Source organism: Dermacentor silvarum, chromosome 6 (genome assembly GCF_013339745.2).
Source record: "Dermacentor silvarum isolate Dsil-2018 chromosome 6, BIME_Dsil_1.4, whole genome shotgun sequence".
Taxonomy (NCBI): domain Eukaryota; kingdom Metazoa; phylum Arthropoda; class Arachnida; order Ixodida; family Ixodidae; genus Dermacentor; species Dermacentor silvarum.
In genome coordinates this window covers 103,401,283-103,473,371 of record NC_051159.1, presented here as the reverse complement: position 1 = coordinate 103,473,371, position 72,089 = coordinate 103,401,283, and positions in this window count along the sequence as shown.

Here is a 72,089-nt window from a genome sequence, read left to right as displayed (position 1 = left end):
GGGTGGGGTACATCGCGTGAAGGAACGTGAGGTGAGGATAGGTGTTGGTCTGGAGTTGCCTCCAGGTCGTGGCTTCAGCTCTAGTGAGGGATGGGTGCGGTGGTAGCATCGTTTTTCTCGGAAGGCGGTAGTGCTGCAGTATATCGTACTACGTGTGTAGTGTTTCTGGGCTTGGGTCTTCTGGCGTCTCTTGCAGTGCCCGGTTGCAGTGACCTCGGGCTATCATGTATGCACGATGGTTTCCGCTGACGCCTTCGTGTCCCGGTGTCCAAATTATCGCGGTGCGGGTATTTCATCGAGGCGATTAAGAATATCTCATGCTATTTTATGTAGATGGCCGTTCGCATAGGCTCGACATGCTGACGGACAGTCTGTAAGAATATATAGTTCATTTTGTCTCGATGCCGAGATGGCGAGGGCACTGGCGGCCTCTTCTACTGCGGCGACGTTCTGCGTACGAACGGAGGCGGATACCAGTTCCTGCTGTCTGTGTCCAGCCACGCTGATTACCATGCCCTCTCCATTTGGGTACATGGCCGCATCTGTACAGCGAGCAGTGGAGAGAGTGGCGTATCTCCTTTCTATTGTTATCGCTCGTGCTTTTCTCCTGCTCAAGTGATATTCCAGGTGCATGTTACGCGGAACAGGGACCACCATTATTTGCTCGTGTAGGGACTTGAGGAGTACTTGTTGATTGTTGGTTGGCGTCACGGGGTATTGCAACCTTCGAAAAGTTGCTCTGCCTGTTCTAGTGAGGTTGAGGCGTGTGATTTGCCAATGTCGGTGTGCTTCAATTAGTTCTTCTATGGTGCTGTGGATGCCCAGGGATATAAGTTTCGTTGCTCCGGTGCCTGGAGGAAGGCCGAGGGCTTGTTTGTACGCTTTCCTAAGTAACACATTTATTTGGGCTTTTTCTGTTGATGTTAGGTTCAGATAAGGTGTCGCGTACGTGACTCTACTGACGATAAGGACCTGAGTCAACCGTAGTAGGTCTTCTTCCTTCATGCCATGTCTGCGACTGTCAACTCTATTGATCATGCGACCTACGCTGTAGGCAGTTTGTTTTACTGCGTTTACAGTGTGGTTATTGCGACCACTATTTTGAATGTAGACACCTAATATGTGGAGTGTTTGGACTCTGGGTATAGGTTTTTGATTTAGGTGTATTTCTATGGCCTCTCTCTCTGTGCCTTTTCTTCTGGATTTCTTTTTAAGAACGAGGAGCTCGGTTTTTTCTGGGGAGCATTCCAGGTTGCACTCTTTGGCGTATTTGGTGACAGCGTCTGCCGCCGCTTGCAGGGCGTCCTGCTGTTCTCCATCCGAGCCTCGAGTTGTCCAAATGGTAATGCCATCCGCATATATTCCGTGACGAAGGTGCGGAATCTTCTCTAGATGCTCTGGGAGGTATTTCATGGTGACGTTGAGAAGAAAAGGCGATAAGACTGATCCCTGAGGAGTGCCTCTATTTGGAACCTCTTTCTCTTTTTTTCTGAGGATATCCACGCCTACCATTACCGTGCGGTCCGTTAAGAATGCTCGAATGTAGTTGTAGATTCGTTCGCCGCAATTTATTTGCGATAAGTTTTTTAGGCTGGCCTCATGAGCTAAGTTATCAAATGCGCCTTTAAAGTCCAGTATGAGTATGCATTTTGCATGTGTGGTGACATGGTCCAGTACTTCTTCCTTCAATTGCAGTAGTACGTCTTGAGTCGATAAATGCGGCCTGAAGCCTTACATCGTGTCAGGAAAGAAACCCGTGTCATCCACGTGAGACTTCAGCCGATTGAGCACCACGTTTTCGAAAAGTTTCCCCAGGCACGACGCCAGGGATATGGGTCGCATGTTGGTGAGACCTGGAGGCTTGCCCTGTTTTGGTATGAGTACTATGTGCGCGTGCTTCCATTAATTTGGTAGTGTTCCCGCTTCCCAGTGGCTATTAAAGAAAGTCGTTAGGGCTTCTATTTAGTTGTCGTCCGGGTTTCTCAGGATTTTGTTTGTGAGCCCATCTTGTCCGGGTGTTGTGTTTCGAGTTAGGGAGTGAAGCGCTGTCCAGATTTCCGTGATTTCAAATGGGCGATCTAGGTCTCCATTTTGGCTTCCCTCTATAGTTTGGTATAGATGGTCGTTTCCGTGTGTGATCGCCGATGTATTTTGCCTCTAGCTCCAGCAGAATCTCTTCATCCGACCCCGGTTGCTTGCGAAGTATGCGTCTGATTGTGTGCGAGGTTTTTTGCTTGCTTCTTGTTGGGTCCAGTAGGTGTTTTAGGATTGCACACGTTTTCGACGAGCTGAGCCTTCCGCTCAGGCTGGCGCACATTTGTTGCCAGTTTTGGCGCATCAAGACAGTAGCGTATTCTTCCGCCTGTTATGTAAAAGCCGCTATGCGCAATTTTAGTTTTCCATTATGTTTTTGTTTGCGCTATCTTTTCAAAAGGCCTCTACAAGCGTCCCACATATGCACGAGATGTGGGTCTACTACCGGATTTTCTGTGGTGAGTTGCATCTGCTTCGAGTGTTGCCTGACTCCTTGAGCTCACTCGTCCATTGTTGCAGCGATGTGATATCCTCCATTTCTTTAGTTTGTTGAACTCTCGCTTTACGAAATGCCGTCCAATCCGTCAATAAGATCTGACTCATGCGTTCGCGTGTATGCTTGAGCGAAATGGTAACCTCCAGGATGTGGTGGTCACTACCCAGCGTTTCTTCCACATTTCTTCATGTGGCCTTTTCGTGGTTCTTGATCATGGTAAGGTCCGGACACGTGTCCCTTGATACACTATTCCCCACTCTAGTTGGAAAGTCTGGGTCTGTTAAGAGTGTGAGTGCGTGTTTTTGAATGAGCGAGTGGATGCTGTTTCCTTTCTTTGAAGTGAAGTTGTAACACGAAGTCGAATGCATCGCGTTGAAGTCGCCTAGCACAAGTCGCGTGTTGTTTTTGGCCTCCTTGAGTGCCGATATGATGAGGTAATCAAAATTTTCACCACACTTTTTTTGTTGGCTATATATGTTTAGGAAGAAGACGCTGCGTGCCTTCCTATCTGCCGGCAGTATTTCTATAAATACGTGGTCAATCTCACTACCATCCAGTGTGCGGTCTATTGCCGCCAGACTGCGGGAGACAAGCACTGTTACCCCTGTATCTGTCTTCGCCATGTACGTTTCATATCCTGACATGGTGGGCCTCGTACCTGTTTCCTGTAATGCGATAACCTGCGATGGGGTTGTTGCGGTTTTTATGTATTGCTGTAGTGTAGCTTTCTTTCTTGAGAAGTTTCTGCAATTCCACTGCCATCCATGGAGTTCTTGTGGGTGATTACTGCGCTTACTCGCCATCGTGGGGTAATGGTGCGATCTCCATGGACCTATCCAGATCCTCGACGCTTGAGTTCGCTTTCGGCTTCTTTCTTTTCTGTCCTTTAACAGGAAGATTACCCGCTAGCTGCTCGCGGAACGCGAGAAGCTGTTCCTGAAGTTTTTCGTGGAGGAAAAGTTGAAGCTGCTGCATCTGACGCTGTTCCTCCAGCTGCACCTGTTGTTGTAGCTTTTGCGACAGGGAAGTTTCCATCTGGTGAAACATTTCAACGCACGATGGAGTGACATTGGGGAGGGAGTTTGATTGAGATGACAGTTTGACAGAGATGACAGAGTCAGGCGGTAGCGACCACGATGGTGGTCGCTACCGCCTCACTTTCTGCTAGCGAAGCTTTTAGTTTGGCTATTTCTTATTTGGCGGCTTTTATCTCATCTTCGGCCTCTTTCATTTCTTTGGTGTGCCTTTCTTTGATTTTTTCTATTTCTATAATGTGAATTTCCCTAGTCTCTTTTAACTCCCTTGCGTGTGTCTCTCTGTCCTCTTTGATTTGTTTACGGAGTTCGTCTATGAAAGTGGGGATTGTTACGTTTTTGTCTCCGGAGGTAGGATCACGAGCATTGAGAGACGGAAAACAATGTTGTGACCACCTCACCTGCGAGTTTGTCGAAAACTGTGTGTTTGTATCAAAGGGAGGTCAATATTTTCGAATATACATACTGCAAGGGCCATACCGGAGTGTTGTGACGAAAAGGAGGGCCGAGTCGCCATGATACAAACTGATCTTGAAAAGGCTTTTGATAGAGTCGTCCATGATGTCATCTTCATGCTTTTAGAACATGTTAACGCTGGTTCAGGGATAACAGATGGAGTGAGAATGGTGTACTAAAATTGCACTGCAAAATTAATGTTTAATAAACAAGCGCAAGTATAAAAGTGGAGTCATCAGTAAAACAAGGATCAGCTTGTCGCCTCTTCTGTTTGCCATGTATGTATAGAGCCGTTTTGTTTGAAAATAATTACGAGCCAATCTATTCGTTGGTTTATCTATCAGGAATTGAGACTAGAGGTCTGGCTGATGCAGATGACGTGGAAATTTTTTGCAGAGATACAGAGAGTGTGGATAAAACTATGAAAGGTTGTTTCTTTTTGCGCCGCGACTGGAAGTGCTGTCAGCTGGACGAAGTGCCTAGGCTTATGGCACGGCAGCTAGCCACAGACACCCGGCTATTTTTCTAACATAAACTGGAGCGTTATCCCTGGAAAATACTCTGGGATGCCATTGCAACATTATCATGATAGTGCAGAGCATTGCATCGAAGAAATAAGGAGTTAAAGACAAGAGAGAAAAATGGGGTGGGCATAATTTTTTGACGTTTTTTAGAGCTAGTGTGTGCAATTTGTTTTTAGTTGCAAAAGTCTATTATGTACTACTAGTGTTATCCATGGCAAGAGTTTCGGTGCAAAAATTTGAGAGAGTGTTTGAAGTATATATATATATATATATATATATATATATATATATATATATATAGGGATCCACTTGGGAAACAACTAGCCGGTATAACTTGTTTCATTCGTTAAAGAATGGGTTACTAGGGCTAACACACTTGTTTTTGAAACAGATCATGAGTACGTTCTTTTTCTTTCTTTGATATCAAAGTGATATATTTCTGTGTACTGTTATTCAAGTGAGATTAAGTTCTTCTTTGCCTGAGTGGGTTGTCTCATCAAGAAATCAACGAACGCCAACACCTATTGGTTTTCTGAAGGAAGTTATGTCCTTTTCATTACTGAAAGCACATTTTTCGAATGAATTTTTGTCTTTGACACAAAAGAAACTCTATCGGGAGCTTGATGTTTTCTTATCGCTTCCTGTATATCGCACGATGTATAACTTAGGACCTGTATGCAATGTGTTCAAACAAGTGAAAAAATGCCGGTTGGACCTTCAGCGAAAACGTTCTTTTTCAGTTGCATTCTGGCACTCTCCCTGTGAAGCCATGGCTACAAAATAAAGGCTTCTTTGTTCCGTGGTCTGTTAACTGCATCATATGTAACAAATGAGAAAGTATCCAGCACATCTTCTTGAATTGCCATGACTCCGTTTTCTTGTGGGACGTTGTCAAACGAACTCTGAAAAAAGGACTGCCGATAAGCCCTTTCGGTATTGGTTTCTTGCCAAGGTCAGACGCAGGGGGAGTGCCGGCTGACATGATAATGCTTTTGTGTATGAACAGCGTATGGAAAACGCGCATGGATCGTAGGAATGCCCGCGTAGATGCAAGGTCGGCAAGGCAACACTAAATTGAAAGGCTAACGTACATGCGTGATGCCCTAAAGCACATGAATACACCGCCAGAGTGGTTTCAGCAGCTTGACGCTTTGGTGTCTCTGCTGGCCTCTTTGAAGGTCCTTTAAATCAGTACAGTCTATCCAAATGATGTAATAATATTGTGTAGCACCAAGTGACCTGTTTTGTATTAGTACGTGTGTAGGTATTGTTGCGAAGAAGGTAATAAAGATAAAAAGATCGTGCGTGGCATAATGGTTTAAACATCGGGCTTCTCTGCTGGAGTTCCTGTGTTCGAATCCTAAAATCGGACAATTTTAATAATGTTTGAAAATATTGTATGAATATTTATTTTACAATTATTGTGTGAAACTCTATGAACGAGGCTACGCTTCGTTATTTATTCTATGGCTACAGCGCGTTGAAGCCTCGGCTGCGCTGTGACTACCGAAGCGCTCCCTGTCGGCGCTCATTACTGTCACAATGCAGTGCTTCACTTCACCGCTCCTACATGGCGGCGCCGAAGCCGATCACATCCGTTAGATCCGTTGCCGGAATTCAGTCGTCAAACCCGGCAAAAAACACTTTCGTGTTATAAGAGGAAGAGGGTGGAAGGGGGAGTGAGAGAGACAAACTAGGGATCTGATTTAATGTACCGATACGTGAAGCATCGCAACACGAACGAACCATTGTAACGAGCGTTCATGAGCCCAGATCCTGAAGTCAGGTTGGTTATGTTGTGTTAGTAGCGAGTGCCTTTCAGCACTCTCAGTAAGAACATGCACCTACATCTACGTATATTTAGAAGCATATATTTACTCTGCGTTAACAGACGGTAGTTTAGAAGACATGAAGGAATGAACTGAACTTCCTCACTATAGATTTACGCTATGGTTGCTCATAATGCTAGCCATATAGGCAGGCGAAAGCTGCAGACTAGTCAGAGCAAGCACGGAGGCCTTTGTGTACTGTGGTTCCGTTGATAGCAGGCGGATCGTGTCTTTATTGTTCTCTCTGACTACTTTCTTGTTAGCGCTTTCGCGTTAGGAGTGTCAAAGTGGGAAAAAATGTCATATATATTGCTGAAGCGGAACTGATATAAATGGTGTAGGTGGTAATGCAGTTCCACTCAACGTGAAAGCTGGGGAAGTGCGCATCAGTGATTCGCCGGTGTTTCCCTTGTGTTTTCCTTGCGTTTATCTTATTTTATCCTGTGTTTATCTTGTGTTTAGCAATTCATCATCTGTTTTGACACCTGTACTAAGGAACAACTGCTGCGAAGTCGCCACTCACATGGAGCCAAAGATTTCGTCATGATGGAAGCGACTTTTAACGAATTTCTCTTACTTAATGCCCTAATGCTTTATTATCCCTGTCTTTTAAATTATTCTGAATCATGGTAATTTATTTAGAGACGGTTTTGATCAATTGTGCACTTGTTTTGACCAATTTTTGAGCGCTTGGTTTTGAGCGTGATTACGCGGTAGACGCTGACACCGACAGCCCAAGCCCCTAAAGTGCTCCGCACTTAAAAAAACCGCGTACAGTGTAAAGCTGTAGGGGGGGGGGTGTTCTTAAAGTATATCGTGAAGGCCCGTAGACCTCAGGAAACTTAGTAACTTGAGTAAGGGCCGTCAGCGAGGATGTTCTTTCGGAGCACTGGCCTAAGGCTTTTAGTTCTGATAGTGGACGATTGTCCAATTGATCCAGCAACTCTGCACAGCAGTTGTCGCTCGGCACTATAGCGCGGGCAGACACAGATAATGTCTGCGAGCGTCTCATCACAGCTGCACATGTCGCACGTGGGGCTGTTGGCCATTCTAATTAAGAAGGAATATGAATTGGTAAATGCAGCGCCTAGCCAAAGATGGTACAGTATGGTCTGCTCACGTCGTGGTGCCCCAGACGGTAGATGCATCCGTATATCCGGAAACAACGAACGCAAACGACACATGGTGAAAGCGTTCGAGTCCCACAGGGGCAAAGTACAAGCTTGATCGAGATAATAAGCATGATCCTGCGGTGTTAAAGGAACCATAGTAACGCCACTAATGAATTCTGTGTAATATAGATTCACTATCGTTTTACTTCGTATTCCGAGGTCTCTGATAGCAGTTTTAAAAGACCACTCGAATCCAATCGAATGTGCCCTTAGTGTGTTCAGTGAAATTCAGCAGGATTTTAATCGTCATTGCACAATGGAAGCATCACTTGTAAAATTGAACCATTTAGGCCGCTACAGCTAGCGCAGTGAAAATCATCAGCAATTTTTTAGCTATATATGAAGTGCTTTATGAGCTCGCTCAGTGCATGTACTTTTGCAATACTCTTGTGATGAGCGCAGGGGCGCTTCCTTTCCGACTTCCGCCATTTGATCGCGGTGTCTGTCTAGAGGCAGTCTGCATCGACCGTGCGCTGCAATATAAGTTTTCGCTGCTATTACTTTTAGCGCTGAAATGGACTCTCAAGGAATCCTTCGATCAGTAGCATCGCAAGATGAGGTTTTTGGTAGTGATAGCCCCGAGAAACTGCGCGCCTAAAAGCAAGAATAGAAAAAGTCATGACGGCACACACAAATGTTCTGTGCGTTCAGCTGAGTCTTTTGTCAGCATTCTAGTGTGCGCTGTTGCTGATCGACATCTATTGGTGAGCAATTCTGCGCTGCGCCATGCGCTGTGCAGCAGCTGTTCAATCTGTAAAGGCATTACGTACCAAAGCTTGTTTTGAGCACGATCACTAGTTTGTACTATACTGCTGCTTCGTGTGCACAGATATCGCAAGGGCCAGTGATAAACTTCCCGCCATAAACCACTGGTTTAGAAACCAATCGGCTTGCCCGAGAAGTTTCCAGTAAAATGGAAGAACAGACTTTGCCTTGAATCATTTCTGCGATTCCTGCAGCCATACGCGCGCAGGTGGTGGTTTAGTTTTGTCTATTGCTCCTAATAAACTTCCGTTGTTAGACTGCGCGTTTCCCATCGTGCTGCCATCGTTTTCCGCGCTGAGTGAAAGCATGCATTCATTCTAACTAGCTTGAATTTCTTCCGTATTGCAGTATACAGAATTAGAATTCCATGAGCATGTATAGTTAATGGTATAGTCCTTGTTCCTTCATTCCACGCATGCACTGCAATACGCGCACGGCCGCTATGTGAACAGGCGTAATCAGTAATGCAAAAACACACCACTGTCATGGTCGTTTGGTTTTGGTGTCCAAGCCTTATTGGATTAGGCAAAAATCAAGGCTGCATTACAGCCCGGACATAAAGCTTTTATTCAGATAGCAATCATATCCACACTCCAGATGCACTTTTGCCGTCGCCGTCATCGTGAGGTTCTGTATGAAGTCCAAGGGCGATAAGATCGTCTCCGCGCGCTCTGTGATGTATATGCGAATGAAAGCGTGGGAGGGGGAGCGGGCCGTCGCGGCTCAATCTCGCCCGCGCGGAAGGGAGGAAAGCGGGGAGGAAGTACGCCGTTTTCCGTCTCGCGAGGGGCACCGGAGGAGAGGGAGGGAGGGGGCGGCTTTTATTGCGATAGCAATTATATGAACACTCCAACGCGGATTTCTGCCGTCGGCGTCGCCGTCGCCGTGAGGTTCCGCATGACGTCAACGGCGATGAAATCGTCGCCGTGCTCCGGACGCTGTATGTGCGAGTGAAAAGGCGCGAGGGACGCGCGCTTTCACGGGGAGCGAACGCACGTCGGAGAGCAAACGCGCGTTCTGCGCCGTGCTCCCTGAATGGCTGCAGAATTAAGCGTCTCTTTCCTCTACAATCACCATATATAGAGGGCAAACGCGACTTCTTCCGTCACGCGAAAGGCCGTGGGGGGACGGGAGGGAGGGAGGGGAGGCGACGTTTAGCTGCGGTACCAAATGTGTATTTATATAAAAATGTTGCGAGGCGAGAAGGTGGGTAAGATTTCCGACGCTGCTCAACGAGTCGCCAACCTTTCCCTTTCCCTCAAGAACCACTTATCATCATCATCATGCTCAACGAGTGTCCCATTCTGATCTCGTCGAAAACCTCCGAGCCGCCCCCAGACGCACCGGCAACAGTCACCAACGCCGCGCGCGTTCGGTACGAACGGGCGCGGCGTTGGTACTGTTGGAACGCGCGCGTAGATACGAGCTGTTGTTGTCGGCGTTCTGTTGGTACGAACTGTTGTCGACGGGGACGGTGTCGACAACAGTTCTGCGTGTTGTTGGTGCTGCTGCATGTCCAAGTTTATACAGCTGAGAAAACTACTATCTTTACTCTGTATAGCTCTCTACTAATTTGCTATCGCAATTGATGCTTCGCCTTTCGGGTGAAACTGCGACAAATGTTTACTCCGGCTGCAACTGCGTATGTGGCGGCTACGCGCGGTCGCGCGACCTTATCTTGAGAGCGATCTGCATTTCGGGCAGTCTTGTACGTCGGCGGCTCGTAGCTTTGTGCGTGCTATGTGTTCTCGGCGATCAGTTTAAGTTGAAGGGTTAAACCACACGAAGGCAGCGTTTCCTCACGCCCGCGCTTTAACTTCGAGTGTCCGCGGTCATTGAGTGTGGTATGTTCACGTTTGCTGTGCACGCTGACACCATACTTGCTAACCTAGTTAGAAAACGAACGTTTGCAAGTTGATACGGCCGATAAAATTACCATCCTTAATTCGTATGGCTCTCTGCGTGGCGCTCCTGCGCCGGGCGACAGAACTCCCTGGCGGCAGCTGCTTCGTTGACGCGGCCCAATATGGCAACAGCAAAAATTTCGCAGTAGCGTTCATCAACTACCGGGGTTCGACCGTTAACGCAGCTTCGGTACGAAGCACGTCGTCATGTGCGGCCGAGCAAGTGGCCATTGCCTTGGCCCTCCTGGACGAGAAACATGCCAACATCTTCAGCGACTCCAGGGCAGCCATCCGCGCCTTCAGCGTTGGTGCCGTGTGTAAAGAAGTTCGTCGCATCCTCGATGGTCAAAGCATCACCACCCACACTCTCACGTGGTTTCCCGCTCACGTGGGATACATCATGGGAGGCCCCACAAACCTCAACGAGCTGGCCCACTCCAAGGCACGAGGTCTCCCTTTCCGCGACCATGGAGAACTCCCGGCCGGCCAGGAATGGAGAACAGAGATCAACCGACAACATACAAGGAAATTACGCAGGACTTTTATCTCTGCAGGAGAGACTTTCCCCTTCGTCACAAGAAGTTAAATAGAGCGCAGGCATTGACCTTCAGATTATTGCAAACAGGCTCGTATCCCAGTCCATCTTTATTACACAAGCTTTATCCCGACACTTATGCCAGTAGTTCTTGCAGGCACTGCAATGACTTCGCTAGCTTAGACCATATGCTCTGGCGTTGCCCCTCGTTACGAGGCACGGAACAAATAAATGAGGACAAGTGGCTCTCCGCTATCAAGAGCCCCGATGCCGGGGCGCAACTATGGGTTGTCCAGAGGGCCCACGATGCGGCGGTCGGGCACGGCCTGACTGTTCCAACGTGGGAGCGGCCCGCTGCGCGCTGAGTCGCGTACCTCAGGACGTTCATTAAAGTTTTACATCCATCCATCTCTGCTAATTTGCTATCGCCATCGATGCTTCGACTTTCGGGCGAAACTATGACTTTACAGCGTAAGCTGTTATGGGCTCTTTCCCATAGCCGTTTCTAATCGCGATGATGCTGCCGCCGGCGTCCCTCGCGTTACCGCTATCGCCGGAAACGCGAAAAGTGTACCCGATTCCCGCCGGGATCAAACCCGCGCCCGCTGCGTGGGAGCCGGATACTCTATCACTGAGCCACGCAAGCGCTTGCTATCAGGTCGCGAAAAATACCCTATTTAAGGCAAACGTAGGGCAAGACTACTCGAGCCTCCACCAGTATGGTGGCGCCATTTAGGTAGGTTGCCTGCAAACGCAGCGTCCGCAGGCGCAGACGACCAACGTTACTAGACGACGATATGCGATTCAGACGAGGTGCGCAATCAACGCGCGCCCGAACTGCCGAGCCTCCGCCAGTATGGTGGCGCCACCTAGTTAAGGTACCTGCAAACGCGGCGCGCCCGACACGTAAGTTGTAGTTGGCTTGATCGGGCTCAGCAGACGCTGTGCAGAGAGCCGCAGCTCGCCGTCGACGCCGAGCGGAAAGTTCAGATCGTTCTCGTCAAAACAAGGCGAACTGACTGCCGCGAAGACCCTGTTGTGTGTGGTGCCCAAACTGCAGCTACTCTTGAGCCACTCCACCAGCTTACGCTGTGAATGTGCTGCGTGTGCCGCGCAGTCCTGTAACTTTTTTGATGCGGTAGCAATTACTGAATTGTAGAGCAACAGGAAAAACTCCCGATACAGCTTTTTGTTGCTCAATACGTGCTACATATAAGTGTTCTTCCGAGCGTGAAAGAAGCCCGCGAATACATGCAAAGTGCCCCGAGCGGCCAGTCGCGCGGCAATTTTGCGTAGAAAATTTTGGCAGAAAAAAATTGGAGCTTGGCAGGCCATGTAATGCGTTGTGTAGATAACCGATGGACTAGTAGAATTGCAGAATGGGCGCCAAGAGAAGGTAAACGCAGTAGAGGACAGCAGAAAACTAGGTTGGGTAATGAAATTAGGAAATATACAGGTAGAAATTGTAATCAGCTAGTCGAAGAAGGGGGGTAATTGGAGATCGCAGGCGAGGGCCCTTCGTCCTGCAGTTGACATAAACGCCGCTGCTGCTGCTGCTGCTGCTGCTGCTGCTGCTGCTGCTGCTGCTGCTGCTGCTGCTGCTGCTGCTGCTGCTGCTGATGCTGCTGCTGCTGCTGCTGCTGATGCTGCTGCTGCTGCTGCTGATGATGATGATGATGATGATGATGATTTGGCCCAAGGTAAATGAAACACCCTGCGTTAACATTGCTTTCGGGCGATTCAAATTAGCCTTGTCTGTAAGCACTGGAATAAATAAAATACGGTAAAATTCATCTCGCGATGATTTTCGATGGTAATGCAATTAGCTTTCAAACTATGTAGCGACACATCGTGTTTTTAAGTGACATTTATTTAACATTTGCAGTAGGTCATTCTGAGACTTATATTACTTCGGTTATATGCGACATACTCTGGCATCGCCCCACATTGCGATCGCACTCGCTTGCCAAGGTCGCTCATGAGCATGGCGGCGTGACGAGGACTGTATGACGCCGACAGCGTGACGACGTTTGAATGAGGAAGGAGAAATGACGTGATTGGAATGACAGAGGCGATAGATGACGACGGCGGAACGACAAAATTCACCGACGATTACGATACTCCCGATGCGAAATTTCAGCGCAGCTGTATACGTAGTTTCATTTCGCGATGTATTGGCTGTCGCCGACAATCTGTCTCGTGCGGCACGCTGCAAACGGAGCGAAGTGTGGCGCGACTGCCTCGCTAATCTGGAGATCGCGAGAGCCAGCGCGAGGGGTGACGCGTAGGTGCGATTCGCAGCAGCCGCTGCCGACAAATCTAATAAAGTACGACGCGCGCTACTCTGGTAGCCATCGTCGCCGCACCATCCTCTCCACTTGCCTTCTCGCGTCATTCATCGCCCGCTCCCATCGGCGTTCGCTTTGATCTTTCGCTGTGCTCGTTCGCTCGGTTACCAGGCCGACGCTTGCCGCCGGAATGGGCGCCCGAGAGCTGCGCTCTTAATATGAAATAATATGAGATTACGATTCATAATGATAGCAATGGTGTAACGCCAACAATGTGATCTCGACGACTTGAGGACAATTGGATGACAACGAGTGTGTGACGACAATGGTATGAGGACGACAGCATGACTACGGAGACATAATAACCACTGTCTGACAACAAAGTGGAGGCGACGAATGTATTTCGATGGCGCGGGAGAATCCCGATTGGATGACGACAGCGTGGTCACGATAGAACGGGAAAAAAAAGGAATGGCGATGATTGCATGACGACAATTATATGACCTTACTGAAGGGATGACGGTGGTAAAACGACAGGGTGACGATGACAATAAGACGACAATGGTATGACAGCAACTATGTGATGACGATGGCAACAATGACCGCGTTGATAACTTACCGGGCGGAACATCCACAACTTCACAGCGGATTATCTAAGAAGTTCGAGTAGAGGGCTCCAGAATAATTTTGACTACCTGTGTTTCTTTAATTTGTACCGAAGTCTATGTACACGAGTGTTTTCGTATTTCAGTCCCATGTAAATGCCGCCAGTGTGGCCGAACATTAAACCCGCGACGTCGGGCTCAGCAGAAAAATTCCGTAGGTACTGAACCGCCATGGCACGTAGAGCATGGTAATAAACGCTGTCTATAAACATAAACAATAACAACTGAGAAAAACCTAAGTAAGAAAGTTATAAAACGTGAGAATTCCGTGATATACGTCTCACTGAAGTGCGAAGTTTAATACAGACAGTGAAGAAGGATTTGGCCAAAACCTATTTCATTTCTAGTTTACGTCGATCGGCTTCTAGAGTAGCAGCGAGGACAAAGAATGTAACAGGACTACAAAGCAAAGAAAATTAAACTTTCAAAAAGAACAGAAAAAAAAAACACAGTAAAGAACGTGGTGATGTGCTGCAGAATCGGCGTCTGTGCCTCATACTTTCAGCAGCAGTGCTTCTTCATTGGGAGTATGCATCATCCGTATATAGCCTGGGTGTTTTCGAACTCCGGTGCATGGCCGATACATGTTTGCACACAGAAGCGCTAGCTCATTCTTGAAGTAAAAAAAAAAAACGCGAGAAGGAGAGAGAACTCAGGCCTTATCGAACGACGCAGGTGGCGCATTTTTTTTTGCTTTCATTCTTGTAAAAGTAAGTTTGCTTCCTAGGTTGTTCCATTTTCGGCATGCGTGACATCGAAATCGTTCGTCTATTTCGTCTACAACGAGGAAAAGGCATGTTGCTCGCTAAACTTTAGGAAGTATCGTCGTGAAGAGTGGACATTCATGCCTAGTTTTCACCTGCACACTGACGCGGCGATTTGAGTGGCGAATGGACTACGCCAGAACAGATGCTTTAGAAGCGCCCTTTCGTTTAACACACTTGTGGTCTTTCGCGTCATGTGTTTACATTGGTCGTATTATTATTGCGATAGCAATTATATGGACACTCAAAAGCAGATTTCTGCCGTCGGCGTCGCCGTCGCCGTCGCCGTCGCCGTCGCCGTCGCCGTGAGGTTCCGTATGACGTCAATGGAGATGAAATCGTGACCGCGCGCCGCCGAACGCTGTTTGTGCGAGTGAAAGGGCGCGAGGGACGCGCTCTTTCACGGGGAGTGAACGCACGGCGGAGAACAAACGCGCGTTCTCTGCCGTGCTCCCTTAAGGGCTGCAGAAGTAGGCGTCTCTTTCCTCCTTTACCATCACCATATATGTAGAGCAAACGCGCGTTCTTCTGATGCACAAAAGGCCGTGGGGGTGAGGGGAAGGGAAGGGAAGGGAGGCGGCGTTTAGCTGCGGCACCAAGTGCGTATTTATATCAGAGGCTCCGGCAACAGTCACCAACGCCGCACGCATTTTGAGCGAACGCGGGCAAAACGCCGACGGCGTCGACAACAGTTCTGCGCGTTGCCGGTGCTGCTGCATGTCCAAGTTTATACAGCTGATAAAGCTAACATCATTACTCTGTATAGCTCTCTACAAATTTGCTATCGCAATTGATGCTTCACCTTTCAGGTGAAACTGCGACAACTTTTTTTTGTGTAGCCAGCGTTGCCACCGCCATGCTGTATAGGGAGCCTACAAGCTGTAAAAGTACTGGCACCCATGGACGGCCCGTGCGTAGAGCGTTTGAAAATCTACAAGACGCACAGTGCGTTTGGCTGCAAAAACGACGAATCCAAGTGGACGCACCGTCACACTCCGCTCAATCAGCTCTGTCAGAGCCAGAGCAACTATACTCGCGGACAACTTTCTGTGGCAATGAAGGCAAAGCTACGGGCGCGTGGATGCTGCAAATGTGTTACCGCGCCGAGTAGTCGGGCAGCGTTTGACTGTGCTTTTGGTTGCTCGGAACGGACGCTGAATCGACGCAGCTTTCACGTGTGACTTTTTCGCGTTTACCCAGACGCGGAAGGGAGAAGCTGCAAAAGAAGTAAAGTTTTACGCTCAGTGGTGTGTTCTGTCTTATTTAACTGTTGCTAATAAGCTGTTTATGCTTTCTCTTGCCCAGCCTAAACCAACGTGGATTAAAACGCGGGACTCTTTTCAGAAGCGCTCTCGCTTGTGCGCGCTTTGCCTATGTAGCTTTCCCTTCATTGCCGCAGAAGTGTCCGCGAGTATAGCAGTGTGGTGTGCCCACTCCTTAGGGTTCCTGATGAGCAGCTGATACCACACCGTATATAGTGCATCGAGTGGTGTGAGCGGATTGGATACTAAATGTGAAGCTAACTCTGCCTAATCTTTTTTTTTTTTTGGGGGGGGGGGGGGTGGGGTTGACAAACGCCAACGGTCTTCCTTTGGTCTCACCTAGTGCATTATCGATATGTTACGCCCGCAACGTCAATGGCGGCTCTCAACTGAATTCTGGAGTTTTACGTGCCATAACCACGATTTCTTTATGAGGCACGTCGTACTGGGGCACTCTGGATTAGTTTAGACCACCAGGGGATATTTCACGTGCCCCAATGCATGGCACGCGGAATGATGGCTCTGCTTCACAAGGTCCAAATACGACTCATTTCCAGGTGTGCGGCGCCGTACCCACACTAGCCCACGTCTATACTGCCATTATTCCAAAGCCGACAAGCTGCAAGGTCACTCGCTTTCTCCTAGCATGCTTACATGGAAGGCCTGGGTTGCCGACTTGGTCAGAACGATCTCTTCGCGGACAACCCTTCTCTACCATATACCCACCAGCATGGGCGAAAACTCTCAACTCTCACTAGAGCGTTAACCTCGACGTAGGATTTGAAAATGGATGTTTTAAAAAGCGAAGCTTTTATTTGCGAACCACTTTGGGTTTTCTTGACCGTGGGTGCTCCGTGGCCGCTTTTTTTTTTGCCGAACATGCCAATCAATCACAGTGGAGGACGTGCGTGGCGTCACCGCCGCAGGGTTCCTTGCACCACCACCTTAATGGTGCTCGCCTCCGAGCATCCGCGAAGGTGATGCAAAGGCAAAGGTGCTACAAAGGCAAAGGTGATAAGGATAAGACGCGCTTGTACAGGCCATTTACAGTAACGCCGGTATTATATAGAATGGCAATGGAAGCCATAAAGTTAGAACTGTCGAAGTAGGCGGAGAAAAATGGCGTGTAGAGGAAACTACAGAATGGGTTCACGCCAGGCAGACGCTTAGAGGATAATATGTTTGTACTAGTGCATAGAGATTTCAGCAGCTCAGAATAGACCTTTATGGATAGCATTTCTAGATATTAAAAGAGCCTATGACAACGTAGACAGGGAATTGTTATTGGATATTCTTAAGTACGGAGGCATAGATGACGATTTCGTGGAGCTGCTGAGGGAGATATATAGAGAGAACCGAGTACAAGTTGTATGGGAAGGTCTAAAAGGTAATGAAGTGGTGGGAATTCACCAAGGATTGAAGCAAGGATGCCCTCTGTTACCATTGTTGTTCACGCTTTACGTTAAGGGAATAGAAAGGCAACTGGAAAACAGAAAATTAGGTTTTGATTTATCCTACATGCGTAATGGACAAATGGTGCAAAATAAGGTTCCTGGACTGATGTAGGCGGACGACAGAGTGCTGCTAGCGGAACATACAAGAGATTTACAGACACTTGCTAACATCTGTGGCAAGGCCGCGACATTACTAGGCCTTAGGTTTACCACAGAGAAATCGGGAATTATGATCTTTAAAGAAGAGACGAGTAATTACGTGGTGTCAATTCAACAACAAGTCCTACCCATAGTCAAGCAATTTAAGTACATCGGTGAATACATAAACGAAGCAAATATCTTACTCAAGCACCCACCAAGATAACCTGAAAATGGAGCGGAATGCACCAATCATGACATACGGAGCACTGGGGGGCCACAATAAGTATGAGATGGTGCTTAAATCTGGAAAGGAGTAATGGTGCAGCGCTAACGTTCGCAAATGCCATTCTAGGCTTAAAATCGGATATCTTGTCGGGATTGGAAGTTAACCAAAGATCGGTAGGCCGGTTGGCTTTTGGAGCCCCCGGTAAAACCACAAATGAGGTAGTGCAGTATTCCATGAGTTTGGCCTCTGTTGAAGTCAGAGAAGCAGAGAGAAACATTTGTTTTGAAGAAAGGCTCAGAAACATCCATGAAAATAAATGCGCGGCTAAAATGAACAAGTATCTGTACCTGAAAAGCGGGGACACAGACTCGAGGAAGAGGTCAAAAACGTTGGAAACCAAGAACAGGGTAATTGAAAGTGTAAATAGTCAACCAGGAGTCATCGGGAAGAAAGTGACTGAAACAGAGACAGGGAATTAGATGCAAAGAATGGAAACAAAAATGACCATGGAGATTTTCAAGAATGAGAAGAAAGAAATTGGAATGGAAAATCTGTAGGATAACACAAAATGGCCTTGCTATTTGAGGCTCGAGCCGGTTGCCTAAGGACCGAAACATACCCGAGCAAATAATCGGAATTAGATGAGGCGTGTTTATGCTGCAGTAAAGATCCGGAGACCACTCAACACATCCGAATCCAATGGGAAGGGATTCACCTAGTGAGAACAGTAATGTTGCGCCTCGGGGTTGAGTTTTGCATTCATCCCGCCGCTGCTGCCAGTTTGTTGAGACTCGGGTAGCGTTTAGGCCGGCGATCCTTCAGCCAGAGGGATTAGCACGTTCGGAAGTAAGAGCGAGAGAAAAAAGGGTTTATTTTACATATTTACAGTGGCTCCAAATATCCAAGCCCACTCCATGAGGGAGCACTTTGAAAGTCTCAGCTCACTACATGTCTGAGCATATATCGGAACCCGTCAGGACACACCGCTGCACGCAAGGTGTCTCCTTATAAAACATAGTTTAGGGAATCAGATGACCTTGATATCAGAGTTCGCTGATCTCCGCCTCTAAATATCCGGAAACAGGGGGTTGCACCACCTGTTTCTTGCCCTCCGACGGTCATCTTGTGCTCAGGAGAAGCACTAATTTAACGAAAGTCGCTCTAAGTGGTCTTCTCATGGCGTCACACTGTCGCCGTCTCTGGCAGGGGGGGAAGCATCCAAAGAATGGGCACTGCCGAGTCGGGGCGCTTGTTTGCCCGTCTCGTCGGTGTCTGGCACTGTCGCCGCCTGGGCGACGCTCATGAAAGGGCCTGCCTTGATGGGAAACAATCAAAGAATGCGCCCGGCCGATTCGGGACGCAACAGTAGGTAACGTACAGCGGTGAGCACTGTTAGGGTGAACACGCGAGCGCGTGGCCGACGGCACTGTGAGCGCCCCGTTACGGTCATCACTGGAAACATTGCGCATGCGCATCACGCCTTCCGCGAAATAATTGTTCCACCGCGCGCATGACGTCATGAATGCACTTGTTCGTCGTCTGCTAGCCGCATTTTTGTTTTCTAAGCCCATGCATCCTGCATTTTAAGATTTCTTTAAACATCTGTGCTTGAACAGAACAAGACAAAAAACTTGTATATCTATGGGGGCGTGTCTATTCGTTCCCTTCAAAGTTGTTGTGCATGCAACGCCGTATATAAAACAACCAAACATCTTTCGCAGCCGTTCATTCTGTCGCCAGATCGTATTATGGCTAGGGTTCCCGATGATGAACGGCGCTCAATTGTCGATCTTTCCCTGAAAGGTTATTCCCAGCGGTATATTGGCGCTTTAGTTAATAGGCCCCTGAAGACTGTGAACAGGATAATTCAAGCCTACAAGTATGAAGGTCGCATTCAGGATGCACCCCGCGCGCCCCGCCCTAAAGCTACCACAGACGATGAAGACGCCCTCATAGTTGCAGCTGCTGTTCGTAACCCTTTCTTGCCAGCCCCGGCAATACGCGAGGACTTGGATTTGGACGTTTCGGACACCACTGTTCGACGTCGCCTGCGTACTGCGGGCCTTCGCAGTCGCGTCGCAGCGCAGAAGCCACTACTAACGGCGGCAAACAAGGACGCACGACGGCAGTTCGCTGAGCTGCACGAAGCATGGACATCAGAAGAGTGGGGTCGCGTCATCGTTTCGGATGAGTCGACGTTTTCGACGCGACAAGACCAAAGATTGCGTGTTTGGAGACTACCAGGCACACGGTGAGGCAAACTTCCTGCTTTGAAAAGCAATTGTTTTAGTTAACGTCACAATGCCACGCAGGAACGACCCGGACAACGTGCAAGGTGTTTCTGCCAGTGGGAGATCGAGTGTGAACGTGTGGGGTGCTGTTTCAAGATATGGTTTAGGGCCCCTGCAACGTATACGTGGACACTTATCGTCGGAACAATACTGCAACATTTTGAACAATGTGCTGTTGCCATATGCGAGCAGTTTATTCCCAGACGGTGATTACCTGTTCCAACAGGACCGGTCACCGATACACACGGCGCGGGCTGTCAAGGAGTTCCAGGCGGAGCAGCACATGCAGCTACTGGAATGGCCTCCGAAAGGAGCGGACCTGAATGTGATAGAAAACGTGTGGGGCCGTCTGAAAGCTTCTTTGGCAAGGAAGCCCCTTTATTCCGCGACTTCGGACCAGTTGTGGGCGCAAGTCAGCAACGAGTGGGAAAGGCTGAAAGACGATCGGGAATATGTTCGATCACTTTACGACTCGTTACCGTCCAGAATAGCTGCAGTCGTTGCTGTAAGTGGTCACATGACTCGCTATTAGATTTGCTCATGTTCTTATATTTGTTCTCATGGTCTTGTTTAACTTGAATTGCAAAAGTGCAATTTTTGTCATGGCGTCAATGTCGCTGTCGCGCACTGTCGCCGTCTGAACGACGCTGATGAAAGGGCCTGCCTCGATGGGAAACAATCAAAGAATGCACCCGGCCGATTCGGGACGCAACAGTAGATAACGTACACCTTCCAGAAGCGCTTGGATTTAAAGTGGATGGAAGCATGAACTGGCCAGCAGTCGAGATAAACAACATACATTTAGATTATTGGTGAAAAGAAATCAGGGAAGAGAGAGATACGACCAGACCTCTTACAGTCATAGGCAGCGGTGCAAGGTAGATTTTGGAGGGAAAACTTCTTAGCGAGACGTATACAAAAATACTTGATAAAAACACGTATAGCATACCTGATTAGGTTAAACAGGCTAGGTGACTATCTCTGACGCCCCGCTTCAAAGGCGATGTCATTAAATCATCATCATTATCATCATCATCACCGCGATACTGAGCGGCCTTATGCTGCACTTCCGCACACGTGCGTGCGCGCTTGACGAATGTGTGCACAGTGTGTATCTGTCCTTGATGCATGGGCGCTCTGCGCATTGCCTCTGTCGCACAGCGTGCACTGCGACCGTAATCAACTATATGGCCAGCACTGTCCAATAACAGTACCGGCACGGCAGCTGAAAGCGGCGTTTGTGTTTGAGTTGTCCTGTAATATAATTATGTTTTCTCGCATATTCGAATTACAATCCGGTGATATCACGTCTGCAGGTTGTACGTAAGTCGTACTTTACGAATTTACCGACACATTTTACTTTGGGAAATTAAATTTATTTCAATAAGGCACTTGCGCTTGGTGGACGGCGAAAAAAAAATGAGGATCTGTGCTGCACTTCCGCACGCGTGCGTGCGCACGTGAGGTGCGTCGCTAGTGGTTGTTGTGATGGAGTAACGTCGTCCAGTGTGAGTTGGGGTGGAGGTACTTGCCTAACGTCGGCACCAGCTTCGCTGTACATCAACTTACACAGGGCGGAATGGAGGCGGACTTTTCTTTTCCTTCTCCTCATCACGCAAAAGTTCTGAGACACCTCCAGAGCAATGCTAAGGCCTTGCTATCGTTTTCGGTGCATCGTTTTCAAGTGACACTGCCAATTTTCTTTTCCTGACGTCATTGCGCTGTCTCACTGTAACGCAAAAGCGCTTTTTCTTTTAATACCCTTCATGAGTTTACCCAGTCCGTATTTGTAACACCTACGATGTTTCAATAACGCCCTGCGTAACCAAGAGATTTCATCGAGAGGAAGCATCACTTTTATATCGAATCAGGACAGGATCTGCTAGTACACCGGCCTGGTTATTTAAGACGGGACGAATCAATTCTCCGAACTGTACGGCATGTGACGAGACAGGCGATATTGAACACTTTCTGTGGTCATGCCAGCAATTCCAAGTTGAAAGGGACGCTCTCCTGGAGAGTCTACAAAAAAAGGACCTTCCGCATGCGTGCCTGCAACACCTTGTATTTCCCGAGGGATCAGTTATAGCCCGCACAGAAACTTCACGTCTCCTTATGGAATTCGTAAGAGAGACTGGTTTGATGGACATATGGTGAAACCATTCAGCGATATTGTAAGAGACGCTCAGGCGAAGCAATTGCCGGCCATGATCGCCAGGCTAAACCCGCCTGTTGCTACAATTCACCACCACCCCCACCACCACATCAATAACGGGAGGCTTCGGTTTTCAACCTCTGTAATGAAACCATTGGCTATATTGCCTTCATTCATTAGGACTTTGTGTGTTTCAGATACAGTTAAAAGCCTACTATACATAAACAGTTTTTTTTTTTTGCACCTGAAAGCGTTTCATCCGGCCAGAATTATTTATTTTAACGTGGCCATCGAGATACTTCAAACCACAGTGCATTGTTGTCAAGTTTTTCCCCTAAAAATCAGGGAAGAGATTGATAGGACCTGAGCCGTAACAGACATAGGTAACTGTACCAGGTAGATGTAAAGGTTCTTTTTTTTAAGAAGAGATAAAAGATTAAGAAAATGTAGGCACACAGCTGGAACGATAAGCATGTATATCGTTTGAGGATTAGCTCAAGCAGGTTACGTGACTATTTCTCAACGCCCGTCTCAAATGACGTGCCAACAAATCACCATCATCATCATCACCACCACCACCACCACCACCACCACCACCATCCGTGAATTTCTGTAAGTTTCACCGAGGACTGAAGCAAGGCTGCCCTCTGCCTGCATTGTTTTTCACACTTTATGAGGCATCGAAAGGTAATTGGAAGACAGTTATTAAGGCTTTGGTTTATTCTACATCCGTAATGCCCAACGAGTACAACAGAAGGTCCCTAGGCCGATCTATGCCGACGCCATATGGTGCCACTAGCGGACAACGTGAGGGATTCAGGGATACTTGTAAATATGTGCGGCCACACAGCGACAAATCTAAGTCTTAAGGTTAGCGCGTCGTAACAACGTGGTAATAATTAAACAGGAAGTCATATCCATATTCAAGCGATATAGATACTAGGGCGTATACGTAAACGAAGGAAAGGCCTACCCGAGCATCTGCCAAGGTAACTTAAATATGAAGGAGAAGCGGAAGGCAGCAATAATGAAACGTAGAGTACTTTAAGGATACGATAAATATGACGTGGTCCGAGGATGTCGAAAGGGAATAACACTGCCAGCCCTAAAGTTCGCAAATATAATTCTGTGGCTAAATTCAGACATCTTGACGGGGTTGCAATTTAGCCAAAGATCGGTAGAAGAGGTGATTTTAGGGGCCCACGGTAAAAACACAAATGAGCCAGTGCAGAGTGACATTGGTTGGGGCCACTTTCGAAGTCACAGAAACTCAGAGCAAAATTAGTTTCGTAGAAAGACTCAGTACATGGCTAAAAATAAATGGGCGGCTGAAGTTCGCAAATACCTGGACAACAGAATGGAGAAGTAAGTCTAGGAAGTTTTCAACAAATAAAGGGTAATTAAAATTGTAAATAGACAACTAGCAGTCATCAAAACGAAGTTTAGAAAAACAAAGACAGTAAATTGCATAAAAATGTTGGAAACAACAAAGATGATGGATATTTACAAGTATGGCAGGAAAGTAATCATAAAGGAAAATCTGCACAATTACACAACGGGCAGTTCCCTGCTATTTGAGGCCCGAGCTGGCTGCCTAAGGACCAATTCGTACCGAAGCAAATATTTGAAACAGCATGAGGTATATGTTTACTCCATAAAAACACCGGGGACAACTCAACCCATCCTAATGTAATGCGAAGGTATTCACCCAGCGAAACCCCTTCGATAATCTTCAACTTCCGGCAAAGCTGGAAAACAAAGCGGATGGAAGCGTTAACCAGTCAGCAGTCAAGGTAACGAAGAGGAGTTTATAGTATAGATGTAAAAAAAGTAGAAAAAAGATTGATCGGAGCAGAAGTTACAGGCATAGGCAAATGTACAAGGTGAATATATAGAGGTTGTAAGGAAGAAAAAAATAAGGAGAGATAGGCGAATTGTTAGACTGACAAGCAAGTATAGAATACATGATTAACTCGAGTAGGCTACTAGGTGAATATTTTTCCCCACCAGGTTTTGAAAAGAATCCTAATAAGTCGTCATTATCATGATCCTCTCCAGACGGGTATGGAGTCATGATTTATCATTTGATTACGAAGAAGAGACAGGTGCTCATTGGCACTACTCCGCAGGCCAAAACTCTGCGCTTTACGAGCAGGTTTGCTGGAGCCAGCTTTTGCTGCAGTGCGAGCAATGTTGCGCAAAATCAAAAAGTAGTGGGAGCGATGTTTGCACGCGGATGAGATGGACTGCCGGAGTATTTCGGGGATGCCGGCGCTCCTCGCGCGTGGGACGCGGTGACCTCAGTTGTAGAACGAAGCTTACAAAAGGCTGTGTGGGCGTGCTCGGTCTGGTGGAAAACAAAATATGCGGGATCGAACAGGCATCGCAGCCTATGGTTTCGACACCCCTCGAACCACCACGTTTACATGTCAGCTAGCAAAGGTAATCAGACTTCAGTGGGCGCCGTGTGGGCGGAGGTAAGATCTTGCATTCAGCAATGCCGTACTAATTATTCACGTGGCATTGCCTTCCGCAGTAAAGACGAGGTTGATTATGGTTCATAAAAAAGGTTCAATAATTTATATCTTTACCTATACGCTGCATGAACATTTCCAGATATAGCGAATATTCATGAGCACTTTGCTGTCAGTGCCTCACGTAATAGATAATTTTATAAGCACTTCTGTGCCGTCTCCATGCCACTGCATGTTCTCTCAACTGAACGAGGGGGAAAAACTAGAGGAGGCCGCTAATGTGCGACGTCCTTCTGTAAACAAAGAGAAAAAGAGAATGCGCATTATAGCCATGTACGCTATGCATAACGGACGACTGCATGCGCAAAACGTCTGCTCTGTCGATAATGGTGCATTTTTGTGTACAAGAGATGCTTGCCGAAAAAAGAAGCGTGTAACTTTACACACCTAAATGTGAACACGTAAAATAATTATGGTCTCTTAAAGCTCCACTCATGTCGTCAGGTGCCTAAGTTCGTGAAGCGGTGTCTGCGAATGTAGCTGTTTGCAGTGCATAATGAAAAACTGCACTGCTATGACGTTGCTCTGGGCACCGCTGACGTCTACGTCATATATTGCAAGCACGTAAAAGCATGCTTCAATACCAAGAAAGCGTAATTTCCGACCAGGAGAACCTGTGGCCGTCGTTGAACTTAAACCACTGACCTTACCAAGAGCCTCGCATTACCACACCGACCTACTCATTATTCTTAATAAATTCCACGCACCATCTTGTGTTTCATTATTGCTGCATTCCGCTTCCCCTTTATTATCAGGTTATCTTGGTGGGTGCTTGAGTAAGTCTTTCCTTCGTTTATGTATGCACCGACGTACTGAAATCCGGGGGACCAATGTCTAAGCGTTTGAATTATGATCCTATGCTTTCCTTTTATTGAAACTGCTCTGTGACCAATACTACCAAAAACGCGTACTTCCTTATTTTAGGAGGGTTGAAAATGCTATCTGGATTAGTTTCCTTAGCAACATACTTCTATATTACAGCCATTTATATCTGCCAACATTACTTTTTATTGTTAACTTCCTTTGTCAATAAATTTGGTGTGGTTTACCCCTTTTCATTTATTTATAATTGACATTTGCTCCAGAATACCTTTGATGGTATAGGCATTCGCTCGCTACAAGATTTTTTGCTATATTTAGCTTCAGAGGTATTCAAACAACGCTGGGCACTGACGTAGCACCACCGCACTCACGCAGTGAGAAAATTCAAGCAGAGCACACAGATGCGCCGCCAGTCATTTCATAGTTGTTTTCTAACCGGCGTTTTAGGTGAACGCTAAAGTATGGGCAGAAAAAGAGCAGGAATACAACCAAACAGGAACTTAGAAACACTACTCAGAATACCCTAAGGTATGTCGCCGAGTTTCTTTTTCAGTGTCTATGTGTTTTATTGCGATAGCAATTATATGGACACTTCAACCGGATTTCTGCCGGCGCCGTCGTCGTCGCCGTCGCCGTGAGGTTCCCTATAGAAAAAATCTTCGCCGCGCGCCGTATGCCCGAGCGGAAGCGTGCGGGGATGCGCGCTATCACGGAGAGCGAACGCACTCAATCACCCACGCGCAAGCAAGGAAGCGGGAAACCAGCGCCGGAGGGAGCGCGGGGGGGGGGGGGGGGGGTGCACTTCTACGCTGCCAACAACCGCGCTCGTCGCTCACCTCTTATCTCCACACGGCTCTGACCTTTATGCGCCGTGCATTCGCCGCTCAGTTTCCGTTGAAGCGATAGACCGCACGTACCTTCGCCCGCTGCGGCGTATGCTTGCTGCCAGCGTTTTGACAGTCGTCTGCAGTCATTCAGTGTGATCTATTCGTGTTTGTGCGCGCTCACACCACGCTTGTTCATTCAGTTAGTAATAGTCGGGCCACATTTTCCAACGCACGCTACACATGCAATGCTGCCGGGATCGGCAGTGCAGCGCTACAGGTGTGTCCCTTCGCACGCGCTGCCCACGGGACGCGCTTCTCATCAACACCACCGTTTCACACGCGCCTTCTCGTGGTCATCGAGTCTCTCTTAATACGCCGCAGCACACCTGCGCCGCAGCACACCTGCTTACTTAATCAGCTCATGTTTACTACAATTTATATTGCTACCAAAGCCGCTCACCTTACTTCGTATGACATTGCTGTGTTGCTATCGCATTCATTGCTTCGCCCTTAGGGCGAAACTGTAAAATTTTTTTTATTTATCGAGTCTACTGTATGTTGTCGCCGATTGTCAGCACGAAATTCAATTACCGGAGTGTTCTGCTTACTTCGGATGTGCCCTTTTCTAACTCTTTCTTCTGTCTCTCTATCTCTCTCTCTCTCTTTATTTTTTCATTAACGTTTCGAGGTTTTGTGTCAAGCTGGTGGGTATCAACTGCACATGCGTGGCGTGGTGGTGCGCGTGATACTAGCAACTTCCCGACGTGATGATGGTGACAGTAGGCGCTAAAATTTTGGTCGTATGCAATGCGCTCCAGACAGTGGAGTTTGCTGACGAGCGCCGTAACACCTGTCGCAGATGAAGCGCAACTGTGGGGCGGATTGTGTATAGGCCCCTGTAAGACAGCACAGTTCGCAGCTTCGAAACCGGTCGGCGCACAGCGTGGTGTTCAATAAAAGAATGAATCGTTTTTAAGCGTGGAAGCCGACGCTTACGCTTTCCGTTTCGCGTCGTGGTCCTTGTTTAGTCGTCAGTCCTCAAATCACCAGCGACTGCGTTTTAGATGCTCGTACGTTGACCTTCCTAATGGCATCGCCGAACGTTTGCGTCATTTTTCTGCCTGTGCGTATACAGGCTTGGTTAAGATGTCCTTGTCGTCATGTTAGGGCACAAAATTGCTTAATAAATCGAGATTAGCGTAAAATTCATGTCTTCTTTAGTTTGTTGTTCAGGCGGTCTGATGCCTCGCTCGATTCCCCCACTGGTGCTTCATAGGCAGTGTTGTACACGTTCCTCAAAAACAGGAACGAAAGCTTGTTCCTCGTTCCTTCCCAATATTGAAACGAGTTCCCGTTACAAGTTCCTTTAATGCGAAAGGGACGCGTTCCAGTGACACTTCGAACATTCGAACGTATCGTTACATTTACGTACATTTAATTTTTTAAATTAAAATGTAGTGTTGGATAATCCTGAGGCGAAATAAAGTGAGCAATTTAAAACTCACATCGAACTACGTATATTATATGAATGTCCACATTGCTGACAGCAGATTATCTAGAGATAAAACAATCCAAAGGAACGCTCCTTGACGAATTTGTTCAGGGAGCACCGCACATACTCCAGGAATGTCTAACTGCAACTTTGGTGCTCGTTTATTACAAGTGCAACACATATGGCACGGTCCACTTCGGTCTTCAAATCCGCATTCAGGATACTGCGCTCTATATGTGCAAATAGAAAGTTACTCACATGCATCAAAAATAATTAAATTTCTTGCACAAAAACACATTGAAAGGAACAATACAGAGGCGTTTAATGAATACTGATTCAATATTGCAGTATGAGTGGAAGAAAAATGTCCACTGTACATATTCGCAACTTAATAAAGTCCCTTGTTTGAACTCAGCAAGAGTTGCATCTCGATATTGGTGTCCGACAGACGAAAACCCTTTTCTTCTTCAGTACATAGTTAGCAATGTTGAAGAGCCGTTCCACCCAAGCGCTTGAGAGCACTGCCGTGCTGTACTTGGGGAAAAGTTGGTTCAGTCCCTCGAAGTTTTTCATCTGTGACAGCGGGTAGTCAACTGGTACCAGCAGGTACCGCGACAGCTCATCCTGTTCCTCGGCTGGAAGGGTTTGGTGCACGAACGAGAAGAAATCTTCGGGTGCGGACATGGTGAAAACATCTGCGCTGGCTGTTTGGTCACTGCAGCGAACTCTGTCTTTATGTTTATGGTCTACAGGAAGGAGCGTCACGTGACAATCTTGAAGCCTAGTCATAAAAAAATATAGCGCAGAACTCACGAAAAAATGCACCATAGTCACGTGGCAGGCAAGCGGTAGTTCTTTGCGCCTCACGCGGTCGCCCATCCGCCCTTCATGATGTGCTGCGTACGTGGGTGCGTCTGTTCAATGCCGTGGAACGTTTACAGAATGAACGCCATTCCCTCTGCCGTTCCTTCGTAAGCGTAATGAGTTACAGTTCCACCTCCCATTAATGGAACGGTGGCGTACCTCCGTTCCTCCCGAAAGGAACTAGTTCCAGGAACGCCGTTCCGTACAACACTGTTCATAGGTTTCATCGCCTCGCTGCTCTCGCGCAGGCGGCCATGGCATGCCTCTATTACTTCATCATGCGGTTAAGGTATCCTTCTGGGAGGTGCTATTCACATGTAGCGGTGGTGTCTGGTTAACCGGACCCATTCACTGGGATTTGCAAATGGAGGCGAGTTAATTCCGTTCATATTTTTCAATTACATTTGGACAGCGTCATGCCTGCCACCGACTTGCGATAGCGCTGGAATGCATAAAAATAATGCGCCGGAAGTCCACCGTGAGGCGGCCCTATTGCAAAAATACGGATTTATGTCTACCTTAACCCGCCCTTGAATCTTAGTTTTCTATTTCGCTTTCTTCAAACTGTAGCCGCAGTAGCTGTGATCCAGCGAAATGCATAGACATTTCAGTGGTGTAAATATAACGGGCACACTTTATCGTTACTTGTGTGCATTAGCAAGAGAAACGGCTAATCACTTTGAGCGAGCTAAAGTAAGCGAAAATAGAGGGCTCGCTAGCGTCAAAGCAGTGCCACGAATGAGCGAGCTACTCGAATATCGAGCAGAGTCGTGTTGGCAAACTCTATTCAATTCACTGTCAGAGTATAACTTCATATACGTCGGGGCGACGTGCGAAAAAAAAAACACTTTTAAAGCGAAGCTTACTTCGCATCTTCTCCCAACTTCCCGGGTGCTGCTGTGATGGTCTTGCCGCGCGTGCCGCTGGATTTCTTGCAACACCACCAGATGGCGCTCGATTCGGCGCATCCCGGCCGGCACCGCCCCGGGCCGGGATATGCCTAGTTTGTGCGCATGTTACGTGCTGTGCTTGCTTTCCTATGCGACAAAAATACAGGTGCTGATCTGTGACAGCGAAAACATTACAATCGTCCATAGCCTGAAGAGAGCCCTTGGAGCTGGCGTCTCAACAGCGTGATGGTCACGTATGCAGAAGGAGCTCATAAACACGCGCCAGCAAAATGGCTACAAAGCGTGCACTCAGCATTAAGCACACCCAGACCCGAAAGAACCGTAGTGTGGAACAGGAGTGTCTTCGGTACGAAGCGAAAGGTGGTACCGTCCGCGAATATATGTATACAATGTATACATACAATTTTATAATACTCATTTCAATTATGTACAGCCCCATAATTCAATTAAAGTTTAACACTTCTGCCCCGATGCGATGTGCCATGTGAGGCAATGATAATGCTCAACTCTCAGAGATTATGAACAATGACGCACAACAACGGCTCAAGCAGACATGTCTCCCTGTGTGTTCTGTGGACTACGCAGACAAGCAGCAGTAGTGCATGCAAGGTAATGCTTAACACCAACTCACCACTCTCGTGTTGAAGTATAGGCGCTGAAGAAATTACGCATGCGCTGCCAACATCACCCCTAATTATCGTCAACCAAAGCAAACAGCATACAAAGCTTCGGTTACATCAATTCCCACAGTGGGCCTGGGATCCCCATATATTTTTGTATGATTGTTCATACCACCACTATAATGGCTCTATTTCCAAGCCCTTGGTTTTATAAATGCCTAACGGGGAGTAAGTTTCTGACATTCCACTTTAACGCCACGAGTATTTCTTCGGCAGAAGCCCGGCACCATTAACCACATGCTAGAAATCGATTCGCATAATTGTATTCAAAAAGTCAAATTTGAAAAGCCACCTGAACAGTTGGAAGCATGTGAACAGTTGCTAAACTGCATGAAATTACAGCTGGAAAAGACATTTCACTATTTTCTAGTGTGTGTGTATAGATAAGGTTTGTTTCCCCCTCCATAAACTTAGGCATTTGGCACCTTTTAAATACTTCAATTGTGCTTGAATTTAGAGTCAGATGGTCTGTACGAACCCTCATGACGGTGTTCTACTTGAGGTGAAGAGAAATAAGTGCATTTATTCAGTTCAGCTAATGTGGGGAGTCTATAAATCCGTGGTTCCTAAGTTTGCTGACACAGCGCGAAGTCTGTCGCAGCAAAACAGAGCCAATTGGCGATCGAATGCAAAAGGCGGTGTCCTTAAGTGGGCGTAAAATAGGCCTGTGATGTTCACAATAATACAAAGCTCCACGACGGTACTTTGTGGCAACTTGTGGAAAGTATCAGGAAGCATGCACGCCTCCTGCAACGTTTTTTGAGGCAAAAGGTAAATGGAAGAAAGAAGAGACAGACATGAATAGCGCAAAGCCCATCTAAGCCTTCTTGCGCCTAGGTTTGGCGTGGGTCTTTGCAGCGGCGGGCGAACGGCGACGGCGTCGACAACAGTCATGCGTGTTGCTGGTGCTGTTGCATGTCCAAGTTTGTACAGCTGATAAAACTACTATCCTTACTCCGTATAGCTCTCTACTAAGTTGCTATCGCAATTGATGCTTCGCCTTTCCGGATAAACTGCGACAATTTTTGCTGATATCGCCACCATGGCCGCGATTTTGTAGCGATGACTTGTGACTTATTCTATACTAGTCTTATCATCCACCGATCACAGCCGGCTGATCTCGTTGATAACGCGAGCGGACCGTCGCTCTGACCACTGATAAAGCGCGATAAGTGCGAAAAGGCATTATTACCGCAAAGGCATCGCTACAAAATACCGGCCCATGTTAACAGCTATTACTTTTTTATTACAGCGAAGCTGTTAAGGGCTCACCTATCGATCGTCGCGCCCGGCAATAGAAAAAAAAAATCACAGCATATCCACGAAGTGAATGATGATGAGTGGGCGAAGCACCGGGGGATCATTCGGGTAAACCACAGCTACGGACGAGAGATAAAGAGAGCGCGCGTCGGGAACGAGAGAGAAAATTACACCATCTTCCCGTAGGGGAACCCTGAATAGTATGCGAAGCAGCCACGGGGTCGACTCAAGGTAGTTTTATCAGCTGTATAAACTTGGACATTGCAGCAGCACCAGCAACGCGCAGAACTATTGTCGACGCCGTTGGCGTTTTGCCCGCGTTCGCACCGAACGCACGGCGTTGGTGATGTGTTTATGAAGAACGTTCTTTTTCTTCTTCTTTCTGGGGTTTTACGTGCCAGAACCAGTTCTGATTATGAGGCACGCCGTAGTCGAGGGCTCCGGAATAATTTTGACCACCTGGGGTTCTTTAGCGTGCACTACAACGTAAGCCCACGTGCCAACCTTTGCCGTACACAGTATGGCGGTGTACCGTAGTGACCATAAGGCCATGGTCCCTGTGGTCACTAAATAAATGAAAACCACCGGATCATATATATTTCTCATTCTTTAATAGTTCAATCAATAACCAATTACACCGTCACATCTTAATAGTCATTATTGGAAATACATAATTCCCACCATAGCACAGCTTCGCTGGTCTTCCATCTCCACCCCAGTAAAAGGGCTGACAGTTTTTTGTCGGTTCTTTGGGTTGCCTCACGAGCGCAGTCGTAAGCTTACTTGACGGCAGAACGTTCGACCAGGAACCACGCCGTCAAGGGCACGTTACGCCTTCTATTTTCCCTTCAAAATACTATAATCACTCAGCCTCTAAAAAACCTTATTACTTTTTAAAAGTACCATAAACTGTAAACTGAGTGGCTTATAACGTACAGCGATTAAGACAAGATGTTAGCACTGCATGTAAGCTTCGCTCACTTATTATTGCGATAACAACTATAAGGACAATCCAGGCGCATTTCTGCTGTCGCCGTCGTCGTGAGGTTCTGTATAAAGTCCAACGCTGATAATATTGTCACCGCGCGCCGTACGTTGTATGTTCGAGTGAAAGCGTGCGAGGCGTGAGCAATCTCGCGCACGCAAGGGAAGGGAGCGGGAAGGACGCGCGCCGTCTTCCGTCGCGCGCAATGCTCCGGAGGATGGTAGGCAGGGGTTAGGGGGCTTCTACACCGGGGGGCAGCTGCGAAAACACAGCATATGGCGGACTGTGTCATGGTGCAGATGACCCCCGACGGCCGGCACATGCACCCGGACCGCTGTAGCTTGAAAGCCATTTGCGGCGGTGGCAAAGTCCACCTTGCGCTGTGTTTTCGCGGCTTAGTTCTCCTTGATGCGAGCTACAACCGAAGGTCAATTCGCTCACTGCTGCCGCCGCGCTTACTCATTCCAGCGTTTTGGCAGCCAGTTTCCGCGGTCATCGAGAGAGATGCGTTCATGTTGTCTTGTGCGCGGGTGACACCATGCTTGTACATGTGGCTGTATGCCTATGTTTACAAGTTTATACGGCCGATAAAACTACTATCCTTACTTCGTATAGCTGCCCACGAATTTCCCATCGCAATTGATGCTTCGACTTTCGGGCGAAACTGCGACTTTTTATGCTCTTCATCATTCATAGAAAAAAAACATAAGTTCTACGTTATGCCATTCCATTCGTTCAGCGTGAATCGTATAATGGTCCCGTTCTGCAGGCGAAGTTGATCGCATTTTGCCTAACCCATTCGGCTACCAGCCTTATTTGCATGGCTACCTACTGTGTGTGACAGCCTGAGAGGTGGACTTTGCATGCATTATAAAGATGGCCGACTTGACTAATTTGTGTCACGCCCTCGTAGTTTGTGTTCAGCGCTCCTCCCGTCGCGTTTTCGTCCCCATGCTCGTTTAGCGCTGTTGACGTTTATTTTGTACACATCGTGACGTTAGCAGCTTTCGTCCACCATGAAAGTCGTGCCGGAAAGTAGGAGACTGGCGCGAAAAATAAAATGATCAGTGCACAGTCTATTTCATTCTTTCTGATAGTTATACGTTAAGCAATAGGATTTTAATGTCGACCGGCGAACACCGCAAACTTGACTGAGTTGCCAGAGTCATTGCTTTTTTTGGCTGAAATTTTCGCTGCAGCAGGTGGTATCACGCATTAAATATAACTGCACAGATAATTTGTCGCGAGCCGCCAGTAGTTCCGCCCAATTCCTCGTGGCTCTGATGAAAATAATACCGCGTGTTATCTTTTTTTTTTACGGCTAAAAGGAAATAATGTGTCCCACACAAGATTTTCACATTGCAAACAAACAAGCGTGGTACGTATATCATGCACGGATAATCGTTTCTGTGACTGTTATCCTTATATCTTCTTTACCAATGTTATGTTCACGGCATAAGTCAAGCTCTTCTGACAAACAGCTTTTGTCACAGTCCTTCTTTCTGTATCTTTTACAGGGTGAAAATAAACTTGATTGATTGATAATACTTACTGCTATATGCCGCCGAACCTTGCACGATGCCAAAATTATGACGACTTCCTGTGAGTTTAGTAACGTCAAAGATTGGGCTAATTGGTTCTGCATGATTAAAGGTATGACAGCACGGCTTCTTGAACGAGGACTAAAAAATGTAGAATACAGACAAGGACAAGCACTCTTTTTCTCAATGTAGCTATTCTCGTCGTCGGCAATTGCTATGTCATGTAGCTTTCGCCTACCCCGTCACGCATCCCGACCACAGTGGACGCATAACCAGCAGCGCCAAAAACACAGGTATTCGCACCAGTGAATGAGCGGTACGTACGATGAAAGGAAGTGAGGAGAATAAAAGATACGGTGTTAGTGACGCAATTGTCACAAGGGCCTACGATTCAATACGCAACAAAGCATGGGAACGAGAGAAAAGTAAAGAAGGCTTCTCAATTGCTGACCACCACGCACCAATCACTTCGCAAAATTTTGTTTGCTTCTGTCTCTGTTATTACTAAAAAATGAAAAATGCTTGAAGTAAGGCGTTCCCTGGATGGCGTTCTAAAACTTTCAGTGTGCAGACTTTCAGCCGCGTCTGTTGGGGTCGTTTTGAGGAACGAGTACACAAAATATTCTTGTCACAAATTTTCTATAGGTACGAGAATCATGAATACCCCTTCCATGCTAAATGATTGCCAGGTTTAATTAGGCGTCTTGCCTCGTATAACGTACTGACAAATTTCATGGCATGTTCGTTTTGAACATCAACCGTAAACAAGTTTTAATTTTTCACGGTGACACCATCTAGTTTTCGCGACCGCGTGTTGCATTCTGCATCATATTATTCGTAATCAGTAGTAGGAATCGACTACACAGCCTACGCATGTTGGATCATTTCCTAGTTAGGTTCTAGTTAGCTGTTGTAGCGCACTGCCGAAAGTTGGAAAGCAAGAGACGCAGAAAAGATCAGGCACCAAGTTGGAGGCATAAATACTAGGTATTCTCGTTGAGTAATCGAAAGCTTAACTAAATCTATTTCAACAACACCACCGAGAGAGCTACGTGACGCCGCATCGAAAAGCAACAAGTAAAAAGACGGCACTAAAGTAAATGTTCTAATGCACGGAAAAGATACCGTATGCCTTTGCCGAAATCCCTGTAAGGCGCTATTCCCTTGCCCATTACAGCTGGCACGGGAACTGAAAACGAGGTTCACGAAAAAGCCTGTCCTTACTCTCCAGATGGTCGCAGACGACTGAGCGACCGCGGCGGTGTAAGCTAACTTCCCCCTCCACCAATCCCAACCGTTCCTAGCACGCTGCCATGCACGTATAGTCGCCTCACAATACAATCACTGACATTACTTTTCGGACAAACACTGTACATCACTATAACTGCCTTTATTAAGCAAAACTGAAAGGGTTGCTAAGAAGCACACCCTCACGGAACTAAGCGGCTGCGCAAGTTGCTCAAATGGGCAAGGAGTGCATCAACGACCGAACGACAATGATTGCATATCTCATTCAATCATTGCCCTTTGTGTCAACGCTCTTCCTCCGTGTGGAGGGAAGGCTGCAGCATGATGATGAATCATGGCCAAACGAGGAAACTAGCTTGAGGAACAAAAGCATAACGTGCCAGTCTATAGAGAACAACGTGCTCCACGCCGCGGAAGTACCCAGCAAACTGTTCTCTCGTGTGCGTTTTGGTGCTGCGGTCGTGCGTGCTTCCTCGCTAGCCATATTACCTTACTAAAACTTTCTAAACCACGGCAGTAGCTGTGGTGCACGCTCGTTGTGTAAGTAAGCAAGAAAGCGACCAGCGGAAACTCGCTTCTATACCCGTGGTGTTGTAGTGAATGAAGCTTAATTACTTTCCCTGGGGCCAGCCATGAATCAGCATGTGCTCTTTTCCTACCGCTGCATACTCCATTACTCGCTCGAGCGCCACTGGCTATTACCGCTAACTTTGGTTACCCCGTTTCTACTTAATCTTGCCGTTCGCGTGTCATTTGAGTCGTTTTAGATTATCTTTGATACACTTGCATTCTAGAGAAGGGTGCTTTCCATGGCAACAGCAAGTGTTGCGCACCCGCCGTGGTAGCCCCGTGGCTACGGCGGTGCGCTGCTGAGTACGAGGTCGCGGCTTCGACACCAGGCCGTGGTGGCCGCATTTCGATGAAGGTGCACGTTAAGGAACCTCAGGTGGTAAACATTATCTTGGAGTCCTCCCCTGTAGGCAGTGCCTCATAATAATATCGTGCTTTTGCGCGTAAAACCCCATAATTGACTTTTAAAGTGAGTATTGCGCTTATATTTAACGTAATTGCGCGGCTTCACAATTTTGTGCCTGCTTTTATCGCATATGCAATAGTTTTCATAACTAAAGAAACAAGGCGAGTTAATGAGCGGAAGTGATCCGAATTGCGTGAAGTACAAGTGAAAAGTTTTAATGTTTAACGATTAGAGCAAGAAGGCGCACGGTGGTGCCAAAACGTAGCCCAATAATTATCCCATGATACCCTTCTCACAACACGAAGAGAAAGGAAGGTGATGTCTCACAGGCCCTCGCATGATACATAACACGTTCATAAGTGATATACGGCTGGGGCTTGTTGGTGTGGTATGCCTCTATTGCCCAAGTTTCGCTGCATAGGCTGCAGACACCGTGGCATTGGTGCATAGACACAAACGCAAGGTCTGTGTACTTGCACAGTTTAGGCGTCAGTGCCCATAAATTCATAGAATACTACAATTCCTCAAAGCTTAATCTAGAAGGTGTTGTGTGCAGAAAATTACACAGAACATTTGAAATGTGAGGAGAATTGCTTCTACCCTTACGAATGCCGACATCGAAATTAAGTTGCGTTGATGTCAACGTATTGTGGCTGCCAATTGACTCCCTGTTGAGATTCAACGAGTACGAAGTACGGTTCATTTTAATTTAATTAATTAATTATGGGGTTTTACGTGCCAAAACCTCGATCTCATTATGAGGCACGCCGTAGTGGGGGACTCCGGAATGAAGTACGGTTCGTGTAAATTTAGAGTTCCTCGTGCGTTAAAGACAACAACGCAAGCACTTAGCCACCAGTGGCTGAATTGGAAACGCAGTACGTTGTGCGTTTAATCACTGATTTTGTGTTATAACCTTGTGTTCTTATACCGGCATGACGCGTTTATAGTACGCTGAAATTAGAGCACTGGATGAGCTCGGGACTACCCGAAAGCCCGGGCCCGGCCCGGCCGGTGGGCCGGGTAGGGGAGTTTTTTCACGGGCTAGGGCCGGGCTACGGGCACGGAATGTGCTTTTCGACCCGGGCCCGGACTCGGGTATTTTGACGCGGGCCCGGGCCGGGCTCGGAATTTTGGTGGTGTGCACGTAACGTGCAGCGAGTTATCCTCGCGCGTCTCAACTCTGAAAAAGCTGTTGCCCCGGCAGCAGCTGGAAGCTAGCAGTGCTACTCCTGTGTACTTCGCTTTTTCTTCTTCCGTATTTTGCGCTGTGTGAACAGAATGTAAAGGTACAGAAAGACCGAAGTCACCTCAACCCAAAGAATGCCATTGTATTCCTTACCTAAATCAATGTAATTAATGCTTTCAGCGCGGCGCAAGCGCGTTCGCGACTTGCTGATTCTTCAAAAGCGAATTAGTAAAATGATGACTGGTTAGATAAGATAATTCGTTACGCAGCTGAAGTATGGCACTGCGTCCATCCATGATTACACGCATGTTCTCAACCGGTCGTTTAGCCACAGCGCATTACGCTGCACCATGGAGGAACGAGAAGCTTTCTTTTTCCATTGACTCCATCCATGCGCTGCGCTCACGACCGGTCAGTGGCTGCGCTTTGGCTAGAGTGTAGTAGAATACGGTTGAGTGGGACGAGCGGCTGGGGCGGCGCATGGTCTGGATTCTGGAGTGAGGCGCCCGACGTGGAAAATACTGTGGCGGTGCTGCGATAGCAAGTGGATTGGGCCGCATCAAGGTCGCGCTGTTGGAAACTGCTGGCGATACCGCTCAGCCGTGTCATTCGTACTACTTTGCGCGCTTGTATTTGCGTTCAGACCACTCAAATGGTGATCATAATTGCATATGACATGTATTTATGCCTTAAGAATAAATTCCTTTCAGTCTTTTCTTTATTTTATTTTTTTAATGCCGCTGGGTGGTCTTTTTCGGTCTCGGGCCATGTTCGGGCCGGTTTCGAGCCGGGCCGGGCGTAAGGTAATGGGGTGGCGGACCGGGCCGGGCCGGGCGGGTAACGTAGATTATTTCCGGGCCCGAGCCGGGCCCGAGCCGGGCCCGGGTTGCGCCATAAAACTTTTGGTCGGGCTCGGGCGGGCAGCCCAACGTAAAAACGGGCCCGGGCCGGGATCGGGTTGAAAATCAAGCAAACGTTGTCGAAAACCTTAAGCCTGTATTGAACATGCGTGGAGGCGGAAATGGAAACTAGAGGAAGATGTCTGTATTTTCTTGTCTTGTTAGTCTATTAGCGTTCAGCTTTCAACTGGTCTGCTACGTGTGGGTGTCTAGCTCAACAATCCGTTGCTGACGAGTGGGTGGTAAACTCAAGAGCAGCCGTTTCTTTTGTGGCTATTCGTGGCAGCGGCTAGAAATTGACCTCTGTGATAGGCTGCAAGTCTGTGTATGCGCTGGCCGGCTTGCTGTAGGCGATGGCCACCACGGTATTTTATTTTCATTTTTGTACCACGGCATCAACGGCTCACTTACATGGTCCATAGAACGCTTAGAATTTCTTCACAATAAAATGCCTACAGGCTGCTCTTTTTTATTGCTTATGACACTCACTTCTATAATAATTGCTTATACAAATGCTCTCTCCAATAATTGCATGAACGTTAGAAATATTGGTGTATATGAATACTTCATTCGCAATGTTATGGGACAATACCAGGAAAATAAGACACGGCCAAATGAGATTAGCAAATTCACAACGTTGTCCTGACTGCTGGATGTTTTTTTAGATGAGCTGCCACATCTCCAGATTTGTGCTTCTGCCGCGTCCACTTTGTGCTTTCGCTTCATTCTATCAGCTCTATGATATGCCAACTTCAAATGACAATGGGTTCAATGGGCCTTCAACTGTTGTTAGTTGGTACGGCATCGCTCGGTTCACTGCGCAGAAGTTTCACGTAAGGCACAATAAAAACGACAAGGACGAACATGCTCGCGCATTGTTCCCTAGGGTCGTTTTTATTGTCCCGTGTGTGAGATTCAAGCGCAGTAAACCGAACGATGACAATTGGTATTGAAAGGAAGTAATGAAGAGAAAATATTGAGCTATCTACCATGAATCATCGTTCAAATGACTCCTGTAGACTTTTAGTGTACCTGATAAAAAGTAATTAACTCAGGGGCTGCATTGTTAAAGACATTATTATTGAGCATACAGTGACCAAGTGTGGCCGCGTTTCCCGGCAATATCTCTCATCCTATGTTGGAAAAGACAAATACACGTAAAGGCGACCACCATTGCCAAAAAGTATATAGAAATATGACTAAACTAGCGAGGAACGCGTCACTTCGAACTAGTATTGAAGCTAGTAAAGCTTTTACAGGTTCCAGTCATTCACCCCTTTTATAAATGTCGATGAAAGCATTCAAAACATAACGTGCCACGAGAGAGGAATGCACTCAGGGATCAGGACAGAACGGCTTCTCTCCAAGGGCATGCTTCCTAAGTAAAGCGGCAAAAAAGTGTGCTGCGAGCAGAAACAGTAATACCGGCGCGTGGCATTGACCTATACATATTATAGGCAGCTGCCTGATGCTTCTTTCAGGCGAGCATTATCTGACGAGGTTAGACTATGTGCAAGTGTGAAGATTCTCAAGAGGGCATGCTCCTAATGCTAGAGTCGCTAATGTACTCCTGAAAGGACGCCAGAAAAAAAAAACTACTTATATGAAAGCATCATGGGGCTGTAATAATAGCATAGACCGGAAAGTGGAAGCTAATGATGTTAAAGCTCTAGGGACTTGCCTCTAAAGAAAATGCCCTTTCTTAGCCATGAACATCTCTGCATATGGTATGCACGGCGGTTTCTCTGCATAACAAATAAGCCTTAGTGAATTTCCATAGCTAGCACAAAATTTGCATGCGTCAACAGTGCACACGGGAGAGCTTTCGAGACGATACGGTTCAATTTCAGCAGCTTTTCTATAGGATTTTGCCATAGTATAAGATTTATCGAAAGAATAACTGCACCCCACCCCCCACTCCATCTTATTGGCTAGGAGTTAGTTTGACATGGAAGGTGAAGCATAAATATCAAAGCTGTAAGCATACAGAGAATACGTGAGGGTGAGTACGAAGTACTGAAAGTGCTGATCATTCGTCTATCGATGAAAACAGCGCTAAAACCACAGATGAGAAAAGAAGGCAAGACGATTCCTTTCTCGTCCGTGTTTTTAGTGCTGTTTTCTTCAACGAATTCATACCAACAAGCTCGCGATCAAACCCTCCTAAATAATCACTGGTGCTGCTCATTAGTTCTTCCGGTATTATTAAGCTAATGCGTTGTTTAACAAGAAGTATTAATAAAGACTGCCAAATATTTAAATGTAATCCATGTTTGAAAGAAAAATATTACGGTAGAACCCATTCCACCATGAATGTCGACTATAATGCAATTCGCACTAAACCAATGTCACGACAGAACATATTGCCACCGCCGACACACGAAGCGCCACTTTCGCGACCAACCATTATGCCAAATGATGTCATGACAGGGTATACCTTGTTTCAATCACTGCACCCGAGTTGAAACTTCCTGGGGTGCCTTGCATCCTGGCTGTATCTACATTGCTCCATCAAGTGGCCGTGCTACGCGGAGGTGTCTGTTGTGCATGAGGCGCTCCCGCGTATAGTATGTTTAACGCCACATGCTCCTTGTGTCACCTTGGCTAATTCTTTCTACGGGATTGGCCAAGAATGGGCACAAAGCATACACAGTGCCTAAGTTTTCTATTCGGACACCCAACCATTGTTATATACTCAATGACCCAAGATGTCTACTACGCCAGACGGAAGCTAGCAGCGAATTGTCTATTCCCCTGTTTTCTGCCCGGTAAGACTGTAGCCAGCACATAAGTAGTGACTAAGCTAGTAGACAACTTCGGTCACTGAGTGAAAGGTTAGATGGGTCATACCACAAATCGGGTAAAATTCTAAACAAAATGATTATCGCGTTAAAGTACCCCCAAGTCAATCAAAATTAATTTGCGGGAAACGCGTAAAACCGTATCTAGGCATCAAAATAACCATAGTACCTTATGGGTGAATCGAAACTCGTCTAACGATTTCTTCGGATGCTTGGCGTCGAGGGAAGTATGTGCAAAGAAAATCAACTGGAAATTCGGTGACTGAGTAAGTGAGCATGCGCGTGGCTAAAGTGTATTCCGAAACTAAAGCGTCTAATGGACACGCACGTAAGAACAGTGAGCGTGGAGTAATCTCGATTCCTCTTAATGTGGAGTTGAAGCATTTAAGAGACCCGAATTCTAGTAAAAGTCACATGACGCAGCGAAAATAATATAGTCAACAGGCTGAATTGAACAGGGTCTGCTACAGGGCAAGGGGCCATAAATTGAGATGACAAAAACGCGCAGCACACTCAATGAATGCTTAGGAACGGCGAGATATTTTTGCTTCGTCCAAAGCAGAAAAAACTACGCGCCGTTGTGCTTATACCAGCATTGCCATGGGATAAAAACGTATGAAGTTCTAAAAAGAGCTGACGGATTACTGCATAAGTTTGACTTCCAGAAAGGTGATTCGGCTGCTTAGGTTAAGTTGGTGTATGTAAAACAAGTAAAACACACACAGAAAGGAAGGCGGGAAAAGTGACGAATGCCTCACGCTCACCGTTTGCTTAGCAAACACTTGCTTAAGTTATAGTTCAAAATGGCGGCCTGACTTTTCTGGCCCTTCTCCCCTTACGTCGTGATAACCACAATAAGTACGCTATCGAGAGCATTACTGTGCTTCAGTAGCGCCGTTTGATGTGCGTAAAAACAAAAAGCAGTGCATTGGGCTTAGATGGTAAAAAAATGGAAATTCACTAAAAAGTTGATTATGGGGTTTTGCGTAGCACAACAACGATTCGATTAAGGGGCAAGCCGTAATGTGGGACACCGCAATAATTTGGACCACCTGGGGTATTTTACTGTGCACCTAAACCTAAGTACACGGGTGTTTTTGCATTTCGCCCCCATCGAAATGCGGACGCCATGGCCGGGATGTGATCCCACGACCTCGTGCGTGGCAGCTCAACACCAGAGCCACTAAGCAACCACGGCGGTTACAGAAAGTCACTAGATGCAGCAGACGGGAAGTAATAAAATAAGCGCATTGTAATTGTCGGTAACTTTACTGCGAATACTGTGCTTTTGCTAGGATGTTTTTTTTATTGATTAGATTAAAGGAGCTATAAAAGATCTTACTTTCGATTTTGATGTTAAATTGGAAACTCGTATTCCTTCAGAATCATGCTTCTTTTTTATGTAAAGAACAAGCAGTTATTTGTAGTTTAAATCGTATCAGTCTTGGGCAGTAGGCAGGGAAATAATTGCCTTAAACACATATTTTCTTCCAATTACGCACGACAAGCAAGATTCAGACAACACACTTCGTCGTCTTCGAGTGTTCTCTGCAAAGAAAGAACTTTGCATCTTACACTTTCTTAATAAAATAAATAAAATGCTTTTAAGGTCAGCAAATATCTATCCTGGTAAAATGCATTTGCTCTTACGTTATTACAATAACAGAAAACAATAGGTAAATCCATTTAAAAACAGCGCATTCTATAGAAAAGACAGAGAACAAGGCGTGCGTCCAAAAGGCGTCATTGTTACGTAAGCACTATTCTCAAGGGCACCAACCTTTTCATAACGGACAGTGACGTGATCGTGATTTTACCAGAGGAAACATGAACGGCCATTCCTTCGTGGGTTATTTATCCGCAAATATACATAAAATTCGACCATAGCGGGATCTTTTGCGGTAGGTTGCAGGGTTGCAAAAGTTCTGGAAGCGCTAGTTGCGAAATGGTAACCGCATTTACTGACCTTTGCGTACTTGTTGAAGTACATCAGCAATCTTATTTCGTTCATTCTGACGAAGTTAGCAAAAAAATTCAGGAACTTTATTCAAGAGAATGGCATCGTAATGTACACAATGAAAATTGAGCGAATAAATTATGCGTAGTCTCAACAATTACCAAACTGATCAAGAGTCATCATATCGCAAACTCTATAGGTTGGTTTGTTTTAAAGAATGATTTGGTTTCAACGATCCCGTAGGATTACTGTGGGAATGTAATTTTCATAAATAGTAAATGAAAAAGTCATCATCATTATTAGCCTATTTTTATGTCCACTGCAGGACGAAGGACTCTCCCAGCGATCTCCAATTACTCGTCTTGCGCTAGCTAAGCCCAAGTTCCACCTGAAAATTTCCTAATTTCGTCACTCTAATTTTCTGTCGTGCTCAACTATGATTCCCTTCCTTTGGCAACCATTCTTTAACTCAATTGATCCACCGGTCATCTGCCCTACATATTAAATGGCCCGCCCAGCTCCATTTTCTTTCTCTAATTTCAACTAAAATATCGGTTATCCCTTTTTCTCTCTAATTCACACCGCTCTCTTCCTGTCTATTAACGTTACGCCTAACATTTTTCGTTTCGTTCAATCTCTTATTGTGCTGTCCTTCACTTGTTGAAATACTTTGGCGTAAACCTCTCCTGTAAACAAGATATTCTTTTCAGATTGATTTCTTACCAAGATGCCTTGATGTCCGGCTGTTCGATGGTTTCTTCATCGTACAGGTACACTGTGCTGTCTTCAATGGAATCTAGGTGTGGTATTACCATGCTAAATGTCTGTCGCACAACTGCCTCGCTTGTGGTACAAGGCAGACTAGCAGACGTAGGCCACCATGTGCTATTCATTAAGACTTGCAACGTGTGGGAAAAATAGCTGCTTAGGTACTTTTCAGCAACAGTAAAGTTTTCGTTTGCATGGGTCAGTAAATATAGCTGCTCTGTGCACAAGAAACAATGATAGTTCGTATCGATGAGAGTTTTTTGTGAGGTAGAATCTCACACCCATAGACTTGCTACGTACAAATGGACCAACCTTACCAGCGAGAACAATTGGTCTTTTCAAGAAAACAATGGGAAACGCAAGTATATCACGTACGGAAATAAATGTTCCTTCTGTGTAGAAGATGAGAAAAGAATTAGGTACACGACTAAAAATAATGCAGGCGTCTATATATATATATATATATATATATATATATATATATATAGAAAGTACAAGCAGGAGTCTCAACTCACTTGGTACGATCTCTCTCTTCTATCGCGTCCTTAAAGGGCAAAACCTTCCTACTAGAGATGCAAACACTATTAAGAAAAAGAAGGCGCTGCGTCATCGATCAGATATTGTCCAAGTTCAAACGTCCTTTCATCTCATTCGTGATACGGGTCACCGAAAGGCGGCTTAACCCGAACACGACTGGTGGTATGCGCGTGCAGTATTTTCTCCTGTTTTTCTTTCCCCGACGTGGTCAATACGCTGCTTCCGGAACAATGCGGATCCTTCGCGATAGTATGCTCTGTATAGCACAACTGCCTAAGGCCCATGTGTTTGTGTTTCTGATATCGTGCATTGTGCGGACACGGAACTCGCTACCATAGCCATCCTCTTCTCCGGCATCGACGTTTTTGCGATTGTCGAATCGAGTACCTAGACAGAATGCCGATAAGATTCCTGTCTAGCATAATGCGCTTGGGCGGTACTTCCGTGTGACGTCGCGGCGGGGGTATGTTTTGTTCCGTTTGAGACGTGGTTTACCATCGTGTTTTACTTCTTTATTGTGGCAGCCTGTATTTATCGATATTTTTCGTCGCATAGGCTGTTTAGGTGTCGCCGAAATTTGCAGCCCTTTCTTTGCATTTGATTTTCCAGTCAAATAATATGTCTTGCAAAAATGTATACCAACTGCGGCTGATAGGTTGTATTTAAATAATAAAAGAAAACCTGAGTGGGCAAATAAAACCGACATTTTATCGCATTGCTTAAGTTATAGATAATTACTGAAACAGGTAAGCTATTTATTCTCCTTGTTCATGTGCTTTGTAATCACAGTTGTTAACCTCTTTCTGTTTGTGCCGATTGTTTGAGCTACAAGGATATGAAGATGTCGTCGTTGCGGATTCATTCAGTTATGAAAAGCTGCAGTCGCTGTCATGATGGGTGTTGGCCTAATGGTGCTTCATATAACCGGTGGTACTTCATGAATAAATATGAATGCCTGACTTCATGCTTCACAGGGCACTGTTGAAGCCGATATCGGAAGGACGCGCGTTCGCACCTGTGCAGGTGTATATTCTTAGCTCAATTCAGAATTTTAGCAGCGAGACACGTAGTGTCCGATGTTTACACTGAAGAAGGAGTAGAACTCCCTTCACCAGCCTGACCCTACAGGATGTCTTCGCTTGTGTAGGTCCCGTGTTTCACGTTAGTACGCAATAGATTCTGTCAATACAATTACCGCATCATCCCATATTAAAATTGCAGCGACGAACATGAAGCAACCCATGACTCATGTTTTTATTTTTTTATTTGTACGGCCCTTGCCTTTCTGTTATCCGCAGTCATTTTTACACCTTGACAAGAGACCTTCACTTCTACTCAAAAGACGCTCGAACGGGTTCGGATGGAGAGAAAACAGATTGCCTGCGCTTCGAAGTGTTGAGATGACGGGGATCGCGAGTGCTGAATAAAAAATACCATGAACACGTCCATGCCATTTCAGGAATGGCTCGGTGCATAGTGATGGAAAATGCCCGAGGAAAACCCGAGCGCAAATCAGAAATGAGCAAGAAGCGATGTAGGATCGTTCGATGGAACCAAGTAGGTATGAAAAATACCCTCTTCCGGCAACTGCACACTGAAATAGGGAGAAATACATGGCCGCCACGTGCGATCTTCACTCTGCTTGTGACGTTTTTAACTTCTTCTTCGCAGAAGCAGAAGGAAGTCACCCCCTTTCAGGTTCCTACGTAGACTCGCAATAGAGAAATAGTGTAGTTAAAGACGAGATACAATAAAGCACCATATAAAAATTACTTTTTTAGACGAAAGAAGGAAATTGTAATGTCGAATAGAGTTTTCCTGCTTGATATTTATTGTTTTCTAGCTTACAAGGATATTTTTGTTTATGAAGTTCTTTGCTTATCTCTATAAATCAACTGGCCCATCGCAGAAGGCAAGAATGATAGTGACAATGTCTGCGGTGATAACCTTGCTGTTGAGGGTTGAATCCTTCCGGCCGACAGTTCTGACAGCAGATCACTTCTATCTGGGCATAAGCGAGTTGTCGGTTCTTGTGGATAATAAATGTGCTCGTAGGAAGATTCCCTAGCACAGGCAGCTTTTTTAATTTGTTTCAATTCAAGCTTGTTCAAAACAAGCTCCAAGCTTGTTCAAAAATTTATATGTCGCTGCCATACACCGAAAGCATGCGTTATTATTCTTGACCGAGATGTGATGATGATATATGTTGTTTTGTGGCGCAAGGGCCAGCTATGGACAAAGAGCGCCAAGACGTGAGATGTGACTTCTATTTTTAACACTACTTAATACAGCATGCTGTCTGTAGTCCATCAGGTAATTCCATGATGCAGTCAAGCAGTCCTACCAATGGAGGATAACTAGCGAAGTAAACCACATGTGCAACTCTATCAAATGTTCATTGAAAATCACAGGAAGCGCATTTTGCTTGTTAAACATTAACAAATTTCTGAAAAAAAAGACCATATATGAGTTGAATCACTTGGATAACCATGCTCTACTGCGTGGAACATCTAGTTCTGGTTCCTTTATGGCTTGTTGCGGCCCTATACACTTCATTATAATCATCATCAACATCATCACCGAGTGTAATCATCAGCCTATTATGTCCACTGCAGGTCGAAGGCCTCTCCCTGTAATCTCCAATTACCTCTGTCTTGCACTAGTTGATAACAAATTGCGCCCGCAAATTTCGTAATTTCACCATGCCACCTAGTTCTCTGCTCTCCTCGATTGCGCTTTCCCTCCTTTGGCATCCGTTCTTTCACTATAATGGTCCACCGGTTAACTACCCTACGCATTACAATGCCTGCCCAGGTCCTTTTTTTTTTCTCTTTCTTAATGTCAACTAGAATATCGGATGTCCACTTTTGCTCTCTGATTCACATCGCTTTCTTCCTGTCTCTTGACGTTATGCCTAAAATTTTCGTTCCATCGCTCTTTGCGTGGTCCTTAGCTTCTTCTCGAGCTTCTTTGTTACCCTCCAAATGCCTGCGGGGCGTCTGCGCAAGCAGGCGTTTGGTGTGTTGCGACACCACGGACCCGAGCACATGGGGACTGGCACCTCCCGCATGTAGCCGTGCGCGGCTTAGCCGTGCCCGGGGAAAAGAGGATCCTGGGGGATGAGCCGATGCCAGGTGTTCGGACCTTTATGGTCCGAACACCTGTCATTCATGCCGGGTAAAGCGGCAACAGAAAAGTAGCAGTGGTGCCTTACATTCAATCGATCATGCACAGGTGAAAGGAAATTGGTGTGAACCTTGCAACGTGCAAGTAGTCTCTTCTGCCACAGAACATGTTTTGAGCGTGCTTCCGAAAGTAATTCCAGGTACCACGCAAAAGTGCGGTTGTCAAAAAATTGGAAAGAAGTTCGTAAAATATACCGAGGGAGCTGTATATTCTGTTCCATTTCCATGACGGCCGAAAAAATGTTGGACAAACCGGAATATGTCTCAACCGAAGTTTAAGGGACATAAATTACAATGATTTTAGAGATATCAGCTGATTTCCGGATATTCTATGCGCGCGGTTGCCTCCCACTGTTCACGAATTGTACTATTGTAGGCAAAGATCGCTGTCAACTAACGCAAGTGATTATTGAAGCCGCCAAGATTGCGTGCTTGGGGAACATATGCTTGAGCGGGCTATTTGTTTCCCTCAACTCAAAATTAATTTCACTACTTCGTGATCACAAAGGAAAATAAAATTTTGTTATGATTTTGAAATCTGGCGTGTCGCGCGCGACTGAAGTGTCACGTAACAAGTCTCGTCTTGGTAAGCGATGGACAATCTTTTACCTGTGCCTTCTTGTATTTAGTCCCCTGACTTGGAAATAAATCGCCAGCTGCAAGTATCGCTGTGTTTGTGTTGTTCTTGTTTGTTAAATAATTCAATGCGCTTTCCACTAGCAAATAATTTCAGCCTTTATACCTTGACGTAGTGTTCCCATTTCGTAAACAAGTGTACGCTAACGTGCCTTCTATTTTTCTTTTGAGAGTGGTAACAGTAGACTTTCATATTATTAAGTGACCTTATTTCGGGTCTTTGTTGAGGTGAGGATTTACTGGCAACGAATTTTGACAATAAACCTAGGTTATACTCGAAATGTTACAGATGTGCCCTACATTTTATTTATTCGTTGGCTGTGCAAAATGTGAATGCTAAGAAAGCAATTATTTTGGCAAAGAAACATAAGCAGAATTTTGCTGTAGACATTCACCGTCCTCAGTTGAATAAATGCAGTGAGGGGAGGCAGTGTCGCTATTTGGGCAAGGCCAGGTTCGTGGCCACTAATTCCGGGTTTGATTTTTGCCTGTTCCACGGAAAAGAACACAAATTTCGAAAGAGCAGGTCAAACAGGTTTAGGGTCTTGGTAACGTCTTTTAACTTATAGAGTAAACATAAAAGGATTGCTGGAGCAGATTCTTATAAAATTGCGAAAGGAAAATATTCAAAACAACAACGTAAAGCTAATATTATGAAACTAAACGGCTTTCCGGTGCATTGTCTAAATCATGAATGTAGACAAGGCTGAGAATATGCGTTCGCTTCCAAAATCAGTAGGGAACGCAGACATGTGTTCCTCACCTTATCAGGAAGAGGAAGCCATAAATGAGTACACGGGCCTAAATATGCTCTTCGTATATTGCACTGACCATGCATCCACACGTTTTGCCTGTGATGGGAGTTCCAGCATGTGTAATGATCAAATGATCTATATGCGGAACGTTCTGCCAATTACAAAGCATGCTGTTAGCTCATTCTGCATATAGGCGTGTCCCACTCAATGAGCACCCGTCTTTTCACAGCAATTAGCCATAAAGTGTTCGATTTTTTTTTTAAGTGACACTAACTTGTACTTTCAGGAACACCGTATCTAGCATTTCAAAAAGCCGGACAGCCGGCCCCTTAAATAGCACTTATGAAGCACTTGCTGAATAATAACGTTATCGGCCGTGGCGGCCACATGTCCATGGAGGCGAAAGGTCGTTGAATATAGAGATAATAAGGTGTCAGTGTCGTGCAGGCTGCTGATTTTTTCCAAGAATGTGGTGAGTACCCTTTGTGCAGCGTGCCTTGATCGAGCTTTAGAGGCGCTATAGTATAGTGACAGTAGAAAAAAGATCGCTTGACCTTGCACTCGGCCGCGCGACGCTTGAAACAGCGAAGCTGGGCGATCGTAGCCCAGCATTTTCCGGAAGTGGGCGCGAACTTTTCACCTTATTACTCATGATGATGATAATTTCTTTTCACGCGTCTTGGACTTACGGCCGTCACTGCGCGTTGCATAGCGCAGCTCGCAACACCGACACCACGTTCCAATGCCGACACCACGTTCCAATGCCGACACCGCGTTCCAGGAGACCCCCCTCCGTGAATGCGTCTCTCTCTCTCGCTCTCATAGCGCGTAAAACCTCTTCCCCTCGCAGAGCACGAGCGTACGAACGCGCCAGCTGTCGACGAAGACGACGACGCTCGAACGCAATCATATGATTCGCATAAATGCACGTTCTGCAATCGTGGCTCTATAGCCCAGTGGAACAAGCAACAAGAACAAGCAATATGAATTGGATAGCTTCCCCAGGAAAGTACCTCGGAGTTGCACTAAATTATTACCGAAATGCGGAAGAATATTGGTGTGAGGAAAACAAACGCGTTAAATGTACTACCGATAAATGGGGTGGTTATAACTTTCTGTATTTGCAAGAGCTTCCGTTTGCAATATTTTTTTTAATTGCCAAAGTGTTCTACGTGTTGCAAGTGACGACCATGGCCAGAAGTTCGGTTCGAAAAATCCAACGCGTATTTGCGACCTTTATATGGGTATCGCAGTGGGAGCGCACCAGCCGGTGCAATTTGTTTCATAATGTGGAAAATAGGGGTCTAGGGCTCTCGCGTCTGTTCTTCAAGCAGCTGGTGAACAGATTCTTCTTTGTGCGGGATCAAACTGGTGTATTTTTGAGAACTGTGATCCAAGCACGATTACAGCATTATCTATCTAATTTTGTTGTATCATCGTTTCCTTTGAAAGCAGGACCGCTTAGTTCTTATTTGCGTAAGCTGGTTATGTCTATACGCTTGCTCAAGGCGAGATTTTCATATGAATACTTGTCTGATCTTGCGAAAAAGCATTCGTATTGTGACATTCTTGATGTATTCTTACCGACACCTGTCTATCGAGCTGTCTACAAGCTAGGTTCTGAACGGGATGTGCTAAAGTGTTTTAAAAAATGCCGGTCAGGCCCTCAGTTAAAACATTCTTTCTTCAAATACATACCGACACTCTCCCTGTAAAGCCATGGTTACAAAGTATAGGTCTTTTTGTACCTTGGTCAGTAAACTGTTTAACCTGTAGGAAACCAGAAGCAATAGAACATATTTTTCTAGACTGCCACGGTGCCGTATTCCTGCAGGATGCCTTGCAAAGAACTCTTAAAAAAGAATTGCTATTAAGCCCTTTTGGAATCCGGTTTGTTCCATGTGCGGATACAGGGGAAGTGCCGAGTGATATGCTAATGTTCCTTTGCCTGCATAGCGTATGGAAGACGAGGATGTATATTAGGCATGCTCATATACAAACTCACTCAGCAAGACACTATTTTGTTGGGAGTATGATCTACACCCGAGACTTGTTCAGAGCCCAATGTGAACCCCCAGAGTGGCTACCTATATTGGATCAAATGGCTTCTGCGAAGCATATTTAAGCCACGTACACTGACCGAGTTGTAGCTGGTGTATTTAGAATACGTACCTGTGTATCTGATAATTTTTGTTTGTGTTTGTGTTTGTGAAATGGCGAAAATTGGCAGCCGATCCACGAAGTGAATGCTGATGACGGAGCGAAGCTCCTTGGACGATTACGGCTGCTGCTCGAGCTTTCGCTTAGGGGTCTTGCTGCCGTTGCCGGCGTGCTGCTGCTTCTCGTGCTCGTAGCTCGGGGTTAGCTTCGCGACGTTGCCGTTGGGCTGCCGCGTCTCCTTCTCGAAGTGTAGGATCAGAGTCACGACGTTTGCGCTTACGTTCGCGCTCCACCATACTGCAGTGCTAAGTGTAGCGACAGCGGCGCGGCGCCGGCGCAACACCTGTGCGCGGCCGGTAAGCGCGCTGCGTGCGCGACGGGGAGCTACGACGACGACGGCGACAACGGTCATCGTAAGAGCCTAAGAAGCTTCGCTCCTAATAAATGAAAAAAGGCTCTAAAGCCTAGTGGTTACGACGCTCGCTTTGGGACCGGGGGCACGCGGGCTCGAATCCCGCCTCGGCAAGAAAATTTCTTTTCTTTTCTTTCTTGGTAGTGTCGTGCTACGCACCACAAATTAAGCTGCATTAAACATTAGCTTCGCTGTTAACAACTGACAGTTTCTTCCGAAGGACCGAGCATTGACAGCAATAGCAAGGTTCAGTCAGGGTCAAGAATGCCATAGAAAGACTCTGGGCCAGCGTTTTGCTTGCACTCTTCGAACGATGTTCAAAGTATGCGCGGGTGCAACATCTTGGCGCGGCGCGGCAAGCAAAGCTACTCCTGCTGGGTATAAAGAACAGCGCCCTGGCGGCTACGAAATGTTTCACAACGCCTACGTGATGAAACAGCGCCACCAATGGTACGGCACGCGTCGTGCCTCGATCGTGCACGAGGTGAGACGAGTTGGGTGAGACGAACGGGAAACAGTCGGCGTGGAGAACACTGGATAACATTTTCGTCGGTAACACGCAGATTTCATTTTGTAATGAGCCGAGTAGTTATAAACAGAGCAAAGCGACTTGATCTGGCCATGGACTTCAACACAGTTGGCCGAGACGCAGTCAATCACCACCAATAGTAATAGCGGGCATATGCCTTGTTTTCCAAACAGATTTTGTAGTAAGGCTGCTGCACGGTAGAGTGCGCTCACTATTTTACAACTCGTTAATTGCTCCAAAGTGTTCGGGATAGGGTCGACCGCGGGGTTGAACTGGCTAACTCATGTTTCGTGGTATTGATCCGCGAGCTCTCCGCACTGAGGGCATAGCGGAAATTATATTCCGTGTTCTAATGCATGTGTGGATCGTGGGGGTGATTGTGGTGATGGTGGCGGGGGCGGAGTGGTATTTGTCATGATAATGTTGGTACAGGTGGTTTTAGCATGACAGACGAGGCCGGCCATTCCTCCCTCTGTAGCACCTCTTCCTGAATATACAGTTTGTCACCGCATGTCTGAAAATAATCTGTCCCTAAGATCACAAGAAGGTGTTGTATCTAGCTTATAATAATATTCTTGGAATGACAGACATTGTACGCAAATTATTGGTGTATTTGGGCAGTATGTTCCTCTTTCAGTTTGGCCATAGAAGGCAATATGAATGCCCGTTGCAAAAGGAGCGTCTAAGAAATGTCGCGCACTGTGGATAAATGCATTGAAACGTCAGTGAGTACTGGTCACGTCTTGGTAAAGTGCGGATCCATGTATGTCTCAAATCTCGTTAGTAACCGTCTGGAGTAGTTTTCACTGTTATATATAAAGGAGAAAAAATATGAAAAGTGCAGCAGTCATGAGAGACAAGAAAGTCGGGAAGAAATCTGTCCTGTACGTTCAGTTAAAGTCCCTAGATTTCCTGCTCTTTTTTAAGTAGCGACATCTACTCCGTCAGCCGCCATTATCTTCCTTGATAGCATGCGATCGTCAAAGACCGCTGCTATCTACGCTGCTCGCTAGCAGCGTGCAAGTGAATATGCGGGTGAACAGCGTTAGGAAGAACATGGCTGCTGGAATGAGCGCCGCCCAATGAGATTCGTCGGCGGTACTTCAAAGCTTGTCGTTACTTAAAGAAAGCAACAAGAAAATATCTAGGGACTTTACGTTCATTCTGTTGATAACATTGAGCGGCAGGTACTGGAAAACGATAAGCAATAACTGTTTCCCGATGTCATCATATATATATCCACTGCAGGACGAAGGCATCTCCAATTACCCGTGTCTTGCGCTAGTTTATTCCAAATTGCACCTGCAAATTTTCTAACTTCATTACCCCACCTAGTTTTCTGCCGTCGCCGACTACGTTTTTCTTCTCTTGATATCCATTCTGTAACTCTAATGGTCCACCGGTTATCCATCCTACGGATTACATAGCCTGCCCAGCTCCATTTTTTTCCATTAATGTCAATTAGAATGTGGAATATCTCCCATATGTAAAACCCATTTTAACGAGCAGACGTTGCAGGATGGCTTTGTGCGGTTCTGTCTTTTCCGCGCAGACAAATATGCTAACAGAAATGTGCTAACTGACCCACGAACGCATTCTTCTGAACTTGAATGTCTTTGTTATGCTCTTCCTACCATTTATGAGTCGCTGTACGATGCGTAAGGCTCAGTATGTAGAAACTTGCAGCCTTTCACTACTACTGAAAATAGGACTTACAGACAGCAGTGTTATGCGAGTGCATAACGTTTACATTTTGGACTTATTAGCTGAAAGGCGCTAGAAGTTAAGCTGTAGTTTTCTTTAAGCTTCGTCGAAAAGAAAATAATATTCTTTTTCGTAAAAGTAAATGTGAGGTACTGAAGCATATCAATGTGGATGGTCATCCTTCATTCCTGCATCGAATAGGCCATCATTTTGCCCGGCTGATTCGGTCCATTAAATAAAGAGCCGTAATCCTGGTGCGGTGGCGCACATATTGGTTATGGTGGGCATCCAGGCGACCTCGGCCAGAAATGATAAGTGTTAGAGCAGAGCTGTTGGGCCGCTTATACAAACAAATAAAAACTTTATAAATGGTAAACTCGGATGCTTGGTAGTGTTTCATAATTAACAACAGTGCCATAAAAAGACAGAAGAAGACGTGAGAATGACGGGAACAATGTTGAAATAGCGCATCGTTATTGTGGTTTTTTTGACAGACATATATTACGTTCTCCTAAAATGCCCACGCCATGATGCACTAATACACTGACTTAAATCGTCAGCTGTCTACAGCAAGTTATCGGGCCCGTGGCCGACAAGAGGCGCGCAAAAGGGCGCTTTGAGAGCATTAAAATTTCTTGAAGGCAGTGACATTGTTGGGCGGTATTAATGGCTTATAAAATATATACCGTTTTGTTTATATACCTTGTGCGTGATTTCGACAGCCCTGTGGGTACGTTCGGTGACCGCCACCATTGTGAAGGATGGGCATGCGGGCAAATGCAGGGCTCACGTAGGAAGTTTGCGGGCCGCGCGCGCTCTGCTACCGGTTGCATTGTTTGATGCGATAGCGTGTTCATCGCATAACATGAGGAGAAGCTTAGGTGGACAGCGCCGACAGCGCCGACAGCGCGAGGGTACCTCGAGCGCCCGTGTAGTTGCAATCACATTTAAAACAGGCAGCGCCGCTGGCAGAACATGGAAAATAGGCGGAAATGGCAATGCTGCGGTAGCCGGCGCCTGGCGCTGTTGTTTTGACCTGTGCCTAATGATTCCGATGACACAGCCTCTCAGCGGGTGCGTTATACTAACGTTCATCGACTGAGTAGCGCTAAAGAATGGCGCTTGCAGTCAAGTGCAAATGAGGACGAAGGGTGGGTAGTACATTAGGAATAATTACGCTAACTTCCCATCAGGCAGGAGTAATGCGGCTACGCGTCTTGACATGCGCAGTACCGTGTTTTCATCAGTGCGTTCCTTTTCATGTCACTGCTCTGGAATACGAGTTCCGCATTCTCTCGTGACTAAGCATGCGAAGTGAAGCTGCCATTTGCCTCTTGCGACTTTTCGTAGCATGCATTCGACAGTTTGTGCATGCGATAGATGAATTAACTTAACGGTTTGGTCTGTGTAAATCTGAAGTAGACGAGGGAGCATGGATTCACGGGTATGTCAAACCGATACCACCTCGCCAATTGGAAGCAAAAAGAAATTATTCCTGGCCAACTTAGTTGCGAACAGCCTCAGCCACATAGTTTTACAAAATAGATAAGTATCAAGAGGGACGTCTTTGAAGCCACTCAAGCGCGTCCGGGTTTTGGTATGAGTCAATGATACGATACAGTCTTTAAATGAGTTTGTGTATCCTTCATTACCATTTCTAACTTTTTCTTGTCGCTCCCTTCGTATAATTTTTTTAGCATCCCCGCCTTGAATTGTAAGTCATGCAAGCACCAGGACTCCAAAGTGTTCTCACAAAATTCTCCAGCGTTTTATCTGTTCTTTATACCAAGGCCAAGGTGAGCCATATGCGCCTGTGGTGTGCCAGAGTTATTTGCTCGTGTAATGGGAGCAATCCGGTTGCCTCCTTTTGCTCATCAGTAAGACATATGAACGCCTGCTTGCTTAAGAGCAGGAATTCCCTCACTGAGCCATACCTTCCTGCGTGGCATTTTCTAATCGATTCGCCGTTCACTGTTCCATGTTTGTTTTTATTTGTTTCCTTTATGAACATCTTTTATAATTTTTAGTACCTATATATCCTCTGTGTACATCTCGACATACTACTCGTTGCACTGACGTTTTAAAATATAACGCTACCATTTTTCATCCGCCCAACTCGGGGTCATGTATAGTTTGATTTTTTATGTGTAACTATTGATCGGGCAAAGTAATGTTCAGTCAGCTTTTTAACGTCCCTCATTGTTGCTTTTTCATGTATGTAGATTGTCTGCTTTGTTTACCAATATGTGCAATAGAAGTATGTGTTTACTAATACGTGCAATATGTGTTAGGTATAACGTTAAGAGACCGGAAGAGAACAGTGTGGATCAGAGAGTAAACGGGGATCAGAGAGCAGCGGACATTCTATTTGACACTAGGTGAAAAAAAGGGCTGCAAAGGCCATGTAAAAGGGCAGATAACTAGTGTATCATTAGAGTTACAAAATGAATGAGCGCCAAGGGAAGGGACGCGCTGTCGAGGGTGGAAGAAAATGAGGTTGGGTGATAAAAATAGTAAATTTGCAAGCGCGAGTAGGAATCAGCTAGCGTAACACGGGGATAATTGTAGATCGCTGGAAAAGGCCTTCGTCCGGCACTGGACATAAAAATAGGCTGATGATGATGATGATGTGCAAAAGACAGATATAAAACTTTAACTATGTTTTTCATTAGAAACATACGCTCGGGGCAATATAATAGTTCAAGTTAGGCATAGCTCAGTTACGCAGTCCTGAGAAAGGAAACGTTCCTGGGCCTTTCAACTAGAACACGTTTTGAAAGTGTCGGCAGAACGACTAACTTTAAACAGGCACCCTATTTCGGTGATCCCTACGATGCAGAACTTTATTGCAAAAAAAACCTAATATTTATTTTGTTGTATACTTCATGTTTTTAAAGAAGTGAAGGTTGATTTCTTGGGGCCTATTGTACGCTTGGAAACGTTCTTGAAGTGAACAAGGTGAAACTATGGGACAAAGGCGACTTGGGAACACAGGCACCGCATTATTTTTTTCTTGATCGCGGGTAGTTTTTGAAATAATCTAGAGGAAAATATAACTTTAACATATCACATACTATACAGAAAAAACAAAAAAAAAACACTATAGTGGTGACGCAAGAACGAGAACAAAGAACGTTTTATTATATCGAGAAGCTAGACGCAGGTGTAGCTTGTAGAATCCTCCATATATGCCGTAACCCTTTTAATTTTCCGTTCTTCTTTCATCTACTAGAAAAACTAAGGGACCATGCTTTGCACAGCGAAAAATACATTTTGTGCTCAACAGGGACAATGCAGGAAGAAAAAAAGAAAACGAACTGCCTCTAGACCAGCTAAAAAGAAAAAAAAATAATTGTGTGCCTGAGCATGAAATACGAGATTCAGATAAACCTATCTATCAACAAAAGTTGTTCCTGAGTACAACAGAAAGTCTACTGCAATCATAATATGTTCGCGTATAATTTGTAGTTAGCTTAGAGAAAACGTTATTATGCCACAGCGGGATCATATTTGCTCGATAATATCGTTTTTTGCTCATGAATTCACGTTGAACGAACTAAACAGAAAGTCAGGTTGCATGGCTGTATTATCGCCGTTTGGTTTAATATTTTGGGGGGGTCTTATTTATGAGTCTTCTTCTGATTCTTCTTGTTTTTTGCGATCGAGGCAGGCAGAGTTGTTTTCCTTTGATTTTGATGAGAGCTATAGATGACACTGAATATCGTTACCAGTACAGAACTTCAGTACTGCCCTTCTAATCACAAGATAAATACGAAAAATTTTTGAGCAAGAATTATTTCGCGAAATTCTTTGAAAAGAAATGTTGCATAGGCGCTCATAGCAAATAATGCAAGTTATCATTTGACAGCAGTATACTATTGTACACTTCTTTTCTGGAGTCGCTATGGCGAAATGCAGCATCCTATAGTGCTTTTCAATGTGAAACCAGCGCGTTTTAATGCGTAAGCATTCATTCGCGAGTACCCGAGCCCTCTCACGCGAAAAGTGTAATGCCTTGTATTTACACAAAAAATGTGTACTTTGCAAAGTTAAAACATTTAATCGTTATAATTGTGTAAATTATAATGCTGTAATTTGCCCCCCATGATGAGAATGGGCGTATCGTCTTTGGGCATCACCCAACCGAACATGTATATCACGAACGTTCCCGTTGAGAAACTCGCGTTGAAACGTGGCCGTCGCACCGGGGAAGTTGGCGTTAGCGTTGCCGAGGCATGCACCACCGTTGTCGGGTTCCAGGAGGGCAAGACGTCGTGCTCGCGCAACTAGGCGTCGGCGACTCTTCACTGACGTTTGACCTCAACATCGCGCTCCCTCAACTCGGGGTCCGCGGGTCTTCGCTCTCGGTTCGCCTGGGCTTCGGAAGCCCTCCCGCTAGAATCGGCACGTCGTCGACGAGCCCTTTCCCGAGCGCGTTCGGCGTTGCTCAAATGCATTAGGACACGTCGTCAGTCGCTCTTGCTTGGCTCATACCCCATTAAGAAGGGGCTCATACCCCCATAAACGCGGTCTCCCCATTAAGACGACACAAGAGAAGCGAAATTCTATGCTGGAATGATTAGCGGCAACGCAGCCAGTTGTGGAAGCAGACGACGTCGACGAACGCGGGAGCAGTGGCACGAGTGCGTGCAGAGCACCAGCGCAAACTTCACTCTCTTCAGGTCGGCGATGCTGCGCACGACAACGAGACAAACCTATACTCGCGGACAACTTTCTTTGGCAATGAAAGGAAAGATACGGAGGCAAAGCGCGTAAAAGTGAGAGCGTTTCGGAAAAGAGTCCTCCGTTTTAATCCACGTCATTTTAGGCTGGGGTAGAGAAAACAAACACCTTACTAGCAACAGTTAAATAAGACAGCACACACACCACTGAGTGTAAACTTTTACTTATTTTGCGGCTTTTTTCTTCCGCCTCTGGGCAAACGCGAAACCGTCGCACCTGGAAGCTGCGTCGATTCAGCGTCTGTTCCGAACAACCAAAAGCACGGTCAAACGCTGCTGGACTACTATATAGGCGCGTTAACACATGTGCAGGAGCCACGCGCCCGTAGCTTTCCCTTCATTGTCACAGTTGTCCGCGAGTATAGCGAGTCTTTAACAGCTCCGCTGTAAAAACTTTAGGTGACCCTAATGTTCCCTTTGAATGTATTTATTGGCGCTAGCCCCTAGATCTCAGGTTAACGCACACCCAGAGGAGCAACTGACGACGTGTCCTAACGCGCCGGCGAAGCGCGAATTAGGACACGAAACAAGGAATGGCTCATACCCTCTTAAGCAATGGCTCATACCACCCGTAAACGCGGCCTCCCCATTACGATGACAGAAGAGAAGTCAAATTCTACGCTGGAATTATGAGCGGAAACGGAGCGAGGTGTGGAAAACGACGACGTCGAACAATGGGTAGATGGCACAAGCTCGTTCGCGCGCTTGCGCCGACGGGCGCCAACGAGGGAGCTGTAGAAAAAGACGACGCTCGAGCCATTGCTGATGATGACAGTTAATCATCATAATGATGAGAGATACTTGATGGTTAATCAGCCCTTTCTTTAACTAAACTTATGCTCCCATATCATATCTATCCTATACAGCTTTAACTTCCGGTTGCCTGAGGTCGACTTCCAGTGTGCACCTTGAGAAACATAATGTCGCTAGGTGCTAGCTCCATGAAACTGTCTTCAATCATGCAGTTCATGGATGCAAGATCAGGTGCCGCTTGAGCAAAGCATGGGTGCGGCACACAGGTTATTTTCAAAAATGGTTACGTATAATCTGTTGATCTGCATGAGGCGTAAGCATTTCGTAGTAGCGACGTGGTGTTGTGTTCACACTGAACACAGCTGGTAATCCTAGCACTGCTCAGTAGCTGCGGTCATCGTGGTGCCATTGCGGTAAATGTGACAGATATGCGGCGACACGAACTGCTGTGGAAGACGGCGCAACGTGAACTGATGAGGCAAGCAAACTACTGCAGGTGGCTGCGCCAGGTGCGCTGATGATGTTCCGATCCGAAGCCATGGCTGCTACACAGTCCTGACTTACCATAGAGTTTCAAATTACTTTTTATTTTTATTTTTTATTATTTTATTTAGAAACTCTATGTGATTTACTAAAGGAAGGTTTGCCTAGCGCGTGCCCAATTGCACACATCATGTGATCACAGAGATGCACTCGTGCGCTCGCGCATTTGTCCTCGTCGTCTTTCACAGCTGGCTCCGATGGCGCAGATCATGCGCTCGTGCCACTGCTAGCGCATTCGTCGTTGTCTTCTTCCACAGCTGGCGAAAGGAGTGGAACACGATAGCATTAAAATATCCTTGACTGCTTCTCATGCTTCCCGACAACTGCGGCTTATGTAACCGGAATGTTTACAGGGAAACGCTGGCGGTGAACGCTATGCACGAAGGCGCGCTTTCTGGTGGAAACGCGCCCTCTTGTGCGGGCCGATCTGCTGTTAATAAGGCGAAAGCATTAAATGTCTCAGCGCACCCATATATAGCTTCTCTCCTACGGGCATCCGAAATTGGGACACTTCATAGGGACACCCTCCGCACTATCACGGGACTCCCTAAACACACTAAGATACCTACACTTGAACGTGCTGCGGGCTTTCCTCCACTGCAGGACGTCATCGGCGAAGCCCACACATGACATCAGGTCCGCATAGCAAGGCGACGGCCACAGGCCGTCGCCTTGTGGCCTGGGATTATCAGCAACATGACGATGCGCCACCTCTCAACCTGTTCTTACCCACATGGGAAACCCCGACTGCTTCTCGACAATTCCGTCGTCCCATACCTTCCTGGTATGTCCTTTGCCAAAACACCGTCAATGCATAAATCAGTCTTGCACCTTCCAATGCTTTTTGCCGCAGGCACAGTGCTATTTCCAAAACCATACAGATCTGTTGTCTCAGGAACGATGGCACGCAAGAGACAGCCAGAACTGCCTGTATCAATGAGTCCAACGACAGTGAACTTTCCATTCAAAGTGACTTCCTTCAGCAAAACGCTTGCGCTCTTGATTTCACATACTGGCTCGGTTACTGTGTGCGCCTCGTTGCGCTGCTGTGCCTCCTTGCAGTGACGCTGCGTGTGATCCGTTCCGTTGCAGAGGAGACATTTCATCGGTCGTTTTGGTTGCGGACAGTCTCTCGCTATATGTCCGTACTGGCTACAGTTGTAGCACTTTCGCTCTCCTTTTTCGTTAGTCAGAGGGGGTCGCCTGTCCTTGGCACTTCCCTCCTCGACGGATTTTCTTTCATACAACGCGCTCACGTACGGAGCACGTGCTTCGTTGCTCGCCGCTCTATGGTCGCGCGCTGAACCAAAAAACGCTTGCCTTTCACGCTCGATCCTCTCGAATTCCTGAATGTCGTGCAGGATATCGTCGTCGTCCTCATGACTTTTTCCGAGCAACATCGTGCTCAGTTGTTTCGAACGTAGTCCTGTGATTACCTGCTCACGAGTGTCCCAAAAATCCAAGTTCGCCTCCCTGCACAACCGCACCTTGGCGTGAAAATAGGCCACCGAGCTTTCGTTGCGCTGTTGCACTCGCTCGTGCATTTTGCGCCAGCGTTCCGCCGCACGCGTCTGGCTCACGAAGGTTCGCCGAAAACGCTCTTCAAAATCGCTCCAAGTTTTGACTTCGGATCTCCTCGAACGCAGCCAGTCTCTCGCCGGTCCGGTCAAACGGGACTTTGCGGTCTCAAGCATGAAAGACTCAGGCCAGCTGTGCAGCGTCGCAGTTGTACGGATATTTTCAATCCAATCCTTTGCTGAGGGTGCGTCCTCGCATCCGTTAAAGCTTTTTATGTTGTTGCTTAAGTCGGGCATCACTTGGAACGCAGCGATTCCACCGGGCGTTCCCGCGGACATGGGCTGTGGCGTCGCTGACGGAGTCAAGCGTTTCAACAAAGTCGTTAGGACGCGGTCCTTTTCCACAAGGGCGTTCAATAGTTCGCGCACGGTAACACCATCACTTTGGTCAGTACCCATGGATGAAATCGCCTCACGCACAGTCTCACTAGTAACACCACTCTCGTTGTCGCTGTCGGTTGGGGCGTCTCCACTCCGAACTTCACTTACATTCATCGTGCCGCTCAGTTCGTTAGGGCTAGTAATCCTGGTTCTGAGGTGTTGAAGACAGCCGTTGGGCCTAGTAATCCTGCTTCTGAGGTGTTGAAGACCGCCGTTGGGCCTAGTAATCCTGCTTCTGAGGTGTTGAAGACCGCCGTTGGGGCTAGTAATCCTGCTTCTGAGGTGTTGAAGACCGCCGTTGGGCCTAGTAATCCTGCTTCTGAGGTGTTGAAGACCGCCGTTGGGCCTAGTAATCCTGCTTCTGAGGTGTTGAAGACTGCCGTTGGGGCTAGTAATCCCACTTCTGAGATGTTGAAGCAGGATTACTAGGCCCAACGGCGGTCTTCACCACCTCAGAAGCAGGATTACTAGCCCCAACGGCGGTCTTCAACACCTCAGAAGCAGGATTACTAGGCCCAACGGCGGTCTTCAACACCTCAGAAGCAGGATTACTAGGCCCAACGGCGGTCTTCAACACCTCAGAAGCAGGATTACTAGCCCCAACGGCGGTCTTCAACACCTCAGAAGCAGGATTACTAGGCCCAACGGCGGTCTTCAACACCTCAGAAGCAGGATTACTAGGCCCAACGGCTGTCTTCAACACCTCAGAACCGGGATTACTAGCCCTAACGAACTGAGCGGCACGATGAATGTAAGTGAAGTTCGGAGTGGAGACGCCCCAACCGACAGCGACAACGAGAGTGGTGTTACTAGTGAGACTGTGCGTGAGGCGGTTTCCTCCATGGGCACCGACCAAAGTGATGGTGTTACCGTGCGCGAACTATTGAACGCCCTTGTGGAAAAGGACCGCGTCCTAACGACTTTGTTGGAACGCTTGACTCCGTCAGCGACGCCACAGCCCATGTCCGCGGGAACGCCTGGTGGAATCGCTGCGTTCCAAGTGATGCCCGACTTAAGCAACAACATAACAAGCTTTAACGGTTGCGAGGACGCACCCTCAGCAAAGGATTGGATTGAAAATATCCGTACAACTGCGACGCTGCACAGCTGGCCTGAGTCTTTCATGCTTGAGACCGCAAAGTCCCGTTTGACCGGACCGGCGAGAGACTGGCTGCGTTCGAGGAGATCGAACGCAGCCATACCAATAGACACGCAGCGTCACTGCAAGGAGGCACAGCAGCGCAACGAGGCGCACACAGTAACCGAGCCAGTATGTGAAATCAAGAGCGCAAGCGTTTTGCTGAAGGAAGTCACTTTGAATGGAAAGTTCACTGTCGTTGGACTCATTGATACAGGCAGTTCTGGCTGTCTCTTGCGTGCCATCGTTCCTGAGACAACAGACCTGTATGGTTTTGGAAATAGCACTGTGCCTGCGGCAAAAAGCATTGGAAGGTGCAAGACTGATTTATGCATTGACGGTGTTTTGGCAAAGGACATACCAATCCTTGTAGTTCCAGATGAAGCCCAATCTGTCGATTTGCTGGTCGGAAGGACATTCACAGAGTTGCCTTACATTGCGTATGCAAGAATTGGAGGTTCTCTGCGGTTTTGGCATTGTAGTAACGGTCGAGGAGTGCACGGATCGTATTCTCAACTTCCTGCTCAATCCCTTTGATAACAAGAAGCCCCTGCCAGCTAACAAGAAGGGAAAGAGAAAGTCTATGACACATGCTTCCGCTGGCAAGGGCCAGGCGAAGAAACGAAAGACGGTAAATCCCAAGGCAGAGAAGGGGAAGGCATCTCGAAAGCGGCCTGCAAAGAAGACCAGCACTCCTGCCAAGCGGAGGAAAGTAGCAAAGAAAGAGGAGTCCGACGAGGACGACGAGTCTGACGAGAAAGAAGTACGCGACGACGCGCCAACTTCTTGTCATGCGACAACTCAAGGCAGCGAGCTTAGATACAGTAGACATATACACTGACGCTGCTGTCTCTGATGAACAGGCCTGTATGGCATGGGTCTGCACGCATACCGCCTACACAGGGGCCTATAGCTGCCGTCTTCCGTGCCGTTCTCCAGTGCATGCTGAACTCCTTGCTATCTGGGGAGCGACTGCAAGCCTCCCAAACACCATACAGAAACTTGTTCGCGTCTTCACCTACTCACACACAGCCTAGTCTGAAATACTTCGCCCAGCCTCGGAGGATGCGACAGCTTACGCTATTCAACGCATCCTTTGAATGCATGAAAAATCAAACAGTCCGATGGAAATCATCTGGACGCCGGAGCATACGAGTGTACCCGGGGGCAATAGGGCGGCACACGCCGCTGCTGCTTCCGCAGGTGGGTCGACCAACCTTTCACTGCCCCCACCCCTCAGGATAAACCCGCGTGAGCTCCTAAGCCAGATGGCTCCCTCGGTAGCCACCATGCACTATGTGCGCACGCCCCTGCGTACTTCAAGTAAACAGCGTCTTCAGCAGGCTACCCCACCTGTCCTCTTTTCGAGCGAGTCTCCCCTTTCTCGCTCTCAAGAGGTCTTCGTGAATAAGGTTTTCGCAAATACAGCCTACTCACCAAACTCTATTTGAAAATGGCGGAAACCCAACATTACTGCAGTGATGTGCACGCACTGTGGGCAGCGCTGCCGCGCAGACCTTCATCATCTATTATGGCAATGTTCTGCGTTCAATACGGGGAGATTGGCCATACAGGCTTTATAATGCACGAACAACCGTGAAACCGTGCTTGATCCTAACGCGCAGGTATTATTTGCCACATACGGTAGTCAGAGTGGCCTGATCAGGGTGGTTTAGGGGTAGTAATCTACTTACTACACCAACCCGGCTTCGTGTCTCACCCATGTGCAAACGCTCGCGCAACAATTCTGATGGCGCGCGGGTCGCCGTGTTATTTAAGATAGAGTGAATTAAGCAACTCGAACTCACAACCTCCGGGGAGAGATGAACCCTCGAGCTTATGTGAGAGTTGAACCCACCACCTTTCGCATTAAGGTGGTGTTAATTAAGGTAGCGTCAATTTGGGAACTTGAACCCGCGACCTTTGGTTGGAAAAAACAAGTAAAAATCGACAGTCACTTTACCATGCGACAAAGAGTGTGGAGGCGAAAGGCTGCCCGCTCAAGAGACATTCATTAAACTACATGACAATGTCCTTCAGACTCGTTCTTACTTATTACTTGTTTTTTTCCGACCAAAGGTCGAGAGTCTGAATGCCTTAATTGATGCTACCTTAATTAAATGTGCCTTACGTAACCTCACCCTAATTAACACCAAAGGTCTTGGGTTCAACTGCCACCAAAATTCGAGGGTGCGACAGCCACTAAATGTCGTGGGTTCGAGTGCCTTAATTAACTCTTTATTAATTAACTGCGCCTTAACGCCAAAAGTGGTGGGTTCGACTCCCACCGAAAGTCATGGGTTCGCGTGCCTGAATTCATCATCATCATCAGCCTATATTTATGTCCACTGCAGGACGAAGGCCCTGCGATCTCAAATTAACCCTGTCTTGCGCTAGCATATTCCAACTTGCGCTTGCAAATTTCCTATCTTCATCACCCCACCTAGTTTTCTGCCGTCCTCGACTGCGCTTCCCTTCTCTTGGTATCCGTTCTGTAACTCTAATGGTCCACCGGTTCTCCAACGTACGCATTACATGGCCTGCCCAGCTCCACTTTTTCTCTTAATGTCAATTAGAATATCGGTTATCCCTGTTTTCTCTCAGATCCACACCGCTCTCTTCCTGTCTCTTAACGTGCTTGAATTAACTCTATCTTAATTAACACGTTGACGATGGTGGGCCGCGAACCATCAAAGTTGTTGCGTGAGCGTGGCTTGCTTGACCAGCGTACCATCAGAATTGCTAAGCGAGCGTGGCTTGCTTACTCATAGAAGACGATGACAATGGTCACCCGCACACTATCACAATTTGTTGCGTGAGTGTTTGCGTACAGGTAAGACACGATGCCGAGGTGGTTAGCTAGTAAATTACTACACCTACTCGTCAACGAGTACGATTTCGCTTCGACGACACGGTTTTCACTCAAGGACGTTGAAGGTCGACTGAACGATGAGACAAATAAGGCTTTCGCCCTAATAAAAAGTATCAATGAATTCGAATGAGAGTGTCAAGTAATTCAATGAATGTCTCTGGAGCGCACGGGCTTTCACCTTCACTCTCCTTGGTATATGCTAAAGTTTCTCAGTTTTTTGTTTCCCACTTTTAGTGTTTAGGTTGAGAATACTTAACATAAAAGGCATACGCTGCCTGCGTTTTGTAACATGCCATTTGTTTTCGGCTGTTATTCACAAAATTCCGAGGGAAAACTTATAAAAGAATGTAAGACAAAGTGTGAGCAAATTTAGTGGTAAAACATCGCTGCTGGCTCTATCTTGAAAGCGATCGCCTTACGCGAAGGACCGATGTACTCTCGGACAGTAATCTGGTTGGGGAACCAGAGAAATGCTTACGCATTTAAAATAAAATGCATTTGTTATGAATATTGAAATATTGAGCAGATTGAGTTTGATTACAGGGATTTTCGTGCTCTGAAGCGCGGGTAGTGCTCAATTGATTCATATTGCTACGCAGTTGATAAACAAGAGCTTCCCAAACGTTGGTATTCTTTAAATAATGCCCTACCCACGTAGAGAGCACGCACCACTGCGCACTTCGTTGTCCTCAGTTTGAAGACCGGCAGCTGTATTTGGCAGCTTCACTTAGGTTCAATATGTTGTCTGAATTAAATAAATTCAACCAGGGACATAACTTTGTTAGCAGCACCACTGTGTCCCTGAAAGGCAACTTTGATGCTCCTACCAGTAATGTAAAGCTCCTGCCGAACAAGAAGAAGGTATCTCTTATTAGATAAGCATACGCGCTTCTACCAAAGTACGGGAACTCTAGCCGTAGTTTTCTTCAGCTGTTTCTTTCAGCTAGCCTACTATCGACTGCGTTTGCTGAACTGTTCGCTGGCAAGCTCCGACAATGCCCATGGGATTAGGCTTTCGTGGTATTAGCGCAATGGCTCAATGAGCTAGCATTTCTTGCCATCTTTCCGACTGAGACAAGAAGGCAGTAACAACGACCGTCAGAATCATTGCATTCTTTGTTGTTTGTTCGTTTGTTTGTTTGATTGATTTGTTTTGTTCTTTCCACTTCCTTTCGAAGAACACTTCTATATGGAATGTGCGAACTCTGCCAACTCCTGCACCGCTTGCTCGTTCAATAGGAATCCTTTTGTGCAATAGTGAGCTTCGCTTTCCAAATCCTCAGCCATCCTCGAAAACAATTCTCGCTCTAGCGTATTTTATTGCCATCTGAAGGGAGTGGGCTAAGCCGCTTATACACACGGCCTCCGCTGTGACGCAAGTTGAGCAGTCCTTCCATAGACGTGAAGCTGGCTCGGAGGCTTGGATTAACGCCTTGGAGAGGATCCGCCAGAAAGTTGATTCCGGCGCCCGGATACACCAACCATCACCGACACAGAACAGGCACGATGCTTTTCTTCTCAGACTTAATATAGTCCGCCAGAACTCCTGGATTCTTCGTAAATGAGAAAATCCCGTACGCTTCGGCGAACATTCGTTACGGCAGGCTGTTATCCTTGCTCAGTAAACTAGAGCAGTCAGTTTCACGACGCCGGTCATACTTCTTTTTATAGATGCAGGTTACAGTAGAGCATGTACCTTGATATTTCGGATACCATGAGATCTTGCAAAAGCGGCGCAAAACGCAAATTTCATTTGCGCTACTTTTAGTATGAACTGTATACTGCAAGTTCTTTATTGATTTGTTTTATTCATACAGGTATCCTACATCGCCCGTAGGGAGCATTATTGTAGGGGGAGTGGCTACACAAGGTACTAGGCATTATTTCACCTAACGCATACAAAGGTATAGAAAGACATCACATTTGTCACTATAATTACGAGCACGGCGAGACAGGGCGTGGCTCGCTTGACCCGCGTTTAGGACGTAATACATTACAACAATTCCGTAGTGTTAAGACGCAACCAAGGACTGAAAAAAAGGTTCAGGACAAGAAAGAGCGTCACTTGCAACTAGTTTATTGAAAGCAGACGGGATCAAACTTATAGAAGAAGGTGGCCTTGTGCGCACGTACGTTTGCGCACATAACTCAAACAATGTTTGGAAAATTATCGTATCATACAATGCATAAACTGGCGTTAATTGCTGCGTATAGCCACAGACGTATTGCTGACACAGATGTCGCGTTTCATGGCAATGAAATACGCCTCCATTATTACGCCCCAGTCTGCTTTCAATAAACTAGGTCGCAAGTGACGCTCTTTCCTGTCCTGAACCTTTTTCCCGTCCTTGGTTTCGTCTTAACACTACGTTATAAGATGAACCAACGAGTCCAGCAACAAGTATTAATACATTACAACAAATAAGAACAGAAACCCACACACCAAAGTCAGAAGTAGAGCAAAACAAAAACCGGTCGTACACAGGATCGGTACAGAGAATGTTTTAACCGGTGTTACAATATGAACTGCTGCAGCAGCCTGGAGAACAGCCGATGTGGTGCATTAACAATGTCCTGGGGTAAGCGTTTCCACTCATGTATTGTTCGTGGAAAAAAAATACCATTTAAAAGCACTGGTATGGCGGTTATATTATTTACTTTCGAGATGCGTTTAGAATGAGGTGAAATGTAGCGTGGAGTTGTTATGTAGACGTTTTTGTTTACCTGTTTGTTTTTGTTATTTTGTTTTCTGATCAATCTTGAGTAGTGAAGGCCATTTGGGCTCTCTGACAAAAACACTATATCTTATAATAAAGTGACAATCATGTTTCTGCACGCATTCTAATTCTTGTTTGTTTGACTTAGTAGCAGGGTCCCAAAGTGAACAGTGCAAGCGTATTTTAGAACTGAACGGACGTTTAATAATCCCCGTTCCTTTAATACTAAAGGTGCCTTCCAGAAGCTTCTTCGCAGAATGTTTAGTACTCGACTCGCCTTCTGTATCAAATGCACGACATGGGTATTCCAAGATAAAGTGTTATGAGAACCACTCCTAAGTATTTGTATTCAGTTACAGCAGAGAGACTCAAGACATCCATGGAATAGTCAGTAACCAAAGATGTTCTTTTATTAGTAAGTCTAATGATGTTGCATTTCTAAAATTTAAGATTCGTGTTCCACGTCGCCGACCACGAGAGTACAGCGCTGAGATCTTTTTGTAACGGTTCGGAATCAGACATAGAGCTAATTCCCGATAAATGCAGCAATCAACTGCAAATGCCTGAAAATATAGTAATCAAGGTCGTTTACGTGAACCCAAAAAAAGAAGTGGTTTCAAGACTGAGCCTTGAAGGACGCCAGGTAGACCTAACGAAAACCCACCATCTGGAACGACGCACTGCTTTCGATTAGTAAGATAGCCTTCATGTCACGCAAGTATGTCAGCAGGAATGTTAAGATTAGATAGATTAGTAAAAGGAGAGCATGAGATACATATTCGAAGGCATTTGTAAAATCGGAAAAGATACAATCAGTTTGGCTACTATAACTAAATGCAGTTGCAATTTCGTGATTAAATTCTATTACTGCGTTTCACACAAGAAAACAAGGTGTTTTGTTGGATTTTAGTAAATTATATTGCCACGGGGATGAGAGTAGCCAAAAGGGATAGGAAAATTGTATTTACAAAATATATACAGAGAGAGGCGGCTACAGGCAAGATGGCAGAACCACAACACGATCGCTACTCTGATCATCGTCTTCACCGTTTTTCTGGCGCATTCTTCCATGCTCGGCAGGATGCGTGCTTCAGTGCGCTGGAAAAGCGCGTAACATAGAACCCCCGCCGTCGAGAGCGCTGTCTCGGCGCTCAAGGAGCAGTAGGATCGTGTCTGGTAACATAAGGCTTAAGTGGGGAGACATGCACTATATCAGTGGGGGACGCGGCAGACGATCGACTGTCAATGGATTGATCTTGTACGTGACGTCAATGATCTGGAGTAGGACCTTGTAAGGCCCGGAATAGCGGGAAAGAAGTTTTGACGACAAGCCAACGTGAAAGCAAGGCGTCCACAGGAGGAACACAGAGCCAGGAGAGTAATTAACGACTCTATGTTGGCTATCGTAGCGGGCCTTCGGGGACAGCTGGGAGGCATAAAGACGATCCCTTGCAATCTGGCGAGCCGTGGCAGCCCGAGAAGCTGCATCGCGAGCGTAGTCTGCAACAGGGTGCATAGGTGATGGCAAACGAGTCTCGAAGGGCTATGTGGGATGGCGGCCGAACAAGAGTTAAAGGGGGGAAAGCCAGCGGTGTCATGGCGCGACGAGTTGTAGGCAAATGTCACATAAGGCAAGGTGCCGTCCCAATCACGGTGGTCTGAGCCTCTGAGGAAACGTACATGGAGAGGCATTGTGGCCAGCGTGCGGTTGAGGCGCTCGGTAAGCCCCTTGGTTTGCGGATGGTAGGCAGTGGTGAGCTTGTGACGTTGTGATTGAGTGGAAGGCCTAGGCATCCAGGTCCAGTCACCTGGCAGCCCACTCTTCCGCACCTCGTCGTCCAGCTTCCGGGGAGCGCTCACTGTCGAGCAAACCACAGCCTGCTGTTGGAAGACGCCAGGTTGTCAGCAAGTGCTGAACCGGCCAGGTAGAGGCCTCGTGAGCCCGGGTCCAAGCACCCGTCAAGCTCCACCTCTGCACCCTAGCCGCCTTGTTGTTGTTATTGTTGTTGTTGTAGCTTATCATGCATGTAGCCGCCTTCCCTGATGATGATGATGATGATGATGATGATGATGACGATGATGATGATGATGCCTCAATCAATGGCACAACCCATTCTAGGGAATAGGCCATGAATCGGGTGGTATTATGTTAGAAATTTAAAATAAATTAGTTTAGAAATAAATAAGTAATAAAAACGAAAGGAAAATAAATAAATAAATGAAGATGTGAAACGAACCAATAATAAAAGAATTAAGTAGTCTATACTAAGTTAGTCAGCCTTACGTAGATAGGAGTATTATTATGAATTTAATAATTAAATAAATACAGTAGAGGATAGACTAGATTTTGAATAAAAATATTTATTCTAATATAATTGTGATTTTGTGACGCCTTCCCTGTTCCAAACGCCGACGTGTCTTCTTCCTTTTTTTCAAGATCATGATGATGATCTTAAACCATGGCACGTACCCGCTCTTCCATTCTTCTCTTCCTCTTCTTTTCTCCTAGTCTCTCATGGACTTCTCTTTAGATGTTGCTTTTTTTTCTTGCTACGCTCGGCGCGCTTCAGTCAAACTCATGCAGCACTTCATCTTTGTCATCGTCTTTTGCTCCCAGCCATCCTACACACCATGTTCGCATCGTCTCGCGCACTTCACATATCACAAAAACCCCTTTTCAAAGTTTTTCTCGTCAGAAAAAAAAAAACGTGTACGTGCGCGAGATGCATTTCATGGCCTTAGACACTGGACATCTGGGTAACACCTATCATCGTTCTGCACTGTAGTGCTACACCTTTTAGCACATGCCAAGACAGTTCCTATTATGACAGAAACAACTACAGACAAGGGGAGCATTACGCAACTGAAACCAAAGTGCCACCCTTTTCGCAAGGGCATTGGTGACTGGTCTTAACCATTCTCGAAAGGCAACTTCAGGCCCCGCAATATTCTCAGCCTAGGCCATTCAACAGAGATCTCGATAATCAAGATACTTCCTATTGCTTCTTTCGATGAGGGCTGAGAAGCGTGTCTTTAAGCCAGTATTCAAGAGAGCCATTTGCAAATTCTTTTGGCAGGCAAAAAAAAAATACACGCTGTCACTAAGTAGCACACCTGGGAACAAATTAGTGGGCTTGCTGAATACTGAGGACTTGTGCTGAATAGCAGGGTCCGTCAATTTGATATGGGTAATACGGTGATTAGCAGCCAATGACAAGGCGCCACCCGTGACTGGTTTCGCCTTTATCTTTAGCCTGCCATTTTTCACTTTAGGAAGTGCACCAGTTTCTTCTATTCTGGTTTGGTACGTTTGGCCCTCTGTCTTCAGTCTGCCACAGTTCAAGTCTGAACCGCCTTGTTCAGTATGAAAAATACTATCTACGGTAACTACTCTCTCGCAGTGATACTTTAACACATTTACATTGCTCAATTTGCTTATTCTCACTACCGGCTGTAGTTTTCTCGTTAGCTGTCATCAAAACAATTTCGTCAGATAAATCTTTTAGCACACTTCTGAGTGCTCGGGTTGATGAAACTAGATCACAAATTTTCAGTTCTGTTTGTTCATCCATGCTGTGCCCGAGTTCAACAATTGGGACCACCTGCTTTAGAGAAGGAACGTCGATGGCTTCCTCATCGTCACCGCAAAAGGAAGTTATCATTGAGGACAGAGTGTGATCTGCCTCATCAAGCTTACGG